The following is a 66678-nucleotide window of genomic DNA, read 5'->3' on the forward strand; positions in this document are numbered from 1 at the left end:
ATCTGAGTGCTAGTGCTGTTCCCTTGAGGATTCAATTTATTTTGATCGTACTCTGATTCTGCCGTCGGTTTTTTCCTCCTCTCGTTGTGCTACTTCTATCGATTCTTCATTGACACTTCGCTCCCTTTTTCTTCCTAGTATACTAAGGTCAGCGCGCCACCTTTTGTTCCCCGCCTTCTTCCGATCTTAAGGAGACTATCAGTGGAAAACTATTATTGGGTATGTGAGCTGTCTACAACCTTCGTCGGCTTTTTTTAAGCCGGAATTGGAACTAAAGTGAGCGTCCAGCTAGTCTTTGTGTGGTCTTAATTAGCAACAAAAAGGGGGCGACGCATCTTGAATTGGGGAGTCTATGCAGGCATGGTCGTATATATTTATGGAAATCGTTATATATATCATATATGTACTCTGAGGGCCCTAAAGTTAAACTACCAAATCATGTGCGCGGAAGTAAATAGTTCCGGTGTTCATCTCCTGCTAACCTTGTATACATTTTAGGGTGGTCAGCGTCCGCTTCAATTGATAATCTCAATTTAAAAATGTTATTTGATTTAAAACCAATAAAAAAAAAACGTTCGATCCTTCCGAGGTGTTTTGTGCAACACAATTGATCAACCTTCTTAGAGAATGAAGATTCAGCTTCGGCGCGGATTTCACTATCTGGTTACTTGTTCACAGGGAGAGGTACGCCTTTTGCTGGACGCCAAGTTCATTTGGGATATTGAGGGAATAACAGTGATTCTGACTTGTGCGCTTCGGTGGTTCAGTTGATTAAACACACCCTCTCATCGACGGTCATTGAGGTAGCAGTAGAATCAAGATGCGACAAATAGGTCATGAGCGGACCCACCTTATCTAAGAATTTCTTCTGAAAAATTTGGAAAGAAAAATAAACGTATTCGTTTTGATGATCGGTGCTTTTTCTCAAGTAGCGCAAAGTTGATTATCGAAAGGGTACGTTTATGGTAGGTATAACACGTATTATTTGTTGCTTCTACTGCTGCTGCTCTTTTCAGTACTCGTACATGAAAACATGAAATATTTATTGTTTTAAGTAGCCTACCCTTTTTAAGAAAAGAAGTACAAGTTTTTCTGTTTTCAGTGTATTAGTTAATTCATGCCCGTTTCATCTGGACATGGGTCTCCTTCAGTTACTTGCACAGGAACACTTTTACTGCTTAGGACCGTTTTTTGAGCCGTTCAGCAAAATACGACTAAACTCCATGTTTTGATATGTACTCGAATGGAAAACGCTGCGATTCAATTGTTATGTATTTTTTTAGACTCCATCTTATATATTTCGGGGGAGGAAGGTATAGGTTCGTGGGCACGACACAGTCGATTGGGCTTCTCTAGCGTGGAGTTTCCGCTCCGCGCTAATCTGCTACCTGAGCGGCTTGTCAGACGTCAAAATGGGCACACGTGTGCAGGATATATCTAACTGTACCAATACCAGCTGTCGATCTTCGATTCGTATGGTTTTTAGAATCTGAATTTCCAGGGAATACCAGACTCTTACGCGACCGCTGTAGCAAGTATGTTTCGATCTGTAACGTAGATAAATGACGCCCCTAAATTAGAGCGTGACCATTGCATTATATTGCAAAGTATTAATTATTGCATTATACGACTGTTTGAACGAGACTTTAAGAAGACGAAAAAATGAGACTGACTTATTCTATAGCACGATTGACAGCAAATTCACTTTGAACTCTATTTGTGTATTGGTAACGGGAACACCGTTTTCTGTTGCAAGCCTATCGTTTCCTAGTTGTCTAACACGTATTTTAATTAAAGTTAAAAAATTGACTTGTTTACATGACTCCGGATATCGCTATTGTCTTGCTCTATAGTTGACTTACACTGAAAAAAAAGGCCAATTCGTTGAAATCATGGGTTAATCACATTTGAATATTTAGAAACTCTGCAAGAGTATATAGCCAGTGTAGATTAATTTATTATTATAGCTATTATTATAGCTAGTACAAGGGAAATCCTATGTACGTGTACAGAGAGATCCGCGTGTGTGTTTACGTATGCGTCCATACAAAACTAGAATGTCACCTCCTTCGTCCACGCTGTTAAAAACTAAGTAACATATCATTTTCGATTCCCATCTAACGAGATCCTTTTTTGCGATCGATAGATGCGTCCGTTGTATTGAAAATCAAATTTTCAGCTGATGTTCATGTTCTGAGTCTCGCAGTTGGTGAAGGAGGTGTAACGCTACCGTATCTTTTCCGAAAAAGCAAAACTTTTAATAAACGAGTTGTTATGCGGCGGTCGATCGATTAAATAAGTAAAAACCTGAGCGTGAGCCCCCTAAACGGCCCAGATTTGAGTCCGGTCAATTACATGTATGGAGCATTACCTAGGAACAGTGTCGACATGATTACGACTTCTCATTCATCCACTCATTCAGGGTGTGTATACACATGTATAAACGCAGTATTGGTTTAGATGCGGTCGCAAATTTGTTTTTGCTGTACCCAAAAATTCCTGTTCGTTAAGATCTTTCAGCAAATCTTAGGTAGTAGACACAAAACAACAACATTAGACTTAAGAAGAAAGTTGCGGGTGGACGGCAGCTTTTGAGTAGGTTGAGCTATTAGACGCGGACAAAATTGTCTGAAAACCAAATATATACGAAACATCCTAACGTCAAATACGACAACGTATGTGGATGTGGACCATTGTAATCGAACACGATGCAATACGTCCTTTGTTTCCGCATTTGTTCTTAAATAGTTGAAATTTATCCACTGTGCATACATGTACGACGTTGACCGTTAGCTTATACCAGCTGAGTGTACTAGGTAGCCACCTTCGTCTAACTGGTTATCCTTATGCGAACGTACGATTCCCACTCATAAGGTAAGAGCTGTAATTAATAGAAGAAGATTGGATTAGGATGCTTTTAGATCTAGGTTTCCCTCTTTCGTCCGTCCGGTACATCATCGTTGTGTCTACTGGCCGCATTAACGTCTAGTGCACGCGACGTGTGTATGTAAAAACAGCAATGGACATTGTGGCATGTTACTGTTAATATACAGACTGAGTTATATAGATAAAACCTGCGCTTAATGGAAATTACATGATATGATGAAGGAAACACACAGCGACCTTCTCATTATCGTGATAGGTATAGAAAGAAGAAGGCATAGCAAAGAGAATTCTTAGACAGACGTCACCATCTCATTGGAAAGATAATGTCTGAAACAATATGTCCTTCATACCTACAACATTGATTCTATATTCTAGATTTGTGGAAAAATGAGCCAGTCTAATGTTACCTGTATCTGAAAATTAATTTAAATCACGGAATACTCTATATTAGATCATCTATTTAAAGTTAGCAGAACCATTTCTGTTGTAGCAGACGCAAACGGCATATCACTACGCGTCAATACTCTTTAGACACACACGTATATATATATATATACATAGAGAACGTTAGTAATGGTACATTTTAAATGGGTACTTGTTATTCGGTTCGTGTTCATGTTTTTGCTAAAAAATGTCCGTACCTAACGTTCTCTTCCATTTTATATTTAAAAGACATTACGTTAATGAAAAGCATTAAGTCTATCCGTTTATTGAATTAGATATTTATTTACATTGTGATTGGCGTAATAGGTTGAAGATCATGGATGACGAATGGACATCAAGCGGCTGTGAATTTAATGCGGTTCGATATAATAATTGGCCTGGCAACGTATAGTATAAAATATTCACGGCTCTCTCTGCCATTATAAAAGGTGTTCAATTATAGAGCAAGCTCATTGCTAGAGAAGTGCGACACAGGCTACTTGTTAGGCTCCTCATCTTTATTTTCTTGAGACGATGATCTACCTGCCCAGCTTTCTTGGTTTTCCGCGCGGAAATCCGAAGACATCCGACGGGTATACAGGTTGCCATCAACTTCCAAGGAGGGGTCGGGTGTTCTGCTATTTCGGTGGGCCAAAACAACTTTCCTGATCTGAAAATTCATTGATTTCACGTGTTATCCCTCCGTAATGGAGAATCTTTCAACTAATAGGGGTTTTTAACTACGCAGGAGGAACGTAACATATTTCATGCACTAAATATAATCTAACTGTAATGTCTAAGTTTTCACTGAATCTAAATAATAAAACTCGAGAGTATTTCCATTATAATGTAATTTCATGATAACAATGACGATAAAGGGCGTATCTATCATTTTATCTTCAAATGGAATGATCTGCTATGCCACGTACGATTGGGTACGGCACGGATCGTACTTTAAGACCAGTAAGCACAGCCCTCAATTAGTAACACGCTACCTTACTAAAATCGCTCGGAACTCTCACATAGAAGAACACTTCGTCATACTGATTTTACTTACCTCTGGATCGGTAACTTTATCGAAGTCGTAGTAGTCAAAATCCATCTCGGGGTCCGGACCTGTACTCGATTCCTTTCAACTTTAGTCAGCTAAGGGCTACCTCTGTCCTTGCTTTGAGCCTCAGTGCTCAAACCTATTCAACCGATATACTGTGTCCAAATGCTTCTATTGAGGGTCTTAAATACTGACGGAGAATCTAGATCGAGAATGCCGAATATGCGCTAAGCTTATGCGCGCCCTCTCCCATTACGCATGTTAGGTGCGACGCTCAACTGTTTGATGCGACCATAGCCTCGCACCGTATTTTCCTTCGGCAGAGTGAGTGACCTAGTGAGGCTAAATTCGGTTAACGGAAGCTATCGTGCTCCGCATATCTGTCTCTGTTCCTTATTCGCTACTTCCCAACAACTGAACCGGCTGACACTTTGTGTGTACGGAGAAACATGTGGACCTTAGTGGTGGCTACCTTTTCCTTCGGTGATCTCAGGCTATCGGCACAGTGCGATCACGATTAAAGGCATCGAAAGGCCACAGGTGGTCACCAGACCCACTATTGCTCACATGTATACAAAACAGCAATAAGACCCTCTGAGCACCAGTCGGCCGTCGTTGAGCAAAAAAGCGTTATGAGCACTGCCCAGTTGGCGCTTTGCACATACATATATATGCCGAGTGCAAAACAACGGGTACACATAAATTTGGTATCGGTATATAATTGCATATTTTTTAAATGCGTCCGTCTCTTATGCATATTTTACTGAAAAAGCTGGTGTGAAACAAAAAAAATCTTATACATCGCACATATATAAAACACAGAAAGTAGCCTGAAGCTGAGGCAGTTCTCAACACTTTGCTACCTGAACCGGTTTACAAGGATGATGATCTAAAACAATTAATTGTCAACGAAAGTACTTTTTGATGTCTCTGCTAGGCAAGACAAAGCTCGGGAATATATTATTAAAAGCGAACTCAATTTTTTAACCTGGGTTTTCTAGTTTATACCAGACATTGGGAGGAGAAACGGGAATGCAATTCTTTTTAGTTTTTTTTCTCTAAAATCCCCTCTTATGCACCTAGAACTGAGTCAACTGTAACTGGAAAATATACGCGTGTAGGTCGCTGCAAATGTCTTTTTGAATAGAATGAACCATTATCAAGATGGTATGTTTTGCGTATGGGTATTAAGGGAAGGGAAAATGTATTTATACATTTACAGCGAGTTTGGTCCTGCCGCAGTTGATGAATTGCACGCATCACGGACACAATTTGATGTTTCTCCTTCAATTGAAGTTATTCGATAATATAGGAGACCACTGCGAATCATTGTCGTTCAGTAACTGCTCTCGACGTTTTTCCTAACGAGTAAGCAATTAAAATAATACTAGCACCGTAAATCTTCTAATAAATGCAAACGCATCTGAAGTTTCATATTGCAGTTTAAGTTACAGTTACTTATAAGGGAATTATTAGAACACACTACAAAGTAATATCCAGATCATCCCGTGTGCCTACGTTACGCATAAAAATTTGTATGTGGTAAAACTAAGCGTCATAGATACAAGGTTTTGCTGATATGAGGGCTGTTTATAAACTCCCTTGAGGCAGACCTGTTGTATGATGTATCTACCCGTTCTTAATTATTACAGACAGACCACTTTAAATGACTATTAGGACGATAGTGCCTAAGGATTAAGTAGAGCCATCCATTTCTCCATCGATTTAGATATATATATATATATATATATATATATATGTATATTGACCTCCAAGGACAAAACAACGAAAGATTTTATAGTTAGGAATTATAGACATAGACTTAAAGTATCTTAGCCATAAGATGTATAATTACTTTTCAGTGGTAAAATGGTATCTTCTGGGGTTCTGCAACTACCACCAGAACGTTACAGTCAACTAAATGCACCATTTATAAATGAAATATTCGATAGTATTTCGGTCGAAGGACATCTGTGGTTTATTAAACAACAATTTATAAAACAACTTGATGTTAACTTCTCTACCAGGTATATTGTGCTCCCCCATTGTGTATGTGCAGAAGTAACCATACTTCTTTTTTCAAAAGTTCACTTATAAGCTGTATGTTGTGCGGGTCACTGCTGTGTGAACCTGCGTTACTCGGCGCCAATAAACCCAGTTTCCTCATCACCTGTTTCGCCCGGCTTAACTAGCCGCGCAAACGACAGGTACGTACGATTGCTACACAATCCTTAATCAATAGACTTTGCTTCAGCAGTGTTTGTATGAACAATAAAAGTTCACTGCGCTGCATTCGATATCTCATCATACCAGCAACCCCCTATGTGTAACTCAAACTATTTTAAGTTTGCTTCCCTGAATGTGTATTGTGTTTTGTTTGGCGAATACGAGCCGGTATCTTGTGATCATGAAGTTTAAAGAAACATATGTATAAAACCACTACGCGTACTGGCTAGACCCGGACAGTTTGAAAAAGGCCTTTCGACGGTATATGTTTGAGCAGCAGGAGATACGCGAGTTATTCAAGCGAAGAGCGTATTCAACGGTGTTAAAGATTCGTAAAAGGGGCACCTCAATGCCATTTCTAAGCGTATTATATAATGTTCTCACATAAGTCAATAAACCCATATGTATGAGCGAAGTAGTCGTTGTCGCAACTGTAACATATACCAACACTATGGTGTTAGTAGAGTTAGCATTAGGGTATGCGTTACAAATTTGTTGCCCTTTATTGAAATAATTTGCCTGCTTCCTACTGCATTAGAAAATGCCAAATAAAGAGTTTGATATATATACGATGCTAGCAGTAAGAGGTAGTTCTTCGATCTTGTGTCACATGAGCACGTAAGCGCAGTAGCTGTTTCTTAGGCTTCTTCGACGCAGGCAGGCAGGCAGGCAGGCAGGCCGGCAGGCCTGAAACGCGGTGCGCTTGCGTCGATGCAGCACGCATGTATACTCGTGTCAATGGCATAGGGTATCTTAGTGTGTGCGTATCTGTGAGTGAGCCGAGACGACAAAACGATTTCCCCTCGCTTGACTCTTCGCTTACCTATTCAATGCAGCTGCCAGCCTGCTATCGTAGAGTCTATGCGTCGGGGTCCATGTAACCGTCGACGCTCCAATCATCGTCAATCAGCATCATGACGGCGTTGTGATGAATAGGCGTTGCTTCCAGGTCGCGAGCTGCGTGCTATCGTCTTCAGACTCTCGTTTCTGAAATTGGTATGAAGCTGTTCGATGCCCATCAAGCAGAACGGTGAATGGTGCTACAAACCTGACCAGCATCTCTAAAGGGACCTGGTGACGGTGACTCAGTACTAATTGACGCTATGTTTATCGTTCCGTTGTGCGATGGAAGACTACTCAGAACGACAATAGCAATATGCTGCTTTCTACTTTTATTGGTAGATCTTGTATTGGTGCACCTATAGATGACAGTAGATATAGCAATGCACCTATGTCTCTGTACGCAAGAAAGCTACATAGTAAAGACAACACTGTGCTGCTTAAAAATCAGTCTATAACTAGAGTTTATGCTTAAAATTATTTGAGGTGTGCAAGCATTTATCGTATCACTAGGCAAATTATTGCATAACTACTTTTCCACAAAGAGCTACATTTTTAGGTTGTTTATACTACTGCAGCAGCTGATCAATTTTTCTTCTTGAACGTGATGTTTCTCTGAATATGTATGTATAACTAGCGTATGTAATATTTGAATATAGTTGTTTACAGACGCACAACGTTCGCGATAGATGTGTACATATATCCATATGTATGGAACATATGGATAAATTGTTCAGTGAAAATTTTACCTATTTACAAAGTAGCCTAGAGGTGTTTTATGAAAATGTTCGATTACAACATTGATAACGAGCAATGTTTTGAGCAAAAGAGGAGCGAAGTTAAAATCGAATCTCTTAGTGAAATTCTCGGTAAGCGAGTAACTTATTTTTAACACAAGGAGAATGGGAAGAAATCGAAAATTTACACGGAGGCAACACTTTCGTAAAATGATTTACGACAGAGCTTTGTCAACCATCTTTCTGTTCGACGATCTCAGGCTGTATCCACTACCACTTAGAGTTATGATTAAGGGCACGTCACTCTAGACGGCTGGCTCCTAATACGAAATAAGCTATCTCTAGAAGAGGATTCGAATTTAGCACCGCACAACGTTTCCCTGAGAAATAGCACGGTCCTCATTGCAGTATCACAGGCACGCACACTTCAGTCTAATCATTGGCTCGCGGCAACGATTCGTTTACACGTAGATACAAAATACGTACAAGATAATTCCCTTTTAAAGATGCCACATGCTGTCTGTTACTGTGTGGACATTTCTATAGCTCGAAACCCAACATTTTTACAATTTATTATGTATGAACATGTGTAGGAACGCACGCATATTGAAACACTTAGTATTTGATCAGCATTGAGTTTAACCATGTGGCCAATAAAAAAAGACATTAGGTATACTACAAGTGGTCGTAAACTGGAGTGATTAAGCTACCGCTTGTCAAGGAACGTCTAGTCTTCATATTAATATAATAGGGAATGCAAAAGTATATGCATAGGCGGCTGAGACCTAGTAGGTTGTGGGTTTCGTTTCGACGGGAGAATATCGATCTGAGACACAGCGTAAGACCCTTTTGGGGGGACGAATCAAACTGACACACATTCAAATCGGTTTTAGTGGCTAAAGTATAAGTATTTATATAAATAAACAAAGATTTAATAGTGCTTTAAAAAGCAAATATCAGAAGAATTTTGCGATATATAGAATTATATACCGACGAGAACCTCGAATAGTAAATGTGTCGATCTTATCGAGTTTTTCTGCACATGGGGAAGAGATGTATAATTTGTTCTACATAAGCTAGGGCGACGGTCAGCCTGAATTGGCACAAAATTTTTCAGCCTTTTTGAAACTTCTGTATAAATAGAGCAATATGGACTTAACCAGTTATCAGTAAAACTGGCGAGGTCAAAATTTTTATTTCAAACAGCTGTAGAGAAATAGTACAGTGAATCTACTCCTAGAAAATAATAACTAGTGGCTATAAAAAAAAAAAGAAATATCGTAGGTTACGAATGAATCCAATATGACATATTTTTATAGTTCACAGAAATGCAAAATGTTACAAGTTATATATCCGGAGATTCGGATCTTCAAGGAAAACTCTTCTTTGTAATTGAATATCCCTTCTAGAGTTTCAAGAGCATTGCTTCTAACAAAAAAAAAAGGCCCTGAAAACTGTCCATCCTAAAAATGCGGCCTCTTTTTATGTGAAGTGGTCTCCTTTAAATGCCAAAGTTAGTAAACGAAGTTCACATGTTTGCTAATCCCTGCACCATCGGGTCTTTTTTTGCGTTGAGATAATGTGGATTATTTTTGCGGAATTTTAGCGTACGCGCATAACCCTTTACGTGCGATCCTTGAAGTCAAATGAAGATAGCGTTTCTTTTTATGCTTGTTTTGAATATGGTAGTAATTCCACTGAATAAATATACTTCATACGTCCCACTTTGATCGAAAGATTATCAGAAGTTCAGATTTGTTGGGGAAGCTGTGCTTGTCTTACCTACTTGTCTCAAGATCTTTAGTTCTTTCATTTGCTATTTATTTGTGAAGTTTCTTGTAATACATCATATCAATGGCCAGTTTATTCGCTTGCAATGAGTCATGAACAATTTTCTTGGTAATATATCTTGACTGCATGAAGGACTATTCTGCAGATGCTTGAACTTATGCCTGTGATAGTCCATCTGCACTGTGTGACTACCAAGCAAAGACATTTAAATCTTGGATTTGAATCTACGACATGTTTGTTTTGTGTTGGAAGTAGGCCACTTAATGCAACACTAACGTGGTTCCGGGGGTAAAATACCATGCATCAGCTCCTCATGACAACGGCTGTTAGATACCATAGTAAGGCTGACTTTTCGGTCGATTACCTTTTCGGTTTAAGTTTTTTGTGTAATGTAAACACTTCGGTAGCCCTTATGGCAAAAGAAGAAAGTAAAATGAGTTTCGAAGCAGGTGTGCTAAATTTATTTTTATGGGCCTTCTATACCGAAGTGGTGCAATATATTATAGATTTCGCTAGATACCACATGGTAAATTACCAACTATTTAAGGGACCTTTTCACATTTTGTGTGTGGGGCATAAGCGATAGTGTGTTGAATGGTTTTGCTAATCAAGAGATAAAGTGAGTAAGAGCAATGAGATGCCATTATTAATGGGATCTTTAAATATTACGGTCTAAGCTTCTTCTTTTTTGTTGAAGAAGCACATGGTAGATCTTCCAGGATAGCGCTGAACGAGCCGACTGCTGACTTTATTGCCCTCAGACAGAAGCCTTTTTCCAAACACTTAGATTGGCATCCTATGTGTCCGTATCTAGCCGCTGTAACATTTATAGTTGTTTTAACAGTCGTTTCTTTAGACGGGCTAAATTTTTCCCGTAATGACGTGGAATGCCCAAGGGCACCTTTCACCTACGTTCGACGACTGCACTCCCACGGCCAAAATATATAAAGGCTCTATTTTGACTGAAATGAATGGCGTATTATGCCATCGGGGATGCTCATAGCCCGGCTCCGCTTTTTAATATAGCTGTCGAATGGCGGAAGAGCTGAAGAATGGTCGCAACCCAGCATTCTATTTAACAGCGGGCTTTAGCATTCTGACCGGTGTGCAGTGGCAATTTTCTTCAAGCGTGCCTTATTCGTTTCAGGTCTTTTCTTACTAAGGCCTTAACAACCGACCCTAGCGATTTCTATACTGTTTCAGCAGAACACAGAATTTTATTCAAACCACCGAAATTATTGACTCGGCTACTTAACGGCCAATTTACCTTTGAGAACGGCTGTCGTTCTTGTCTATCAACCGCGTACGGAACCTAAACTTAAACGAGCTTTAACGGGCTGTTTGTTTTAACGTAAATTCATCCGCTACACTTAATACCAGATGTATGTGCACAACAAACTCGTCATGGCGAACAATGATACGTCGTTTTCGGAATCTGAGCGAAGATCCGGACAACCCCCTTCCTTCCTAAATCACGAAGTTTTTTTAAAAGCCCAATCTACAATGTGCCATACCGCAAATGGGCATGCGGCTGCGGACGAAGCAGAAGCAGGTGGCAGCACTGCACAAAGGCAAAGAAAATAGTTGACAGATGCTGTTGTTTTGACCAGGGCGATGAAGACGATATTCGATATAAGCGAACGTACAACGTCACGGATTATTTACGGACACCTCAAAGACACGTCATCTGTTATAAAACTCAGATAGATGCTTTCTGAGGATAATAAAACAAGGAGATGTAAGCAGTTCTGTTTTCTATTCAGTTCTTTAAACAACTGAGCACTAAGTCATCCTCGATTTTTTTCGACAAGATTTTTCTAGTGCCCGATGCAGAAATCCGATGCAGCGGTCCCTGGCTCGCTCACAATACAGTCGATGTGTTTATTCTGAGTGGAAACGAGTTTTTGGCCAGCGTTTATAGTTTGGCTGTAGTATTCAGTGAAAGAGACGTCATATTACCATAGTTCCTGGAAAAAGGTGCACCCATCATCATTAAAAAAGCTCATCTGATATTCTACAAACTGCTGTGCAACTATAGATAGCTTATGTACCTGAAAAAGAACCACACGTCTTCCAATAATAATAGTGCGCCAGTTTATACCAAACAATTAGCGCAGGGTTGGATGCATGAGAATTCAAGCAATTTCTGGGTTGAACACATACGGCCGCCAATCAGCCTAGATTATGAACCCGTCGGATTACTATGTATGGAGCGCTATTGAGCAAGAGTTGAACAAGTTTAGATAGGGCAATATCGACTCGTTCACTGCTCGTGCTATCATGAAGGCGTTCGCAGAATTTCGAAGGGAGCATTTACATCGAGCCTATCAGCGATTCAGGACCTGATCTAAAGCTGTAATATTTAGTAAGGATGACACTTCTAACGCACGTGGAAAATTCCATTTCAATAGTTGTTTTTAAAAAGATACAGCCTTTGAAACATTGGATAGGTGCCGTATCCTGTAGTACTTCTGTTTAGCATATGGCTTACTAGCTTTATCAATGAACTGCTTGAGTGCTATATGGTAAATCAATATCATACTTCATTTGCATAACTAGCATAAATACACGAAATACATTGTCTGGAAGCTACTGTATATTTAACAAGAACCACTTTATTAGATGCTGGCCCAGTTCATTAACGAATAGGAGCACACAGTTGTCATGCAAGGCATTACGAAAGCTACCTATTGTATAAAAATGAACATTCTAAGGACAATTTTCCACGGAATCCTCAATAGAGACTGCGTACGATTTGCCATATCTATCAAGTATCTAATAGATCTATTTTCTATGTAAATTAATACTGTGAATATTTACTAAGCATGCCGGTATTTTCAAGAGACGATGTTCATTAATTAGCCTTAGGAGGACCGCACTGAAAAACAGCGTATAGCATCAAAACTATTGAACAAGCTTGTGAAAATTGTTCGATTTATCGTAAAGAGAAATTCTTCATAGAATCATTTTTATATGCCTGTATGTAAAGTAAATGAAGACGCTTGTACATAAAATGGTGGGCGCTTCAATAGGCTTAACAAATATGTAATAGCGCAGCCGCAGAAGGTACCACGCGGGTAGCAATTTTTTCGTCTAATAGAATTTCTTCCCTGAGCTTAAAAGTTTTTTAAAATGTACGTGCCTTTGGCCATGTATGTATTAAGGCTCCTCTTTGATTTTCTGATATATTATTGATACTTATTGCTAGTTATATGAACATGTTATTAAACGTGTACCATCAAAGGTGAATATACGTTATGCGTTGTAATGCAGTCAATGGTATCAGCAATGGCTGCTTAGCCTATGGTACCGAAATAACGTCTATAATGTCATTTGCGCTTGAGTTACCAGTGGAACGTCTGACTTGGAATTTTCTTCGTAATTTTCCAGTGTGACTAATTAAATCGTATTGGTAAATTTGCCGGGTGTATAAAAAGGTTCTTCTTATCGCTATTTTCTCCAGTTTAGAATAATAGAGAATAGTCTGGAGCATGATATTTGGAGGACTTTAGTACGCAAGAGATCTGCTTGTGAATTATTAAGGGACATGCTCTTGTGTTAAATCCAATTGAAGTTTATCTCGTGCACCCGGTTTTCTTATACGTCAATAAATACGAGCGCCAATTTACATTTGAAACCCGGTTTAAAACGTCATGCCGCTATTATCCGACCGAGAAACCCTCCACAAACGTCAATAGGTAATAGCGTACTTTGTTCGCAATCTGTGTTGATTTTACGTCTACGGGTCATAAATAATAATTATTTTATGTTGGGTTTAGGGGATCTTAACTTGAAGTTTGTCCGTTTATTCCATTTTGTTTTCTCTGAAAAACAAATCCGAGAGAGAGAGAATACGTAAAAGTACAAGAAATCTCTGGTTACGATTTCCCTAAATGTGCTCAATTGAGCCAAACTGTTAATAGCTCGATCAATCCCGACTGTATTCTTGCTTCGCGGGAAATTCGACTGAAGTTGGTTTTAATAAAGCTGCAGCCTTTAGGGTAATCTTTTTTTTGGGACTACGTTATGCGTGAGCTAAGACGACAGCAAGCTAAGTTCAAGTGTCCGAAAGGCTACAGTTGGGGAGGGTTTCGGTTCAAAATATTGTTCTTTGAATTCTGTTTCTTATCAACATCAAATCTATAAGATTTGAGCTCAGCTCGAGTCAGCGACCAGTGTTCCAGCGCTTTCGCATATTCCAGGCATTCCGATAATGAATTTCCATACATTTCAGTATGAAATTCCATCGGAACGAATCTTCCACTGTATGAAGCAGGATAAGGTAGTGAAACTCGAAGATTCTAAACTAAAAGTTTTCATCGTCGAGTCCAAAATATAAATATAAATAAATAAAAATAAAGTATAAACCTAATTTGATTAAATGTACGCCGCGTTAAATTCGCCAATTTTTTTACATACTCACCCTGTATACGACATGTGGTTTGAGAGACGAATCGAGCCGGACAAAAGAGGACACCTCTAGAAGTGTCTCCCTCCAAATAAGTGTATTCGCCTGTACTTAGTTTGACATAATTAGGCACACATCGGCCAGGTTATGTGAGGATTATGTACGGCGCTGCAATTCGCGCCTGCCTGAAGGTTGGCACTCACCGAGTCTCTTTTACTATACCGTACGCTGTTGAATATCACACACACACACACACACACACACAGAAAAAGAATAACTAGCCTCGTCGGTTTGCGTATGCTATAATCGTAATTTCATGCATTCGCCAACAAGCTGGCTAGATCAATTAATTTACATAGCCTAATCAGCTTCACCGCCCTTAAGATTGCTACAAAGCACGAACCCTATGAAGATACTATTGTACGTTATACTATGCCAGTAAATTCAATCTTCAATCATGCGATCAAACAACGGATAATTGCGAACCGTTATCAGTGAAAGTATGATAGCATGACAATCGAAGGGAAATGATTTAACGGTCAGAGATTCATGTAGATGTTCTGACGACGTCAATGGCGGACAGCGTACACTGTTTCTTCTTTTTCACAGAACGCAACGTTCATGCACGAAATGTCAGCTATGACGCGCGTTGTTCTTGACTGCTTATGTCGCCGCTGTGGTAGCAGCACAGGTCGACTGTATAGACGACCGCTAACAGCCGTCGTCCTAAGTAGGGGAGCACTTGTTAAAGGCATAAATTAAAATAGAATCAGACCTGGGGCGCTATGTCAGTATATGGTGGACGGCATAGAATAGTACGCACATATTTCGATGGGAGAAATCTGATAATAGCTCACTTACGCATGCGAAGCAAAAACAAAGCGACGCCTCACTCGTAGTATCAGCAAACGCTGCGACTGCATCGCTGCATTGCCTTCACTTAGTCCTTCCTTACTCGCTACTTTCTGTACGCCGCAGGAAACAGTCGCGAAATTTCGCCAATTGCGAGTCTATGCGCATTTGGTCACCGGTTCGTCTGTCGGAAAAGTGGCAAAGGGGCAAAATATTAGCCAGACGCATAGTGTCGAGGCCTCTTATAACTATGACACGCGTTCGTAGCACCCTAAAACGAGTTCGAGCTCAAAGGGCAGGCCATGATAAATAGCGTAAAAAAGGGGAGAAGCAACTGCGTGGGCAACCAGTATTGCATAGATAAACCTATAGACTGAGTGATGACCGCACGAACGGATGTGAATCGTTGTAGAAAAAGAGGAAGGAGGCCATTGGCGGATGCACTCGCTGTAACCCTATATAATCGCCCTTAGGGCAGCCAACTGGTAAATTACACAGTTGCAGAGCATAGTGTTCCAAAGGCTACGGCAGGTGAGCGCCAAGGAAAGGATACAATAATCGCGCTACACAATGGACTTTGACTATTGTGACTTCGACAAAGTCACCGATCCTGAGGTACGTGTGTAAAAAGACCTAGAAGAAAATACTCCATTATGAACCTAATAGTGGACTTTACGTTTATGCTACGAACTTGACTGACTAGTGTCCAAACATGGCGTCCTGCGAACGTCTCACAAATCAACATTATTATCAAGTGGATTAACACCCCTAAGAAATGCTTGCTTCTTACGTTTTCCATAAAGAACATTAGAATAAATCGCTCGATGTCCTATAAGAATCAATGCTTCTATTAGACAATTTAAGCTAATAGCACTACTGTTGCGGGAATAGCCCCACCTTCCAAACGCTATGAGGAGACTCGTGAAGTGAAACCCTATGAAAGTGCCTATGGGTTTAAGAGCACTACTGGTCGATACGAAAGGAAATTGACGATCAATGGTGCAATGGCTGCCTTTGATGTTTTAGAGATGAAGAGGCAACTACGATGGATAACAATTAGTAATAATAATAGTTAACAGTGATAACAAAATTTACTCGTATTGGAGGAAGAATGGATATATGGTACAGTTTAGGTATCGCTAATGCTTTAATCGGTGGAGGATTTTCTCTATAGTGCGGTGATTTGAAATAACAGTATACCTGTAATGGAAGTGTGTCCTGTGGAGAACCAATCCGTTATTAAGTATACGTATTGGAATATCATATAGAAATTTCAACGGACTAACAACAGTAACACTTGATCCATTTCCAATTGTGCCTGATGATTGCATTTTAGACCTCTTGTAATACAAGTCACTTTGTTTTCTTATTCACGTATGTTGTGTACCACATGTCAATCATGGGGCCTGAACCAGCAACTCCTAGCTTCTTCAGGCAAAAATTTTTGGCCACCCCTAAAGTAAGAATATGTCAATGCAAGCTATCTTTTGCACATCTGCCATTAGTGAAAAGCATCCATTCCGTGAATGTTGTAGCTAATGAACCGCATTAGTAGTTGCTGGACGATTATGGGACGCAAAGTACTAACTAATAAACGTTCCCGAAGTGACCCATGTACATGTTTCATTTGACAGATTCGAAAGGTTGTCCTAGCACACCGCAACAGTCGTTGTCCAGATCCTAGTCTTGCCGTAGACGGGAACCTATTTGCTCGAAGAATGTCTTCGGATTTTCGGGCGGAAGCCGCCCAAGGCTCTGAATGGATGGCCGCATCAGGGAAGGAAGAAGCGAAAAAAAATGACAAAGCGCAGGAAAAGAAATGAAGACATCCACAATAACAGCAAACCCTTCATTAATTAGGGAAATAGGAAAATTATGAGCAACCTTATTATATTTCACTATTCCATGTATAGTGGCCTTTTAGTAACTAATTGGTACGTAAAGCGGTCTCGGGATAGTGTGCCATATACGTATCTTATATCATGTAATGTTGGTTATGCGTATTACTGTCGTATTTCAAATGTATTCTATGTCAATAAATATTATTTACTTTAGAATCTCGTACTCTGTACGTCTAACAGTATGTTACAGATTCAGGGATTAGGGACGATGCCCTTAAAGCCAACCTAGCTTCCCCTATACAGTAAAGCATATGACCATATAGTCACACTTTTAGAGAACTAAATTAAGGACAGATTCATATAGTACACATTTTCAGGCTTTGATCGCATCATTTTTCGTTAAATTAAGAATCGAAGATATATAAAATGGAGGGCGGAGGAGCAGGCTATACGCTATCTAACGCGTGTTTGGTATTCGTGTTCGTACACACATATATGTATCCCAATTACGGATGAATAAAATAGGAACCGTTATTAGGTTTTCAAACAGCTCAACGCGGAATTCATTGTCGTTAATGATGGTAAGTTTTCACACAGTAGATACTATCTATCACCTCTACAGGCTATGGTACTGCTCACATATTATTACAATTACACTTGACCCCCATTCAGGCCGTCCGCAGGGTGGCACGTAAGAATAAACTCTAGACCTTGCCCAAACCAGATGCGCTTTACACAAGGCTATAACTCATTCCCTCGTAACATTCGTTTATAAAGTGCATGTTTCTTGCCAGGCCCGACGCGGGATTCGTTAGTTATGCATAGACTCCTCATATTAATCTGATAAGAGTCCCTTCACATGATTGCGTATGCAAACACGAATAAAAATGAGCAGACGAGTTTTCCGTTCTTCAAAGCATTTTCTTGCGGGGCTCCTAATTTTTCACCCCAGTAAGGTGGGTATATTATTTCGACGACACTGTGATAGAAAGCTAGCATTAGCAACGTTTTTGTGCGTGAATAAACTACGCAAACTTATAACTCCTATAAAAGTTATGAGTGGTGTGATGAGCTCCTGTAAGAGCGTTGACCGCATGTATAAATACATATGTAAGCGTATGATCGATCCTAGTTTGTTAACCGGATCAGAATGGTCATCGTATGTAGTGTACTTGAAAATTTTCTGTGTGCGAAAATTAAAAAAAGCTTCAACATGCTTCAGAAGATCTTAGTGGAAGGCCTTCACGGAGCGTCGATTGAATAAATGCATCATCATAGCGATCGACTGGCACTATGTTGATATCGGCCATCCTCTGTGAAATATACAGGTTCGCACACTGAGACATGGCGAGCGTTTCTGGTTGGGACGAATGGCAAAAATGAAGATAGTCGTTGTGTTTAAGGGAGAAATACTTGGCAACAGAGAACTGCCGCGAATAAAATCTCCCGCTAACTTTCAAATGTATACAATCGTGGCTATGTCCTTCTACGACAATGGTGGCCGCATAATGGTGGCCATTTACTAGAATGGTCAGGGGCCTACTCAATTTTAAGGTGGGTCAGGTAAAATTTATAAGTTTAACATCCGCTGTGTTGCGCTGCATATTAAGCTACTGGATATATAGTTGTTGTGAACTTTTCAACTTGTTTTGACTAGTGATGGTTATAGATTCAACTCGATTTTGGTATCGTTCTCCACGGAAGTAGTTGAACTTGTCTGAAATAATTTAATTGTTGGATATGCAAAATACAGAATCCAAAAATAGGTTGTTCCTCAATAAATATAAATGTACTTCTCTAACCAGGACGGTTTAGTAGTTTGATCGTAAAATTTGTCCTCGCACGGAGTGTGAATCAGTTGAAGGCATCCAAGCAGAAAAATTAGCTTTACCCAATCTTTAATCGAAATGAGAAAAATTAATTTAAAACAAAAACATTTATTTAAACAAAAGGTTACGTTACTTCACCAAAATTGGTCGCTGCAAAAAATTATTATAAGTGTTTGATCTAAACGTCTCAATGAAGATAGATAAGTCTATTGTCGATTTTCCTTATTATTGCAAAAAACTGAAAAAACATCCTCCTGTGTAGATTCTATTAATTGTTGGGACTTAGAAATTGCTGAAGCACACCCTTACCTATAAAAATGTTCATCTTTGTTAAGGAAATCAATGTATCAGGATAGTATAGAAATTTTATTTGCATTCTACAAAGCAAACGTTTACATCTTAGCAAAAGGTGTTAAAGAGACACGTTCAGACGTTGAGCAGGTAAGCTAAGAAAAGAAGAGGTTGAAAACTAGGATATATAGGTTATTTACACTATTTAGGTGTAATAAGAACCCATATGATAACGGGCCAGTTAGCTCACGCTAGTTTCCTTATCGATTAGTTTTAAGGGTTTCCTTATTGACTATTTCTACTAGGCGCCTTTTATAGCTGTATACTTTTTAAAACCAGAAGAAAAATTAAAAAATCGCGGTCCAAAAGCTGTATGTTTTCAAAACAAACTGAAAGCAAATTGCTTTTATCGAGGCTAATGCATCAAGTTAAATTGTGTACCTTGAATGCTATTATTTATTGATCTATTGCTAGTGGATGTTTTTCAGGTCGCAGTTTCATACTTTAAGGGTTGTAGTAAACAGTTTTATCATAAAGCGTAGAGGATAGCGTTACTGTCGAATCGACGGTTCCCTAACTGCTCGGGGCCTATAGACGCTATGGGTAACGGCAAATGTCCAAGGCTCGTTGTATGAGCGCCTACTCGAACTTGCCGATAGACTTCTTTAAGGCGCAACCCTACACTAGTTTGGATCCGCTGTAGATAATGCAGCCACGCGAAAGTTAAAGGCTAGAACTCGAGTTTGTTTGAACGGTTGCTGCGCGTTTCACCGCCTCACGCAGCAGAAATATATCATGCTCGAGCCCGAAGAAGTGATGAAGACCTTTACAGATTCACATTAAATAAGTTTCGTGCTAGAACGTGTCTCGTAACCCTTTAAGTTTAAGAAGTTCCTAGAATGAGTCAAAGAGTACTGCCATGTCAAGGCTTCGTAAACAATGTCACTGTAGCATGGCCGCATGACTGAAGCGGCCTCTTGAAGTTTGCATGCGACGATGGAAAGCATCCCTGTATCGTTCAATCCGAGTTCTTGGCGAAGTTAGCGACCAATGTGCGAAACATATTAAGTTTCTAAGTGCGCTATGGAATACGTCAACGCTAAAAGCATCTAGATTCGATGCGTTGGTATAGCACAAGACCATCTCGGATGCCAAGCTCTTGCTGATGCCCGCCATAGAAGCATGTACTTATAAACGGGCCATGAAAGGGAACGCAACGTTATTGCGGATTACGCAAGCCGCGATTACGTCTTACTACTCTGGGAAAACGTATGGACTTACAGGCGTCCAACAAATTGTACAGCACTTTCCTATCGGCTATAGCATATGTTCGCAGATTGGGGAAATAATGGCTCGGTTCAGTTCTCGAAGTCCAAAGCCTAAGGGAACGAACGCGTGGTTTCCGATGTTATTTTCATTCAAGAGAATGGAAGAAGGTTTAGCTAACGAGAGACCAAACGTACGCCGTACGAAAAACAAGCGGCCGTATATTTTATCGAGATCTAAACGGAGACAAGTGCGCCAACGCCGTCGGTGACGATGCACAGCCACAAAGAAGGCGGCCAGCCGCGACATCCTGTCGCAAGATCGCAATATTATTGGTACTCTCCGAAGGTCGTAGCCGCTTGGAAGATACTCGAATGGCTGCACCATGGCTAGCACCGACGCTGGCCATTACGATCAGAATGCAAACAATGGACAACTGCTTGCGTAAGTTAATGGTAAATAATCCAATGAATCACGCAGCGCTACTTGGCACCTACAAGGTTAGCGGATAGTAGACTCAACATGCTATTGGCTGACCCCGCTCGCGGTCGCTCGACACGCTAGCGGAGTCAGCCAAAAAAATCGATGAAATTATTGTAAAATTGAACAAGATCCGTATGTGTGGTAGACATGATATCGTTAATGAACAACCACTATTAGACAGCTTTCTCTCAATTTCAGGAAAACGTGCTGTAGAAAGAAAAGCTCGATGTCTGAGTACTACACGAATCGATGCAAAAGGATTTACTTTATCGTATCTCCGTCCGCGAAATTCTACAGAAACGTCACGGAATTAGGCCATTTCTACGGTAGCTATTCGTGGATGATCAAAAGGACAGTATATACAACAATATTGTGCAAATAAATGCTTCACAATTTGTAGCGAAGTTCAATAAAAGTGACCATATGTGTGATCTATGAAATGCCGCCGCCTGGTAAATCGACGACTAATTCAGACATCTACCGTCAACATATAGCAAGAATACAATCAGCCATTGAAAGAGTTGATCGGATGTAACAAGCGGACAAGGCGTCGTCTTCGTTTATGATAACGCCATACCACATATGTCTTTAGCCGCCCGGCGAGAATAAAAAGAAGTTGGGTGGTAAATTTCAACGCATCACCCATATGCCCTGCATCTTGCACCACAAAATTAGTGGTGTCCATTTCGGTTTCTACAGAACTCCCTTCATTGAGTTAATTAGGTCAAATGTAAGAATGTAAAAATTACTTGCCACGACTTTCTACCCAGAAACCACAGTGAATCCATGATAATGGGATTAAGCTGTTACTCGAAAAAAAATGGCAGAAGGTCACCAATCAAAATAATGCATACTTGGTTTAGTGATATTATTTTAAAATATAGCAAAATGTTTGTTTTATTTTAAATATAATTCAATCTATATATATATATATATATATATATATATAATCCAATAATCCGACATACATATATGTGTGTGAATTCGTGCATTATACATTGCTTAGAAAGCGTCGTGCGCCGAGTGAGTACTTCTCGGCGGAAGTTCCGATGGAATATATTAAAGAATGCCGAAAACACCTGACTAGAAGGCCTCTAGCAAAATTGTTTGTTACCAGTGCAATAGTTTAAAAACCACAAAGGTGATTACACCTCAAGGCTGCAAATAGAAAAACAATTTTACAGTGCTCATAGGAGCGTTTGAACAACGCGTTCATGATCGGCTTAGTATCGTATCATTCGAAGCGCGTGTTATTAAATCCTAAGAAAAACGCTGAAGACAAGGAATGAGCAACGGGTTTTTCAGAAACGCTAGAGGCGATCTGCCAAAAAAAACACTAGCCTGAGGCACATCGACGCAACAAATAAGATATGGATCTTCACCATAAAAGGATTGGGTAAGATCATGATAAGCTGATACTTGCCTATACTGGAATTCGATATTAGGGGCATTCTTTATTACGAGATAAAATTGCCCAAAAAAAATGGTCGATGTCACGAGAGATCTCGAATTCTTTACTTCAAACACCCAAGGACTGACAACGGTGCAGTGTGCTTGTTTGACTATGGTACACGATTTATCGCCGCGTTTTAATGACGGCTTAGATCGAGGAATGTAAGTCATACTGTATGTAGCCTAACGAATCTTGTTATCGATTCTCTCAGGAGAACTCCATCCATCATCACGATGCTGTATATATTAATGCGAATCAAGTATTTACACAGCACCTTCAAAAAGCCCCCGCACCGCTGGCTTCAGTATGCAAACGGTAAGCAAAAGTACATCTTACGTAGTGACACCAATCATAAATAGCTTTAAAGTTGTGAATTTGACCTCCAAGTAGCCCCAGATATATATGGTGTCCAGCAGTATTTCGTATATATACAAATATATATACATGGAAAAGCCCCGGAAAAGACATAGGGAAATTACGTAACTTCACCGTTCCCAATAACAACTCCCACCATTATATAAACTCTTAATTAATATGCACGTTTATTAAATTATGTGTGTATCTTTACATGAAGATAAACGTGCATATTACTTCACCTTACGAGGTTATATGGTAATAGAAATTGTTCCTATGATTACAGTAGGTATATTTTCCTTTACAGGTGGAGCCAAAATTCGAAATTGCTCCACCCTAAAAATATTTAAAGGCTTTTCAGGCAGTTAACTAACCCCCAATCTCTCGCAATCCTCACAAAGTGAACGTACGATAACTGTTAACCAGCTATTTTTGTTCTACGTTCTCAGTTTTATAGATGAACTAATTCGTTTATGAAATACAAGCTTTTTTCTTCCCTTTAAATTTTACTTGACGTAAAAGTATTTTGGCCCACAAATCAGTAAACGATATTTTCAGTGGTCTATTTTACTTCTGTTTTCGAGAGTTCGAGTACATTGCTACACAGGCGAGCGATGCCGTTCTTGAATTATGGAAGGGTTTCCACCAGCTTGATTCGGCTCGTCTTGTTTTAACAGGCACGGTCAACTGGTCGCAACGAATAATCACGAAGAAAATCGCCACATGCGTGGAAGCTCAGATGAACTCTGAAGACAGATCAACAGAAACTCCGCAACCTGGGGAAAAAAGCGAAACCCATCTTTTACTGACTGTAAACATACATTGATTTTCTTGGCAGGACACTAACCTAACCTGCATAGACATTGGTTTAACGTGCTCGGTCAATTGTGAATTTTTGCGGCTAAGCGCTCTCAGGAAAGAAAAATTGGACAAACGTATAACCCTTAAAAAAAATAATGATTTTATATTTCTGTGTAGCACTCATAGCGCTTTTGGTAGCGTAACCATAGCGTGAACACAAATACGGGTGCACCACTAGACGTATGCAGCGACTCAATATGGAGTTCTATCTCTCAAGTAGCTCTTGGAAGACGATGCTGACTATCACGAATGCTGTATTTCGAAATTGTTTTATGCTAACAAACTGTTTACACTGAATAGCCACTCCACTCCATCATTCTTTGATTACACAAGGGCAGAGCCATGTTATATAAGTTTTAGATTCCCTACAATACATCGAAACTCTAAGCGAACCGGCAAGATGCAAGTGTCTCTATTTTTACTCGCTGATCCACTAACACGGACACATCTAAAAGCGTACCGGTAGCCTTCGGAACCTCTGCAAAAAGGGCTCACTTTTTTCTTTTTTTTTCCCTGTCTTCAATAAACTCTGTTAATGCCTCTGGGATAATATGTTCACTTGATTCATCAAAGTCGTCCATATCCCTCTTGCGATTACTCTGCGCTGATTTAAGGTAAGCCGATTTAACAGTCTCTTCGAAATCACCCCATTTGCCAAGGCGAGTATCAATAGCCGAGTTCGTTTTACTTGAGTGTCTTGACGTTTTGTCCTTTTTCATGCTGGGGAGAACCTTCGTTGATCCGCCGCCTCCTTTCACTAAGTTATGCGTTTCTGGTATTGAACGCTCGTCTGCTGGTATCAAAGGCACTCCACTTTTTACCTTGAAAAACGCGCATAATGGGCATGTAATTGTACTGGCATGATGCGGCCTGGAATTGTTGGCCTGTTTTTTATATCTATCTAAGTGAGCAGACCCCCTTCCCTTCAACCAGGCGGCCACACGCCTGGTTGAACGCGTCATTGACGACCAATAGCTTATTTGCTTTGTGAGCTCAATATTTGCTAAAAGCTTCGAAACCAATCGTTATTCTCGAGTCATAGTTTACACTTACTCTCCAGTTCATCTTATATTGGTTACTTATACTAGTAGCCATTTACCTGTATATCATTTCCATACTTACAACTGTGGGGTTAAGTTATGATTATTTTTTCGCAGTTGCTCGATAACGAGAAATCATCAACACGCTTGAAAACATGCAAACGATACGGACAAAAGTTTCGGCGTATAGAAATATCAACATTGGCACATATCTATATATGATAGTCATAGGGAATATGTTCAGTCACATACAATTTGAAAAATCATAAACTAACTCATTCACAAATTACTAGAAGTTATACGTGGCTACATCGTAAGCCATATCATGTTTTACGTTCACTACTTAAGCACTACGTTAGCCATTACTTTACACGACTGGCTTTCAGCTCTGAAAGAACTATGTTTGTCCTTGGACTTGAACCTACAAGGCCACGTATCCCCACGTTTCGCGGGCAAGGACATCATCCACTACGCTATCAAAGAAATAGTTACACCGGAAGTGGCTGATTTATCCTATTTATTTTTCAACCAAACTAAATTTGTTTGCACCTTAAATGAACCAGGAGCTTAGGATCCTCTGAACTGCGGAATTTTATAAGTTGGAGTTTCTTAGATGGTCAAATTTATTCTGCTGTAATTATGCCTAGACATACGATATTAAATGCTTAACTAGCTAATAATTAAGCCAGCTGATAGCACATACTTGGATATTAAGTTGCCCACGTTTTTGCCCCAGTTGCTGGAATACATTGGATTTTGATCCTACAAGTCAGATCGGTCGTCTCAATTTAATAAAATCTTTTCTGAGACATCTTGGTCTACTTATTGATTAAATTATGGCAGACTTATATGATCTTTCGTCATGGCGGGACACGAAAATGATGTTAACTAAAATGCTTCTAAGCGTGGTGACTTGACAGAATAGGGAAAAACTATCGTGATTTTTTTGGGTTGTCTCAATGAAATATACCTAAGTAAACATTTGGAGGTCTTTCGGCCTTGTTTAGAAGACTATGAGTTCACTCAAAGTCCGAAATTGTTGATTTTTATTGAAAATAATTTCTAGCCGTTTCTCTGCAGTTACCCTGAATAAGGTGGGGTTATCGTTGAGCTTGTTTGAATTCAAGTTACGGTTGCGGAGTGGCGCTTCAACAAAGCTGGAAGACCACAACGAAGTTTCTAAACATGAAATGGTCTTTAATTTTTGGAACGAAAATAATCCGCGTAGATTACTGGTAAAATATAGCGCACATACGAGTTTGGAAGTTACCACATGTGCAATTTAGAATTTCCAAGTTTAACCACGCTCCGAGTTTAACCACGATGCAGACGACTCGTACAATTTTCCTGACATTCTTAACGGCGCTTGCGGGTGGCAAACTTCTTGCTAGAAGATGTTAGGAATAATTCCAGCGAGTTAGGGCAAAACGAGCCAGTTTATCTGCATGCTAAAAAATGCATCAAATTTCCTAAGTTTTGATGCCGCATGAATGTAACTATTATTCTGGGGCGGTGGCCTAGAGTTTTGTCTATTGCTAGGTAAAAATAGATTTCTTTGTAGCAGTAATACAAGGTGTATACCCTGAATGAGCGTAATTCAGAATGAAATCGCGCATTAAGAAAGGAATAACGGGAGTCACGCTTCGTCTATAAGAGTCTCTTCTAAATTTTGCTACCAGTAAGTCAGTACCAAAATGAAACCCTGTTAGACATCTTGACGTTGCGGTAACAGTGAAAATACGCTCTGGATGTCATATAGTTCGAGTTGTTCAAACACCCGCTGATCTATAATGAATCACATGGTTGCTTTATAGTAAATACGATGAAATTTGGCATCAACCTTCGAAGAAAGCCAGTCGTCTCAAAGGTTTTTACCGTCTTAGGTCGCTATAGCGACAACGAACAAGTTAAGCGATGTACTTCTTCGCGTGTCTAGTACGCTAAGTAGATAGTCATATTAAGGACAAGTGCATTTGTTTAGTATCATGATAAGTCGACGATAGCACTCTGAAAAATTACTGCAGTACAGACAATTCTCTGATTGATTTCTTGAACTCGAATAAAGATACATTGAAATTGCTATGAGAAGCATAGTTAAAAACGATAAGGCTTTTCAAGCAGAGCTGTACCTCATCATTCCGAAGGTCGGTAAAACGTATGTTCAACTTTGACGATATTCTTCTGTTCCGATCACCATATGATCCTAACGGTGCTCCGTCTAGCCTATCATCTGCCTTATTTTGTGCTGGGCATAATCTATAACGTCGCTATGTATTATAAAATTGTAGATATTCTATTATTATTATTATTATTTATATTCGAGAACATTCATACCGTCTTCTGGACAAACGGCCTTACAGACTCGTGAAAAAAACTAGAGAAAGGCGACCGAAAATAACTACTATACCATTCGATACGTGCTCCTGGCCACGAAAAATGGTACTTAGCTAAAGGTATATGGAAGGTTGGAACGAAAATCTCCGCGCTTTTGCTTAACAGAGAATATTATTTTTTTTTTCCTGTGACGATAAGTTATTATGTTTTGTATTTCCTGCCATTGTTCGCGACTTTTTCTTGTCCTTCGATCAAATGACGTCTGCCGTTTCGTCGAAAGGTAGCAAGTTTCGTCTCAAAGGGATTCTTCAGTCACATTTTGAGTCCTTGATCCATGTCGAAGGCAAGACCACGAAGGTGATTCCCTATTGAACAGGAAAAAATAAGGTGGATTTCCGTCGGCGTAAGATCCAAAGAATATGGCAGATATAACGAAACCTATCATTCGAAGTCCAAGAACGCAGCGATGTTTGCCGTGTACAGACCCGCGTACTTATGAATGTGGTTTTTTTCCACCTGGAAGATCCATATTTAAGGAGCTCTTTTAAGATTACATTCACAATACAACACAATAATATTAAAGCACGCTGAAAAGCAACAAGGATAACGGTATACCGAAGTAAACAGCAAGTGAAGGGAAGCGGAAAAACAAACATTTTTCTAAACGCCACAACTTTAGTTTCAACACAATTATAACATATTATATAGGATGTTTTAAAGGTTATCAGTAAAACGTTTCATTTCAATTAACTATACATTAAAAAAGATTACGTTCATCTTCCCTCATTCTGTTTAACAGGCTTCACAGAATACATGATCATAGTAGCGAGATTATTCTCTTACTTCGTTTCTCAGACAGCGTGTGCATTCTATGTTCCTGGAATCGTAACCTATTCTGGTGCACCATGCCAACTCCGTCAAGCCGAAAATGGCGAAGACGTCGGCGGCGATAGATCTACGACGAGGAGGTTTGAGACCAATTACGACAAACCGTCAAGTGTTCAGAGTAAATCGACCCGCAGAATAATAAGTGGTCAGGCTGTTTATCCAGCAGCAATAAGATATATGCCCCAACATCCAAAATACTCGCTGGTAATAACTAGTTAACAAACGACACATTTACGCTAAAGAGAACCGCTTTTTATATATAGCACCTAGATGGATGTACCCTAGTTGTGAGGCAATCCTCTGAGTCTCGATATTGCAGTCTTGAATGAAAAATGATCGTCCAATTAGTCTCAATACAGAGAAACCCTTGTGATTTTCTAAAGGTCAACCACGTTATGAGGTTCAATCCCTACAATCTCATCCCATTTGTGAGCTTTGACTTCGGATCTCCACAGTAAACCAATGTTTAAACGTTGAATTAAAATTAAAGTACTACTTTTGCTTGTGTGGGATGTTTCCTGTCTCTGCTTGTAGTTAGAAAGAAACATTTTATGTTTATTTAAAAGTTGCGTATGTGCGAACACCTGCGTTCATTACTGCACTAATACCTATTTTTTTACAGACTTCAGCTCCTAAATGGTCCCACCGCCCATGCTACCCAAACGGCTGGACGCACCGTAAATAGCCCAGTAAATTTTATAGCTAATCACATATACATAATATAACAATTTCGCTTCTACTGCTACGTTTCACTTTTGTTAAAACGTATATTGGTGTACACGTAAGGACTAGCCGAAAGCCTATTTGTCTGTTTTGAGGGACCCAAGCTTGCACCGCTTTAATACGCTCTACGGACGGTAGATAATCCTGTTTGGGCAATTTTACGCATTTTTGTGATCCTACCTGTTATCTTGCACGCAAACTAGACTAAGAAAGTGGGTGTACTTATTCAAATACGATAAGCTTTTATCTCATCAATCTCAATTAAATGGGCACTTTCAAAGCCTTGTGTGAAATTATCACCCATTGTCAATTGAACTAGAACAAAACATGTTTCGTAAAAAGTTGTCTCACATGTCGAACTAGTGAGTATAGGGTTAAACCATCTGCCAGGTTTCTATTAATTACCAATATTCCTTTTAATGTCATCAGGATAGCACCAAGGACCGATTAGCGGCATTTTTATTCATTATATGTTTAATAAGCTAATAACGTTTTTTTATAGCACATGAATCCTATAGCATCAATCAGCCGATCAGCCACAATTTCCTGGACCTTTAATTTGTAGTCGCCACTCGGATAGTTACCGGGAATGAGTTCACTGTGAAAATATAACAAACAGCAAAAAGTCATCTTTAGAATTAATACAAACATCCCTTTGCCTACTACAGGTTTAATGAAAAAAGAAAAAAAGCTTAGTAAGTTAGATACATTCGTAAATATAATAGTGTCATTAATCAGGAAATAGTTATCTGACGGGTTACAAGTTCTTATACTTTGTTTCTGTGCTTTTGAACAGCTCAGTACAGCAGATGCTTACAAGTGAGCACACGTTTCGGGGTCAAATGATTTTTTGCATTTATAGAACTTCATCCATACTTTCCATCTATTTCACTAGCCGGTTTTTGGTTTCCGCGACGCTCAACAATTGGTTTGTAACAACAGCCAACAGGGTTTGATTTCAAACAGAAAAAATAAATTCGGTGTTAATTACTATTTTTATTACTTATGTCATTATTATGAGATATGTTAGCGATAAACGGCGAAACCAACGATCTTTGCTAATAGGTGACGGGATCGTAACTTGGGTAACGTTTTCACCGATTATATTCACGGACTTGTCATGGTCTAGGTTCAAATTCGGTTGTATACATATTTTGTTTTTCCTGGGAGCGTGTAGAGTAGTAACTAATAACTTAAGTACCGAATGTAAAACGCGAAAAGCGTATAAGTTTATACAAATTCGTTTCGTATTTATCGAAAATATTACCTTTTCAAGGGCTCTTTCTAGTTTGGATAGCTGAAGTCCTTATCAGGCGACTTATTTCGTCTGATATGAACTGTTAGCGGTCAATTTACGCTAGAAAGCTTCCTCCTGCAAGTCTTTCTCCTGTCCTTTCTGGCATAAAAACCGTTCTGATCTCTATACATACCCCTTGCCAATTAGATGTCGTTGAACGGATTGTTAATGTTATATGCTGGTTGTTGAATCTGAAAACAAATAATAGGTATACAAAACTTAGTATTTGCTGATTACGTCTGTTACTTAAGGAAAGAACTAGGTAAGGGGGAACAAGGGGTTCAAAGCGTGTTATGGGTTGCTGGCTGTAGCTTTGAACCTCCAATAAACAAGTAGGTGCTTTTTTCGCTCATCAGTATCTAAGCTTTGGTTTATATCTCAGCAAACCGTTTGTAGGCAGGATACCCTAATCAGCAGTGAATTGTTCTTGATTTCAGAGGATCACTCTGCGCATGCTACCATATCCGACACATGTCAGAGATGAAAATTCGTAAGACCTACTATATAATACTATTTAACTGGAACATATATAATACTGAACTGATCTAATTTAACAAATCACTACCAATTTACAGATTTAACATAGTCGGCCTTAAGTAAAGGTCGAATTTGGATCATTTCAGTGAGATTGACAACTTCGAAGGCTGTGGTCGTAGGGCAAGAAATCTTTAGGCATGAAAACCGAATGTTCCTTGTGACCCATCTATCGCGCTATTTCTCAAGGACGAACCACATGGTTCTTATATCTAGCCTTCGTTGTATATTTCCACCAGTGTCTTAGTATCTACATAAGCGATTTGTAGCCAATATGAAAGAAACGAATGCCTTAATATTCCCAATTGTACGTCTATTACTCGTTAAGCACATCCCTTAATACGCAGAACGACTACTGCAAGCGGTACTTATATAAGTTAGCTTATTTGCCCAAGACAAGCCCTGAACTCCGGGGGTTTCTGTTCCAACTTGAAACATCGTATTTTGATTCGCTCATTTCAGCATGTCTTGACTCCGCGAATCGGAATATTGCTGATTGTTTGCCACTGACATTTGTACATTTAACCATCGTTTGCCATCAGCGAACTTCCTCAAGGGAACTCATTGTCGTTGACTTCGTTAAAAACGTTTAATTCAAGACTGGCGTGATGTTCTAGCATACGCTTTCAAATCTAGGATCCCTGCACGCCGTTCAGTTTTTATTGCACCTTTTTAAATAACAAGAAGATGTTAAATTATAGTAATAAATAGACCGTGCCATTGTTCCCAAGCTGTCGAAAGTTCCTAGTTAGAACTCAAGCTGCAAACTTAAGTGTCTGAGTTGACAGAAAATTTGATGTGAAAAACGGTAAATTGATTTTTATTCCTATTTCATAGCTGGACAATACAGCCAAGATGATTCCCAAATGCGATAGATAGATAGATAGATAAATTTTATTGAGTTAGCTAGGAAAAAAAATAACATAGACATTCTACCAGATGGTTGAGCGGCTCCTGAAATTTAGGTAAAACCTTTTATATGAGCGCTTTCTTCTCTACGGAAACGGGAAGATTGATTATAAAGCTTCGAAATATCACATTATCATTAACACGATATTCTTTATTAATAACAAGCCAACAGTATCAACGCGATACGTTATTATTATTATTATACGCTGTATTAATGACTCCCGAAGCAAATATAAAAATGTATTTTCAGCGCGAGCGATACCTTTTTTTAGCTATTAAGTATATATTTCTTAGATCAATTCTTTCGATATTAACCAATTAGGAGTTTAGCAACAAATGGTATTGACGTTGATCCAGGGATGGAACGAAGGGTCGAATAGTGGCGTCTCAACTAAGAGAAAATATCCAACTTTAGACTGAATATTTTCAATGACGTCAACGCATTTTTTTAGCTATGGCTTTCATCCGGGCGAGCAATCATCGGTTCCTTCCTTTAGATCCGTAATAAAATAGCTCTACAAAGTGGGACGTACGAATCTGGGAAAACTTTTGTAGACTGCTGGTCAATACAGACATGCGCTCACTGGCTATTCCATCTGTCAGAGCAAATCTAATTATTCCTGGAACAGAGCAGGAAGCCGACTAGCGGAAAACAGTATGTTATTTTCGAATCTTAAGCTAGGATCAGCTTTTATCTAATGCATTTTTTTTATGCCCGAAATCGGCAATGTGCGCTAGTGAAAGAAAGATTTCCAAGATGCAAAATTTGTGGACTCTCCATAAAGAAAATAGCAGCTCTAGCAACAAATGGCTACTTCTGATACCTCTAGATCATGCAGAAGTTAACGATCGTTTTGAAGAGTAGAACCTGTAGTGGATAAGCTTAGTAGTAATGTAGTAGAAAGTAGATAAGCTTAAGGTTAATCTTGTTAAAACTCTCTGTGTGTTTTTGCATCTTTTATATTTTTGCTAGTCGTCTCGAGCTGCTTAATTCCTCAAACCTTTGGCCCAAAGTTTGTTTCGACGGGAACTTTTCGTACGTACCGTATTCGAGTGACACGTCAGCTAATTCCTACCAACCAACCAGTATCGCTTGAGGTACAGCCGCTCATAAACAATTCTTTGTCAGCAAGGGAATAAATATTCTGAAATTAGCTAATGAGTGATCTGAATTTTGAAATCACAGAACCGGCAAGCAAATCTCAGAAATGAAGAGAATTTTTTATCGCAAAGGTATCGCCCTTAGCCAGCGCTTCGGTTTTTCGGGCCACGATCTATCAATCTAGTAACAAAAAAAAAACTGTCAACAAAATTAGTATTTATTGTCATTTTACTCTAATGCACTACGTATCTATAAAAGTGAAAATTAGCCTTTTGGGTAATATCCATTCAATTTTTTATACTATTCTTTTAAATTCGACACGTTTGAGAGAAGACAGTCGGTAAATGTTTCATGAATTAGGTGGGAATATCAACACATGGCTATTAACAAGCATCCTGAGGTCAGTAAGATCTACTTGAAAAGTAAGGGTTTGGGTACACATGTACGGAGTGAACATCACAAATAAACACGGCGTCTCATTGTTTTGCAGCACAGGACAATACGCAGTTAAACAATGACAAATCTCCTCACGAAGCTAATATCAGTGACGACGAACTGTGTGTCCACATCGGTGTAAAGCACAAAATTGGAAAAAGCAGCTCCGATATTCATCTTAAAAAGATGACCATTTGCGTTTGGTAGGACTAGAAGGGTCCTATACACTGGCGAATCCTATAGCAGAAGAAAATCATCAGTCGGGATCTGTATATAGCCCAACCGCATACAGCCTGAAGGCTATTCAACCGAAAGAAAAAAAAACCTCACAGACGACGTAAAGTTATCCTTCTGCACGACCATTATAGACTGCGTATGGGAAAGAAACGCCGTGTAAAAGTTCGACCGATAATTTTTTCACACGCATCATGCACTATAAGTCGTGCTTTGACCTTTTCCAATCACTGGCAAATAAAATTAATGACCGTCATCAATCAGTGAACAAGGCGACTGATGGAAACCCAGCTGGAGAGATACTTCAAAATCACCTGAAAATTTTCTGCCATAGAATAGGTAATAATGGAAAATGGTTATGGAGAGTAATAGCAAATATATAATAAATTAATTTGTTGCTCGAATTCTAGAGAAACGTTGAGCCTTTGGGTAGCTGAAGAACGGCCCTTACTTGGGTCACAATCTAATATAGACACTGTACGCCTTGATGGAAGTTGCCCAACACAGAATAGAGTAAGGAGTTTTAGCTTTAGCGGTAGCAAAGTGAAAAAGTGAATTGAGAAAATGGAAGGTATGGTAGCTTTAGGAAATGCTTAGGGGCCAAGCAGTACACAGCGTCAGCTCTACCGCAAGAATGTAGGGACCGAGACGTGTCGGGGATTCGAAGACAAGCTCGCGTACTTTTTTTTCGGAGGAAGAGCTCAAGTCTCCCAGACAAGGGTTCTTAATTTTTATTAAGACCCGAAGGGAAACGTTCGAGAACTTTGTTAGGCAAGTTAACGTTGCCTGAGAATGAAAAAAAAAAATTCAAAACTTGACGTTAAGATGCCGAACTCACAACGGACGTTAAAGTCCGTCGCTTTTGCTAATTCTATCATCGCATCACTGGTAAATTCATGTGCGGGCTCAATTTCTATATTCTGATAATACTGTATTATCGTGTATTACTGTACACGATATTCTATGTAAGTCATTAAAATCATTTGAATGACTATAGTATTTGTTATTGTAAACATTGACATAACCTACCAAATGTTATACAAATATAGAAACGGTATTAGGGTGTACCTATCACAAATGTGCTGCATAGTGAGATACGCCTTTTATCCCAATAGCTTGCGTGTCTTTGGTATTTGAACAACTGGAAAATGAAGAAGACGCTTCTGTTATCAAAAGATTTTTTCAAACCTTTTCTCAGACAGATACTCTATGTATATATATATATATATATATATATGTACGGTAGGTTTCTAACTTCTCGGGCGATATCGATATGGTGCGGAAGCGTTTCGAAGCCTCTTTAGGAAAAACTGTAGATGGCAATTTAATGGGTATTCTCCTCTGAAAATCAACAGATGTAGGAGCGAGTCCTTTATTTTTTGACCCTATTGTATGGGAACTATATGGGGATATAGTTCCTTGTACCCCAATCAACGCGTAAATGTATTTGCTCACGTTTCAAACGGAAGGTCCTTGGGTGGTGCGACCTCTCGATCCACGCCTGGGAACTCATCTACGAGTTTGATGGCCTATCTTGACCAGCGAAACCCTTGACGACACCCGTCTCTTAGATAGATATCTATTCTTTAGAACTGACGAGCCAGGAGCATTTATTTGGAAGAAGGGCATTGGATAATTCGCAGCGACCAAACGCGTTCTACGCATAGTACCCTCACATAAATTTACTGGATTCGTTTGATACCTTATTAGATTCGTTTTCAAATATAAGACCAACTTTATCTACCAGAAGGTTAACTACAACACCATATCAGTTCCCTTCAAATCAGTTATACACATTTCTACCTAAAGACCCGCTCTAGAAGAAAGCTCCTATTTGGGCTCATAGTTCCCACTGTATGGCTACTATCCTTTTGAAATCACAATAGCAAAGAGCCATATTTCTACTAAATATAGGGTAACATCTCGAAGCGATAACTCTAAACAGGAGGTCAATTAGGTTTTGTTTCCTTGAGCTTGTTGCTTACGATATGCCATGATAGTAGGTTTTCTGACCTATTAATAAATCTCAAGATCTTCATAAGACTATCTATACTCTAATGTATTACTTGATCAACAAAATTCATCAAATCCGCCAACATTTACGTATTCGACCATTGTTTGCGATCCGCAGACTTCCGTCTAGTTAAGTCGCTGTCGTTGACCTCCTAGGAAAGGTCTAGTAGTTCACGCCAACTGTGACTCCCAAAACTCCGCGCTCGAGAGTTAGCTTGTGAACATACTATTATCTCGATGTTCCACTCTGCGCGTACCTTGTTAAATAAAAAAAGTAAACATGTTTAACTATGTCGGTGAAGTTAATCAAGAAAGACGGGAGTGAGATGCGCTGTATACGCAGTCCCCAACTCACAACCAAATCTAGTATAGGTCATCGTACCTAAAATACCTGGGCAAATTATATCAACAAACCGTTATAAAGCGCCGTATGTGCCTAATAAAGATACTGAAGAATTAAGACAATGATTAGTTGAGTGCTTATGAAGCAATACTTCACTAGGCGACAACTCTTCTTCTCTAAGTTCATCGTATATCGCCGATTCTATTTCTAACAATCGCCGTTTGAATCTTCTACTCCATAAATCGGCTGATTATTGCGTTCCTTTCCCATGCCGTTTTGTTCCCTAAAGCTAGCAAGCGTAGTCTTCGGTTTAGCAAGAACAACAATAATACATTCTGGTTAGAGCCTTTAGTACGTAGATATTAAAACTTTGCAATGTATCATGTAAAAACGACATGATACAAAGCTATACTTAAAGCATAGTAGCAATTTGATTCATCTCACTATGTCGGCCAAATAAGTCGTCCTCTGATCTCTGACCTTTACCTGAAATATGGGTATTGTTGACGATGACTCTGGTTTACATAATAACTGAGTATTTTATAAAGGCTACGGGAACGAGTACAAATCTGTCGCCCATCTTACTGTTAGCGCCGTCAAGCCATGCTTTGAAAGCCAATAGACAAATGCTTTATTCATTGCTCGCGTGGTTCTATTCATAATAATGAAGCTAGTTTGGGGTAGTAAAGGGGGCAAACTAAGAAAATGGGCACAAGAAAGTAAACAACTGATTAATATACAACAAGCAGTTCGGTTCGAATCGTATTGCTTTGGCTCTGTAGTGAGCACTCCATATTTTACCTGCATGCCAGTTATTGTTTTCGAAAGTTTCAAATTGTCGAGACCTGCCATACTCAACTTCGCTCAGCATGTTAGTACTTCTCGATTATCTTAAAAACGAGAGTGTGTGTGTTCATTTTAGGGCTCGGCAATTGTTTGCATGAATATATATATGTAAATTTTTTTTTTTTAAAAAGATATTATTTTAAAAATAATATACATTTTTTAGTAGTAGTTTTTCATAGTTTGCAGGGGCTTAAGATTTATTAAGTACGGTATTATCGTGCTCTGGTTAGCTAATTTGATTATTAAGTATACCATTTGTGCATACTATAAAATATTTTCATTTTTATGTCATAATTTTTGGAATCATTTCAAATTCCGGACTAAAAGTTTGGAGTAAAAGTCCTATTATTATTGTAGAAAGGGTATCATTTAAAAATAGGACACGTATTGATACTTAAATCAATTCTTTACTGCGAAGCGATCTAAACGTGCTGAAATTACGACTAGAAGTTGACTTTCCAGTTGTTAGTAAAAGTAACAATTTGAGACCTTAGATAAAGCTTTTTTTCGTAGAACGGATGTAGCCTGATTCGACTGCCGAATTCAATTATACTAAACGATGTACGAAGATCTGATTCGTGAGGTGCTTTCGGTAAAAAGTTGCTGGACATCAGAGTATGAGCGTTTTGGGAAATCACTCGACGCACATAACGACACGGCTTGAAGGACAGCATCCAGTTGGCCTACATACAGGCCATGCAATAATAATCTATGTAACGCTTTTGTAGCCTGTAAATATGTTTACAAAAACAAGCTCATGAATATGAAGTGCCAGATTCATTCAATGCATCACTATCGCAATTTTCAAATTTCGATTCAAATCGTTCAAAAACATTTTCCAATTTGGTGGAAACAGAAGTAGGGTGTTAGGGATAAACGGTCTTTGACACGTTTTTTTTTTTTTTTTTTTTTTTATAGACTACGAGGTTTTAACGTCATTTAAATATAATTTGACGTATTTTTAGCTCAACTGTGGTAGTGTATATTGCAAAATCATATGCCATGAATTATATTTGCAAAAACTTTATCGAGGAAATTGACGCGCTAGATCGCCTGAGCATTTCATGAGGCCTCGCAAGAAAAGAGTATTTCGAAAAGTGGCGCAGAAGACAAAATTACCTTTTTCTCCGGCTATTGAGCTGCCCGGAATTAAACAAAGAAAGAAACAATAGCTTTTGTTAGTGTAAGTAAATATAAGTTGAAATTTATAAGTACTTTGCTTCCTCATTGATCGAACCTTTTCGTTAACTGAATTGCATTTTCCGTAATTAATGCCACTGTTCCAAGGCATGCCTTAGCTTAGTCCGTACCTCAAATTTCGAGAGCTTTTTCATGTGACGCGTTCCTAGAATGCTCTTCGATGAACAGCCTACAAGCACTATAAACGCTAGCACGCAGCTACGCATCAGAAACGAGTTACTCACATTGTCAGCTAGGTGTCGTCTCATGGTAGCCGTACTCATAGTTGCTTTAAAGTGGCCAGTATATATATATATATATATAAAGATTCTTCAGCTTGGCCTTCAAACCTAAGTGGGATGGCAAGTCGTCAAAAATAGCACGTAGGTACGTTCGGTGCCGATTGTTTTCTCAAGCTTGTTGACGATCGGCTAATTACGTATTTAAGAAACATGCCACTCCCTCAGACTATAGCCTCGTTCTTTCCGTACGTCCCGTACTAAAGATCACGTGGTTCCGTCATGCGGCTTTAGCTGTTTGTATCTTGTTGGCATCATTTCCCTCAACAGATTCCGGATATGAGATTCAGGTGGACACGGGAGAGGAGTACAGTCGCTTAGGTATAAATAGCCCGGCAAGAATTCGCAATAGACACAAAAGCGGTCACTTGACATAGACGAGGAGCTCAAACAGCGGCCGACAGAAAGTAAGATAACCATGTGTGATGATTATGAGACCCACGCCGACAAGCCTCTCGACCCCGAGGTGAGTGCATGACGACAAGCTTTCTCCAAACGAAAAATAACAAGCCCTGATTTTGCTTCAGTCACAGTACACCAGGCAGATAGCTGGCGTACTTCAAACGTATATTTTGGTAGGGACGTAGGTTATGCGAACTCCCAAAGATTTTAAACGAGGGTAACTAGTCTATATGGAACTGTATATCCGACAAAACGAGCTTTAGTTTGGCTACAATTTTTCAAATGGGCAGACTATTCTCAAGCGGAGTGCATAACACTAGGATAATGTCAGAAATCAACCAGCTTACGTTTGCTATTCTATCTCGAAACTTAGCATTTACTTGAAGGAATATCATTTAAGTTTCGATGTCGCGAAGAGTTAGTTACCGTGTAACACTTATCGTTGTTCTATTTTCGTGTAGAAATGTGCCCTTAACTCAAGCAACGATTTTTTTATTTATTTATTTACATTTTTAGATTCGTAAACTGATTCTGGAGCGGCGCGCCAGCCGTGAGGCAGATCTTCCTGAGGAGATCGATGGGAACAGGTTTACAAGGAGGAAATCTGTTGATTACAGAGAATGGTCGAATGCGCAAACGCTAGCCGACCTGCAGGACCTAACTAGTCAAGCTATTCAGGAGAATAAAAATGAAGGATAAATGTCTTATATACAAATAACAAGTGATGTGTATGAATAAACAGTCACATAATAGCAACGGGTTATTTCTTATGCAAAATGCTCAGAGCGAGATAACTATCTAATATTTCTGAGGATATTCTCGCAAGCTATATAACTGTAGAAATCTGATAAACAAACGATTGAGATTTCGTCGTTCCTAAAGATTAAGCACAACTAAACTGATGTAACAAATATTGGGGGGGCAGGGTATTAAAGTTAAGTAGCTTCAAGATAACTCGAGGAATAATACTAGAAGTGATGCAGTTTGAAGAGGGGTTGTCTGAGAGTTTGGGAACTGTCTCCTGAAAGTTCCTTGGCAAACAGTGGCAGAGTTTTCAGCGCACGTCGATTAAAGCAACAGTAGATTTCCAGACTAGTGCAATAAAATCAAATTTAACTTGTATGGTGGAGCATACGTTCAATATCTTCGTATTCCTATAATATAAGTTTCAGCATATGAAAAATGCAATAGTTATTATCTGGCTTTTTTTTTGTCGTCCAATTTTGTTCGATTATCCGGCTCCCTTCTTTCTTGGTCAAAAGCGTATTGAAATAGTCGGTGTACAAAAGTTGTAGTAAGGAGCAATAGTAACACAGTAAGAAATATCTAACCTTGTACCAGGTACGGTGAGCCACTACTGACCTGTGCAACGTTAGACGAGACTGTAAGTGATTGCCTTTAGCGAGGAATTAGAATTATTATTAATTACGAGAATTAGCGAAGTACTATCCTCCGCCGCAATTTGTACTCTTTGTTATCCCGTATTTCATTCTTTGCTAGGAGACTTCTCGCCTAGACGCCTATAATCCAACGGGAATATATGGACGTCAAGTGACGATGTTAACGTGACTTGTTACAAATGAGCTGTGCAGTTAGATCCGTTCTTCAGTGCTTCCTCCTACTTTAACAAACATGAGATGAAGATATTCTCATTGCCAATAAACGTTGGTACCTTCAAATTACCGAAACACTTTTTTAATTGTATACAGACCTTTGTCTTACACTTTATAATATAGCAGCACTTCAAGGCCACTTAAAATCGCTGTGTCCGTAAGTAGTAAACATATTGCTCGTAGTATATTTACCCCTTAATTTATGATTTGTGCTGTTTAGCAGAACGGCTAACCTAAACTTTTCAGATTACTCTTATCGTTTATACTGCTCGGTGTTTTACATTGTTTTGAATAAAATAAAAATTTTCAGGATAATTCAATTCGACATTTGGCTTTTGGTTTACAGGTAGACAGGCAGGTAAAACCTTGGGTTTCGTAAGTAAATTCCAAGAAAAAGTGAAACTTTCTGTATAGCGATGCCACTTTTTTTTTTTTTTTTTTTTTGTAAAACTCGTCTACTAGTTTTCAATACCGTCAAAATGCCATTTTTTTCGACAGCTTTCATGGCTAGGACCGTTTTATTCATAAAATATCGTTTATCCAAATATCTGCTGAAAAATTATGGCATTATCTAGAACCACAGTGTAGACGTAAACAAATCTCTAACAGATTATTATATTTGGGCAACTAGAAAATAAGAAGGCAGCATTGCACACTCTTTTGGAAACTTCATATATTACAAATTCCACCTGTCGAAAAGCTGTTTCAATAGCTACTGAATATCTGTACCGGAATAGGTCAGTGTCTGTAGGCAGTGGCACAGAAATGCGTTATTTGAATGGTAGTTATAACAGGAATTGTGATAAGTCTTTTTTACACAACAAAACAGTTTATTCTGGGCGCGTTATGAGCACACTCGACCCAGTGTATAGGCTTTTATATGAGCAATTCTAGGACTACCTTTGTTTCGGTCCTATTATGATGAAACTCGTCACGACCTTCACTTCCGGGATTTCTCTACTGCGATCGACGAATCTGTTTGTTTACCTTTTTCCTTCAATTTGTCCCGGAACAATGTGTATGTATACATTGTTTAATTCAAGAGGTCTTCAAGCTACAAGCTTCGAAGAGCATTATTTTTGTTTTGCTTTCTTCCCTGCTAAATGTTATTCGCAGTGGACATTAGTGCACAAAAACCGCGTTAGTTTTGATTACATTATACTACTGATATCCCGTGGGATAGCATTGTATCTTTGAAACAGATAACTTTTAGTAGGATAAGAGTGGTCTTCCCCTGAATAGGTCAAAGCATAATTCACGCGCAAACGATCGACATAACATTAGCGGTCCTTTAATAAGTGTTCCATTAAAATACAATTACGGTCTTTAGAGTTAACTTCATAGTCGAAAGAGCTAGAATCGTCCTTGGGGTGTGCTACATTTCTCAATTACGTTAACATACCACCGCCATACTATTAAGGCTATGCACAAGTGAGTAAATTTTAACGTGCACAAAAGTAAATATTGTCGCCGATATTTGCGTTTATAGAATTAACGAAAGCAAGGGAAACACTAACCGTGTTTCTAAAGCTGAACTAATAATGCCTACTATTCGTTCACACAAATTTCTATTGCATAGAATACTTTCCCAAGATTACAGACTGCAACGACGGACAACACTTGACGATATTAATTTAAATTTGGTGCCGTCCCACATGAGCGTCTATGCTTGCCCAGCAACCTTCACCGGGCATCATAAGAACAATAATATTATTTGTTTATTATCATGACAAGCGGCATAACTAAGAATTTTGTGCTGGCATGCGTGGTGTCCTCTGTTCAACGATGTGTTGTATTAGACAGGGCTGATGGTCCGTCCGGAAAGGGTTTTCAATCATTTCCGAAAGACATCGTATAGATAAACCAACGAATACATCTAACTGGCCCGTTTTCAAGTGGCGTGACTGAGCTTAGTCTTTCGTACGAACGATACAGAACGCAAATAGCACATATCTGTCAGTAAGCCTATTTTTAGGCTTTGTCTTGTTTGTGCTATTACCACTTCTCTGGCACTGGATATACACCGCTACGTTAGGATCTCTTTCCTTTGCGATAGTGAAGCTCACCGCGGTGGGACATAATGCGCTTAACAGAGCAATTTTGAGAAATGTTACATTTGAAGCGTCTCGAACCAAGCAAGATGACAACTAATGACTACTAAATAAAGTTTGTTGTCTGACGGGAAGCTGACGGGTTTGTTAGCTGTCCTGGCTTCTTTTGCGTATGTATGACGAACCGGCTGGTCAAATACAGCGATACAAATGTTCAAGCGGGAGCTAAACCAGCAATAATTTCCAAACAGGAGCGTTGAGCTAGTATCAGCTCATTGAACTCTAAACAGCTAGCTTTAAAATAAGTATGCTATCAATAGTTATAAAACAGCAGAGTTTCTTTGTATTACAAATTCTATAAAAATAGTTAAATCTGCTTGATGTTTCCACTAACTCCAGAGCGCCGAGTTAGCCGCAAGGCGGGTTTTTTTGAGGAAGCCGATGGCAACCGATTTACGAGGAACAGGTCGGCTGACTATAACGAGTGATCTGATGCGCGAACATTAGCAGACATACAACACGTTGCTAGTCAGGCCGAAGCAGATTGAGCAAATAAATAATAAGCGAACATAAATATGCAGATGGTGTCGTAAGTGTATTTCGCTTTAATTAAGTCCAGAAACTTAATGCTACCTTCGTCTTGATTTACCCCCTATGACGTAAACCTTAGACCTTCAGACCCATTGCCTATTTACAAAGCCAGCAGTAATGTACAGGGTAAATACTTACATCAGACGTCTTATAAGCAACTGCTAGATACATTTGTTAGTATCAAATTGAATAGGAGACATGGGATCGTACACACCACAATGCGAGCGTTCGTTGATGTTTTCCAATTAGTTTCAGATGGGAAAGTCGTGGGGATTGAATCTATCCACAAAGAACATCTATTGGCTTTGATTTGATTTTCTCTAAGCAGCATATTTTACATCATTATTTTTGTTTATATACAGCGAAATTCTAAGTAAAGATAAGCCTGTGAAATTTCAGTGCTATATCCCTTTGCCCCATTTTTCCCCGAGTTCGCTAGTGTATTTTTTTTTTTGCTTTTATTGGCCATTTTTCGACTGGACGGCCTAGCTCAGGCTATCGCTCCATTTGATGACTGAAGCAATAGCTTTGTGATAATAGTTGACGATAGCTTGGCAAGCGTTTACATAAAAAGCAATACATATTAAGACGCCTTATTCAATTGTACTGTTTCAGTCATTTGATTAAATTACAACAGCACTTTTTTCGCATAGGTTTTTAATAAACAAATAAAAACATCGAACATTGCCAAAATAATCGATTGTAGCACGCTCAATGTATTCAATGCTTTTTGCAAATATTAAAGGGATGTCATTGAATTTATCGCAATACTAACCCACCTAATGACGGCTCAAACAACTACTGTTTTTATGTGTATTGCTGATGCTCTTCCGGTCAATGATAGGAATAGCTGTACAGTGCCGCCGCGATAGACGTCTCGCGTTGAATACGCTTCTGGGTAATACTAGTCATTAATTTTCGATTAAGCATATAGGTCTTCTGTGGATGCGTCGGTACTCGATATACCACGTGAAAAATCGATTCCGTAACCCACGTGTACACTGCACCGCAAATATGCACACATAGTCGAATCGAACTCAATTGTGGAAAAAAGCTGCGAAATACAACAAGCACATCTAAAAAAGATCATCAAGCTAAAAGCTGCTTGGCAAACGTATTTTTATTAAATTATGGCATACCTTTTTGTAGACTAAGTCTGCCTAGTCTCTTTTCTATCTGTATTCCCATATGACATGAGCATTAGTCCAAATATCTAATACTTCTGCATATGTAAAAACACATCACCCTGTAATCTATGAGTCCTACTTGTAGCTTGAATGTTACAATTAACAGAGTAAATGGTCATTATCATTTAACTAGAACATGGGTGTATTTAGTTTGACCGTAACTATTATCGATACATAGTTCACTACAATGTAATCCGGCCTCATGTCTGACGCTTCCAATAAATATATGAACTATTTTAACAGAATTTGGCATATCCGGACATCGAACATGCGTACAAGATAAGCAGTGAGTACGACGACCAGATACTTAGTTCTCGATTGTCCGCTGCGCAATAATCGCACATTTTAATATACAGATATAATCAAAATTTCGCGAGTATCTGTAATGAAGTGTTGGCCATGGGATAAACAAGCTCTTATTTAATCTTTAAGATTGCAGATCCCACCGCGGCCCCAGAATTAGAGTTAACTCTTATATTTATATGCTATCTAAATGACGACAATGCTTTAAAATTGAAAAAAAAAACCAAAATGCCTGCTATCTATAGTTTAGGTCGTTGAAATCTTCCCCTGAAGTACTATACTTCAAGCTCGATCGCTAAGCAACTCAGTAACGATTACGTCAGTACGCACTGGCTTAATATAATAATAACGTTGTCAACCATGTATCCAATTTACCCTAGCAAGGCTTGAAAGTATGAGGCAGTGGGTCCGAGGACCCAGTCGATAAGGGAACCCTTTAATCTAATCTGATGCGATATAACGCGCAGACGAAAGCACAAGGTGGCAGCTAGCCTATATTTTAATCGGAAGACGCTGATATATGGTGGATGAGTTTAATATCCGGTGCTGGGAGATCTCCCTTATTAACACCACTAGCAACAGCGTATCGTCACACTAGAAACAGAAGAAGGACCCACTACAAATAAAGGTAGAACCCTGAAGTTGCCAAACTTTGCTTCTATTATGATGTCTTGACACCGTCACCTGCCAAAAAGAGCCGATCAGCCTTCGCGGATAGCAAAGCTAAGCTGACGCTGGAGCAATGTAAGCCCGAAGGGCAATCTGATATCCACTACGGCGAAGATCTTAGATAAGTGCCATTAAGTGATCTAAAATAACACTTAAGCCTGAACGGCAGCCGTAGTGTATAAAACACGAGTGGAAAGTACGCTTACCCGTCACATCTCGGATCACTGTCTGTATATACGTATGAGTGCGTGATATTAATTAGGCGCCTTCTTAACAAACGGCTTAGGTAGGTAGGTAGGTAAAATTGCTTCTATATATCAATACATGCCGTATAGGAATATACCCGTATATTTAAACTCTTAATATATTAAACACTCCCTCTCCCTCTCTCTCTCTCTCTCTCTCTCTCTCTATATATATATATATATATATATATATATATATGTTGCGGAGGAAGCATCTATATCATGCAACTTCCCTTAAATACTTCGCTATAATTTTTTCACATATTTCTTTTGTACATCGTGGTATAGTTTTTCTCGTTGATTGGTCCTGACGATCATGTCTTATCGGCTTCTGTGTATTATATATAAATAAATATATATAAAAATACAAAAACATCTTGTAGATGTATATCGTATCGTATTAGAAGAGAATTTTGATTTGAAAAACAGATTCAATAAGGTAGAGCTATTAACTAGGAGCAGTCTGTCGAGGCTAACGCATACATTGCAAATTTCGTGAGAGAAAACAAAGCTATGGGATCCTATCTTCCTAGAGGTTATCCTAGCAAAAGCAAAAGCTGCCAGCCGTTCCATGTAACGTAAACATCCCTAGCCACTATCGAAAGCCACTAATTTCAATCGGTTTCGTAAGTATCCTCTGTAATCAGACTTACAGAGTAATGCCTCTTATGCTTTGCCGAAGCCTCGGCCACTACAGCTGTACTTTCTATATAATATATGTATAATTACTGATAAATTCATTGAAAGATTTGAGCTCTCTATTTACATGTCTCATTGAACAGCCGCAAACTACAATAAATGAAAATAGCCTAAATTCTGATCTATATATAAGTATGATTTTAAATAGAAATTAAGTACTATTTAAGCGAAAAGTTGCCTATGGTCGATTCGGTTGCAGGGTACAGAAGGGTGAAATCTCTCTCTCTCTCTCTCTCTCTCTCTCTCTCTCTGTGTATCTACATAACTAGGAAAATTTAGGCATTTGTGTGGTTACTGGTTCGATAATACTATGTAAGAATCAGGAAGGCATAGTATCATGTCGCGTGACCTGTTGTCATGCAAATGATTTCAGAGGACATTGGGTTCATCCATCCATTTCTTGAAGTTTTGCTGTTTACGTCAGTTTTCGTTAATACGTATTGGCCGAGCTTCATTACTTGAGTAGATAGTCTAGCAGTTAAAACTTATACACACACACACACACACACATCAAGTTTGTCTGCCCTCTGTTGATTTGCCCATTTCTAGTTTGAATTTCCAACTAAATGAATGATTCTGCTTGAAACGAGTTCTTCTAATACGACCGCGAATCATTGGAACTTTTTTGTACGGCTTAGTTATGCAAGATCTATTTTTATTTTAGCACGTTATCCAATGCCTGTGCAGCATAATTGATAATTCTGCTATGAATGATGATGTTTTTAAATAAATAATAATGTAAATATTCTACAACATTGCCAGCTTCTAGCTCAGCTTTGTAAATTTGTTATTAGCAAATTGGTAATATGAATGATAGGTATATAATAGACGGTAGTGCGCATGATTTTTAGGAGCTCCTCATATTCTAGCATGGCTACAGTACCAAAAGGTACCATAACAGCCTGTCGCCTAATAGAATTAGGAAGTGTTCATGGAATCAATAATTCGTTCTCGCGGTAGAAAGCCCGTTTATAGCGTATGCTTATTACAAAGCATATGTGACAAAAGTGGTCAATTGCAGTGCGAGTCTGCGAATATGCCCGTGCTCTGTGGCAGAATTTGTTCTGTTAGGACTTCTGAAACTTCTCTATTTCGAGGTTTGAGGAGGGTCGATAGGCTTGTCGAGGGCTGAAGGCAATCAGAGGAGACATGTTAGAGTTATGGCGATTTAGGGCACCGTTCGTTCCGACCGACGCTTATCGATCAGCGTTCGCCTCTTGTTCTAAGCTCTTCCGTCAGCGAGGACTCGTATGGGCCATTCCGCAAGACGATTCGAAGGTGTCCGAAGTGCTTTTCCGGCCCTTATCATTTGTCCCCTTTTTTTGCGATTTTCCGCTTTTGACGACTACCGTCCCTTCTTAAGGATCAAGTTAGTGACTCGAAGGCGGGTCACGTACTCCGCGAAGCCGCTACGCGACTCAACCCCCAAAAACCCCGAAAAATGCAGCGTTTTTTTTTCTCACAGAGACTTTGCCGGCCAGATGCGACATCTGCGACGCCCTCTGTCGCCTCTCTATATCAGCGAGTGAACTGAACTTCCGCTTCGAACCAGTCACGTTTAGGATTTCGGTTATCACATGAACGGAAAGACAAACAATCAACAGAAAAAATAACGGAAACGATCCTTCGCTGTGAAATGTGTGATTTAAAAAAAGAAAAAGATATACTAGGCCACAAATGCGGCCTAGCCCTTTACCGAAACTTCGATTGATTCGCGAATGGTCAAAAACAGTTATATCATGCATAGCAGAATTAGCATTGATAGTGGTTTTTGCAACGTAACAAAATATAGATAATGAAAACATATTTTCATTGATTTACATATCTGTTTTTTTTTTTTTGTAGCACAGAAAGCTCGTTCCCTTATCTGCTACCAAGGTAGCAGCTCGGATTTATAAAGTTTTTTCCCGTCTTTTCTAACCGTATATATGAATATTGTATTAAAGTCACATTTATTTGTGTTTATGACTTATGGCAAAATGTCTGCATGTGAAAAAGAATTTTGGCTCACGACCTCCAACCATCGACACACTATTACATAAGGATCTGCTTCGCTCTCGCCCGTCGACGCTAAGGCGGCCACAGCAGGCGTTACTAATTCCAGTAACTCCACGTACGCGTCTGTACGTTGCCATAACATAAATATAATGATTATACGTAGGTATAACGTATCGCAGTTCGGACCCCATATATCAAAGATAATTGAATCAGCCTTGAATATTTTCATTCGTAACCCATTTCATGCTGTTTTAGCCGTAGCCGCTGTGCAATGACAGACGGCGCTTGAATTTGTGCCAGGCCGGCACTTCGGATCGCTGAATTCGGCGAGGAATATTGAAGCGATATTGACGTAGCACCGGCACCTGTCGTTAATAGTTGGCGGTCGCCGGAGGTCCGTTCGGAGAAGCAAATCAGTGAACGTAACGTGGTCAATCGTTTAGTGGGTGCTTAATTAAACACGTATTTGTGCGCGGCCGCTCTGGATACGATATATGATGGTATGAATGTGTAATTAGTTATGAGTGGAAAGGTACCAACTGTAGTATGTTAGAATATTTGAGATGTCTGCTCATTCGGCCCAAGTTGGCAGTCAGCGTTAGAGATTTTAGGGGAAAGCGAAACCACTCGAGAATCAGGGAATGGTCATTAGTCAGATTGGTATTGAGTTGATGGATCCCTTTTTCGTGCCGGACGTTGCTAACGCCTATCCAATTTGCAATGGAAGAAAGTCATAGTGAAAACCGCTTAGCAACGCCCTCATACGTGTGAAACAAATATTTATGCCTAGTACAAATGGACCGTTTGAGGTAACACGCCTCGCGTGAACAAATACGTGAAAACCTCCCGCTTGCTGAGGCAACTACAGCAGAGCTAACATACGCTGAATGTTCTAGCAACATTTGCCCGTCCAAAAAAGATAGCAGACGAAGCCGTTTCGCGCGGCTAAAGAACCGTTGTTCCAAAAGCATCGGAACAGCGGATCAATCTAGCGGCGTTTCAAAGTCAAGAACTTAACACTAGAGCGGTTCTAATGTGGAAAATGTTTTGTCAAAGTTAAGTTAATATTGCTATACGTTTCATTGTATAACAAGGTCTACCATACGATAGCGCTGATTTGATAACTTAAATTTAATTTTCGTTGCCTTTAAAATACTAGCTTTCCTGGCTTGTTTTTTTTTGTTAGACAAGCGTCTTAAATAGAGATTATTCTATACTAGAAATGGTTGCATGTTGCTGGCATTATCGCAGCATATAAGCCGACGTTGAGTTTTGTTTTTGTTTTTCCATCCGAATCTATGATTCGAAGAGACACGCACACTAAGCCACTTCGCAATATTTATGGTGTATTTCTACTATACGTAAACGTTTACGTCAAACAAAAGGAACCATTAGGAGATATGAAAAAATTCGTTGCCATCCGAGGGTTCCGTTTGAGGGAAAGTCATTTGAGTAGTTACATAGTCGACTAGAGGCTGGTGGCATACAGTAACAAAGCAAGAAACGCCGATAGCGATCCGTACGTTTCATTACGTAGCATTGTTCATTTACGTAGTTGAGCTACAGTCACGTGGACGCCGTACGCATACTAAAAGTGACCTCGCATCGGGACCGTCACTGAATGCAAACTATTCACTATCTGCCAGCGTAAGTGTAGCATTCTCTTGTAAACACAACACAATAGTAACGGCGTGTTATTTTCCTCGATACAACCGTCCGCTACTTTACAGTGCAGCTAAATATACTCTTTCGTCTATTTAGTAACACTGGCAGTAAGGTGATGTTCGTTCCTATTTCGAATTTGTCAGCAGTTTTTTTTTTGTTTATAGTTCAACCTCTCACGTAGTAACACAACGACCCGATAGACTGTTAACTCTCGTCCTGGGCTAAACACTACAAGGCAGTATCGAACGAATCGACCACAACACACGGGCAAGCTAATGAATTAGATCAGTAAATGACATTACGAATATGATAGGCTCGCCCTAATGACTGTCTCCAAAGTCATGCCATTGCTATGGAGCAATTAATGACGTCAGCAATACCGGACCGAAAGGGCTGTCCTAGCAAAGCAAAAGGATTTTCACCGAACAGCGACTGCGGGAGAAATTATTTGATAAACCGCATATAATCTTAACAACGGATGTATTTCGAAGCGCTAGTTACCTCCATCAAAGATCAATCTAATAGCTTACCTATTTTTGATAGACTCAATGCGAACAAACATCTAATACTAAAGAGATAATGACGAAGAAACGTAAATACGCCTCGATGATTTTTCCGCCGAGGTTTTCTGACAAATACAGCGATATGCTCTGCATTCATTTGATTTAAGTTTATTCCTCTGATTTGGCGCCTAGAAGCAGACGCTGCAGGCCTGAAGAATTCCTCTGGGATAGTGCAGGAGGATACTCTGAGCTACTTCAATTATCTCGTCCCCTGCATTGAGACTGACACCGGCAGCAGTGGCTATTGATATTTAGCTCACCGATGTTATGCCCGAAAGTCCCTTTTGCCCCATTCTAGATTTGCGCCACCTTGTTGGCCCGTCGCGCCTGTACCACATCAGTAGCGTGGAGTTGACGAAACAAATATCGTCAAATATTTTTCCTACGCTAGGACATTGCCACCCGTTTAATTAGCCAGTGAAACATTTACGTTCGTATGGGATTTCCACCATATGACACCATTTTATCAGCCGCTTAATTACCTTACAGCTTATCACAATTGGATAAACACAACAAAAAAGAGCCTAAACTAGTAAAGCCTTTAGTTCGTGTATGGCGTAACCGACTTTACTGTCACAGTAATCTAGACAGCGACGCAGATATACCTAAATAAAACACATACAATTACTAGGATCAGATAATTACTGAAAATATATTTAGTCATTATAGACATACAGCGTACTGACATCCAGGTATCTTTGTGACGCTTGTTCTTTACTCGTGATAGGTATAGGCTTGTGGTTTCGTAACAGTTTTCTCAAATCGCTCCTGCAGATCAGCCAGAGTCTGTGCATTAGAAAACTCCTTGTAATCAGTCGACTTCTTTCGGGAAAATCGGTTGCCATCAATCTCTTCAGGAAGATCCGCCTCACGGCTGGCTCGACGCTGCAAAATCAGACGACGCACCTGGAACATACCGCAAATACGTACGCTAAATAATAACATTAGGTGAACAACGTTGTCAAGAATGAGCCGCCTTTTATACTGTTTGAAGACACAAAAATGTTTATTTACGATCAGTGGATAAACGTACGCTTTGTACCAAAGGCGTCCTGCTTACCTAAGTCTTGCTGTCGCACTTGTCTATCAGATAATCACATCTTGGAATATAAATACACCGTAACAATATTATCTTTATAACAACAGGGCAAGAATTGGACGGGTAATCATACGATGGTTGGTAATTCTAGTTATATCTCTAGCTAATCTCACATATTCCAGTATCATGAATCACTCTAAGATCTCGCCTTATAGTAATAAAAAAATAATATCCAAACTGTCTGGGTATCGGGTTTTAAGTTGAAGTTTTTTTTTAATCATGAAAATTTCAACACTATGAGATAGAAAGCATTGCTATAAGGAAGAAGTACTGCTGTTCAGGGAATCATCAAAAGACATCTTATTCACTTATTTAAAGGAAACATTTAACGCAAGATTTAGTTTAGCTGTTAGACAACTTTCGATCACCCACCTCGGGGTCCAATGGACGATCGACGTGTGTTTCATAGTCGTCGCACATTTTCTGCTCTGCTGCAATCTTTTCCTTACCCTGTAAGTATTATAGGTAAGTATTTAAGCGGACTAGGTTAGTATTCGTTTGCGAGAAATAAACTGGACGAGGCAGCTTATATAAGCACGAAAATGCTGTACTCTATGGGTTCAGCCATAATTGGAAACGGTCATCGTCGGGATAGGACACGGCATAGGTGAAGGGCCGCTGCGGCTGCCTAAACTGGGCGCTACCAGCCCTACTACTCCGTGCCACCGCGGTGCACCCACTCCCGTGGGACACCGGTGTTTTCGAATATCGCATGTAAGCTCACATTTCCTATTTTGAGACCGCATTGAAACTGGTGGCGTCGAGTTGTCGTTGCATAGAACTCATTCAATGGTTTCTTCGATGCCATTGGCCAGCTAACCGATCGGTTCGAGACTCTGCGGTCCACATCCCCACCTGACGCTCTGCCTATTGTGGGCACTCTCCCACCCTATCTGAGTCAGGTGGTGTCTTCCTGCGGGACGTCTTTGATGATTATGTTGAGACAGTTCATTCATCCTGCTACGTAACCGTTTGCAACGAAGCTATGTACTGGCCGGTAAAAAAAATATTGTGAGTTGACGGTGTACTATCTATAGCTAGCTGCGATCTCATTATGGTGCGCACGACGCATTGAGACACCGTTCTCATAGAACACTTAGATTCGACTTGCGAGTCAAAGATATCTAAAATTATAATATAATATCCGTTACAAATGGGTCATTCTGTAGCGAAGCGTTGGCTCGGGATTATATCAGAGCTTATTCATAATTATCTTGAATGCGGAGTAAAGCTTTTAGATGAACGCGTTTGACGCAATCAAGCGCGCATACGAAATGCTATCGAACAGTCCTAAATCAGTTTAATGTTAAAAGCGATATCAGCTCTCAGACTACTTAAGCAGTTGCCCGACTGATCCGCTGAGTTCGTTCACGATCGAACGTTTGCCCTGACAAACAAAGATCGCGTTTGGTGACCTAGTTATGTCAGTGGGAGAGGTCCTATAAGATCAAAAGCGGCCTATTCATACGCCGTAACGAATGGGAAGATTTGCTTTGTAACAACGTTAGGCTAGCGAAGCTGAAGGCTCAGACGTGATAAAGCGATAACACAAATTGCTATAAATACAAGAAACACGATATATATAAGGACCTGCCGTATAACGTCTTGCTGTACAGTATAACTACTTTGAACAAACCTATATATACATTTATATTTTTCGTAATTTTGGAATCTATATATATATATATATAGTTTAATGTTATAGGGCATTTTTATTTAGCATAGTTTGACTTTATCATTCAAAAATAAAAGCATTGCGTTTTGGTTTAGGATTCGTTGCTCTAAAACTGGCTTTAGGTCGTGCGAAAAAATCTCTATCGCTCATTTATTCGAAGAATCAAGGTACAATTATTAATCAATGCAGGCTATGAACGTATCCGTAGATAATTAACAAATGGCTACGTATTTTACATATGAGATAAATACTATAAGTTTTTAAACCTGTCAGTTACTATGAGGTCGTGGCGAATTGCTTTATTTGGATCCAATACCTTCTATCGTATAAATATGCTTTTAATTTTTACGTGCATATTCTAAGCTTATGTAAGCGGCCTAAGCCAAGAAGCGGTAATAAGTAGAAATTGAAACAGACAAAGTAAGCTGACATCGTTCCGTGAGTGAAAGTAAGTGACCTATCGTAACATGAGCATTATTATATATTTATGTAAGTAGTAATGAATTTTATTGAAATCCTCTCAGCTTTCTCTGAGTCGCCCCTTTCAGATCCTTACACTGGGTGCAGTAATCACGTTAACGTAGCGAAATAAGAAGGCCTCACCTAAGGTCCGCGAAAGGCGCGACCCGAAATACGATGTTGTTAATTAAGATTAGTTTAACCGATAGTTGCACCGTTTCCGTTCGAATGCCACCCTCGGAAGGTGCATGCAACGTAAGCGTCCAGAGCAGAAATTCTGTCATTTAAGTATACTGCTTGGTGGACTGAAAGTGCTGGGCTTTATCGTACGGCAATACAGTCGCTCGAACTCGGCCGACGGGCAAGCTAGCCCCTCGATAGACGGTCAGGCGCAATTACTGCCAAAACTCTTAGTGCTTTTCAAATAAAAAAAAGTGAGCATACTGTATAGAGTCGAGAGTGACACCATGATAAGTGAACACAATGTCTCTAGGTTTAAGCAATACAGACCGCGCTCGTATAATACCATTACAATATCATGCTCTGTAAAAATTTGATATTTTCATTGTCGTAGTAGGGCTGTATACAAGATACCATAGGTTTAAAGTTTTTCGATAAAAACGGAACGCAATTTTTAGATCGAAGCGATCCTTAAAATAATTCGCACGATAAACACCAACTATAAACCCGATAAAAACCCTAATTCACTAAGGACAAGAATAAATTACTATTAGTAAATGAAAATATTAGGATCGAGCAGTAAAAGGACGGACTTAGGAGATGCAAAATAAAGCACTGCTTCCGAGACGATTATATTAAGAAATTCAGTAGAGTATAGTCGACTCTGTCAAAGACAGTTGAGTGGAGCACCTATCGTACGACCGAATGAGTTGTCACTTACAATCTCCTGTTCAGAGGTAGAAAGCCGCCACTGGATAATTAGGAACAAATATGCCGCATAAAAACGTATAACATGCGTTTAGTTTAAGACGCGAAAACGATCTCCTCCTATTTAACGAGAGTAACTATATAGTTTAATAATGATGAATACATTTTACCATTTTAATGAATTTGGGAGACATCTAATATATGATAATAATGTCCGTCCAACGATACTTTGAGTGGATTTGACTGTGCACACTATGAATAAGCATAAACTTCAGATGGTCCACGTGACCCGTATCTTATTAGCAGAACGAAGCCTCTATTTTTAGTACGGAACATCTACCGCAACATCTAACATACGACTAAAGCAGCTCATTACGACGAAGTTTATTCCCAATTCCAAACCTATGAGTTTCGAATTGGTAGCAAGATTATAGAGTAGCGTTGCTTAAACACAAAAATCACGACGGCATGTACCTGACTATGCAGGTCCTTGCTAGACTAATGAGAATACAAATCCAACCGCTACTGACAAAGCTCTCCTAAAGTACGTTCATGTGTGGTGATATATTATACTATAAATGCCCATTTCATTGGACAGATAAAAGCGATGTTTAAGGAACGTCCTTCGTCATAGGTTTAATAGGGATGCTTGTGCTTTTGTTATATATACTTACGGAATTGAACGCGGTGAGGCACTTATTTTGTTACGGACCTGCTACCTGCTAAGCCTTAGTATCCCAATTTGAAAGTAAAAGGCTATCTGACCTTCGGGAATGTTTACGGAAAGGACATTAGCATTGCTTCCCCTATATTAGAGGACCCTCCCGTTGGTCGTTCTTGTTGACTTTGGACTCCTGCCCAGGCATTAACCTATATAGCCACCAGGTGAACACTATTGCCTAATCTTCTTTTCTATTCCTCTATTCTTTTTCCTCAGCTATTTTCCTACATCAGACGCATAATTCCTTCTAGATATTCCTGTCTGCGCTCTTACATCGCGTCGGAGATGGGTACCTTTAGGACAACGTTTCTTATTGTATGCTGGTGAATGTAGGCATATGCTAATTTTTGTATGCTCCTCGCTGTGCGTCGCATTCCGTAACCAAATATTCTACATCGTTTCTTTTACCCGGCGTTCACAATACGCATGTATTCATGCCTGTTTCGTTAATCCGAAGCATAGCTGTTCGAAGCGGTCCGTTTCCTGCGCGAACCTGTGTGTCTGATAGTACGGCACTTCACCATCCGAACCTTCGTACTATAGATCGAGAACGAGTATCACCCTTCTCGTCCACTTTTACTTGATCCTTTCCGTGTGGTCCGATGTACGATATTTTCAGCCTTCTTTCCGTTTCTCTAGTGCGGATCTCTTCACAACTGTAAAATCGGGTGTCTCGCCCAGCGCTCTTTTGAGGACCTGCCTTGTCAGAAGGCCCCACGGGAGCATTCTGGTACGTACCATTACCATTTCCAACGGCACCGTCCTATTTGCTCCAACAACCTGAAGCGTGACAGCTCTTTGTGTCGACAACAATTTCTCCCTGTTGCTTTTGGAGCTCAGGGCCTTGTTGCCTCAGACTGAATAGGCGTACAACGCTGTTGAATCCGCTATCGGGGCCAGAAGATGTCATTCAGCTTCTCTCGCCCCTTTTACTTCTAGGAGAGTACACTGCTAGATGTAGCCCCACTCTAAAAGCTTTTTTAGCCACGTACTCCGTGTGTCCAGCACCTATTAGTTTTATATCTAAGGTGGCACCTTGGTACCTGAAAGTTGTCCTGAGCCTCAGATTTTGATGCTTGTTTCTCTGAACTTCCTCTTAGTAAGAATAATGGCTTTGTATTTATGAGGTCTCACCTGCAGGTATAATTCATTTTCCAGTTCATTCGGTCTTCGACCCGAGCGAGTGCAGCATTGGCAATTGTCTTAAGGAATAACAATGCTACGTCGTCGGCGTACGTAATCGGCTCTATCTTCTCCGATAGAGAAGTGGGGTGTTTCGAACGCTTTGTCGTAGCCACTGTTCTTCAGAGTTAGTTAGGCCAAGAATTGATCCCTGCGGGACGTCTGCCATAACGGGAAAGCAAGATCCCTGATAGTGATAACGTGGTCTATTGATAAAAACATTACTTTTATATTAGGTCTGCTCATAGAGATAACCAAAATATGTTTTTGTTTGGATATATTGTTATACATAGGCTGATTTACCTATCAATGTTCGACCAAATTTATTCACTTATATGGTATCCTTATTTCGAGTATGCTATGAATATTTTTTGTCCCAAATTTTTTGTTTCAAATACTGAAAATTATAAGCACTTTGTCCTTAAAGGACCGGCGACATAAAGAACAGATATGAGAGCGGTCGAAAAAGGAACAACGTAGGACACAACATACCGTTGCGAAGGAAAGATAGACCATTCTGATCACTCACCTTTCACTCATCTTTTCATATTTTGTATAAGTAGACCACGACAAAATGCAGTTGACACAGATACGGAGATTTCTACTTGAATACAACTTTTAAAGCGCTTGTCTCGGATCGCTCGTTGTACTTCCATAGGATCTAGATTTTTTTAATACGGTGCGTTAGTTTTGAATTATTTAGCCATGTCTCTAATTACTTCTTAGCCCAAAACTTCTTTTGTTATTGAGTCAAATTCCCGTTTTTAGTGTAAACATAACTGGGCCATCAACGCATGAATGCCTTCGTCAAGTCGGCCCTATTTTCACCCAGTCCCTCATCACAACAGCTATTAGCATTTTCAGTCGGCTGCAATTTATGCAGGGACTCCTCATGCTTTTTCAATGCTACCACTCCGGCTATTATGCGCAAATTGATTAGCTTTCAGTTTTGGCCGCTGTTTCCTTTTAGTTTCACTCCTCACCTCCTGGGGATTTTCTCCCTTGCCCCCCATTTTCTTACATTCTCGTCCGTCTGTGATCTCGCTATTGGGATCTCTCGTCTTTTCTTTGCTCCTCAAGACAGTGCGGCGGCAGCAGCAGCAGCAGTAGCAGCATGGTTCCTGTCAGGCCGCTCCGTCGATCACCCCGCAGGTGAGTTTACCCTCCGAGCTAGCTGTAACTCTCAATCAAGCCTTTCTCCAATCTCTTCTCATTTCTCTCTTGAATTTGCGCACAGTCTGCTGTTAGCGGTGGCAAAGCCCCCCGAGCTTCGGAACGGGCCATGGCTGTAGAACAAGATCGAACGCAGCAAGAGAAGAGGGAGCAGCCAGCTCTTTCTGACAGGCAGTTTTGCTTGCCTTTCTCAACAGCTGCTGTTATCCCATTTCTACCATGCTTTTTCATTCGATTGAAATGCTCGACAAGCAAATTCCTCGAATGTTTGCCTCGTCCGCGCAAAAAATGCTACCGCGTCGAGGGGTTCCATTCACACGAGGATGGAGACTCTACTATGGAACGAAGACGGAGAGGACCGCTGTCGTACAGCCGAAGCTGGGTAGCAGCGTAAGTTAGCTGCCGGACCACGCTTCTGACGTTTGGACTAGATGTGCCACATCGATAGGGAGTAAACGAGACGATGTTTTGAATCTATCAGTGTAGAAGCCTGATGTAAGGACAATATATAATGTGCAATGCGTAAGAATGGAATCGTTGGCTTATACCTTTACCATTCGTTAATGCTATTCTATTATATACCGATGCATGACCTACGCAGTATCTTCTTTACTGCACCAAGCCGCAATGTTCACTTTATAGGTATCAAAACGATTCCATTTAAGAAACCATATTTTTAAAAAATAACCTGCAGCATCGTTTTATGTATAAAATGCCTAAAAAGCTATATACCCTCTGACTAAGTTCAATGAAAGTGATTTCCTTTAATCAAAAATAAGGTACAAAATTTACGATGTTTTCTATGCTAGAAATAACGCTCTTGGCTGAGTATATCAACTCTCAGCGTTATTTATGTCTTTACAAACGAAATCGCCCTATTAGAAGTTAACTTTTTGTTACGATCATTTTTAAATCTAAAAAACGGACCAGCTGCTCTGGTAAAAAAGCCAGAAAGTAGCAAAAAATACTCCCTTCTTGATCTGCTTGTCGTATGAATAAACCGGTATCAGCATGTACCTTATCTCATTTGCCGGATCGTATTTTGTGCCATTTACAGGAAGGTGCTGCAAAAAAATTACCAGCAGATAGGAGAGGCCTAGAAAAGCACTGTACAACAGTAATGAACAGACGTAGAGTAATATGCTTTCGAATAAATTACTTATTACTAAGTCGATTTGTAGGCGCGTATCACCATTACTACCCATAATGTCAGTCCTTACAAGGAGCATCGATGCAGTGCCAAACGGTTACCTCGCCTTAAACGTCTAAATAAATTATAGCGTCATTAGGGCTTGACACAAATTTCAAACGGGATTTACTCGTTGGCGATCTCCCAACTTTGTTGTCGCATTCAGTTAGCGCCAGTATAACAGGTAGAAGCATAACATGCCTCTGACGTCCAAGCTACCTTCAGGCTGCTTAGATGGTCATCACCGTTCGTAGCTCACACGGTCCTGCTAGCTGCTCCCCGACGCCTTCACACTCATCGTGGATTTATCTATTATGCAGGTTCAGATGCTGGGAGTTGCTGCTATACGTTACAGTTTCCTCCAGCAGGGCAACACTTTTTTACTTGATACATCGCCTAGCATAGCGGCTACAGCAATGATTTCATCGAACATAGTTTCACGGCCGTCTGATGAGATGATATATGTTGCTGCAGAAGAACTTCCCCCATATAGCGAAACTTTAAAATGTTCAACTAATCAGCTGCTCGTTCCAGACACTTTGTCGTCCCTGTATTATTGGAAAAGGAATTTATAGGCAATCACCCTATAGCATTGCTCCGTGCCATAAAAGCAACATCGATATTTATAATACTACTTTTTTTTGCGATATATCTTGTCCCCTCCGCGGTGTGCGTAGTGTGTTTTTCTAATAAAATTTGAAACACGTGGCGGTCTAGCTTCGGATCTCGACATGGATCACACACTTCATTTCGTGGTGGGGGCCATGCGTCCAAAGCACTATCAAACGATTTTGACGCTGGACGAAAAACACGAAAACGTTTCGCACTGTGCTTTTAAACTGATGAGTAAGTTGATTCCGCAGAAGGGGCAAGGCATACCGTTTTCTATTGTTGCGACATAGTTCACGCACGCAGTAGATGATAGGCTAAAGACATACTTTACTGAATCAGAAGATTCGTTAAGTGCTGATTATTACTTAGTGGGTAACGTATATACCTGATTTTTTTAGGGACGCGTTGTGATCTAGGTTCGAGCCCGCAGTTCGACACACTTTGTTTCGTGATGGAATGATTCTGACGGAATGATTAATGGAGGTAACGGGCGTACAACTGAACGTACGGAAACTTTATTGTCGTGCAATGATTTTTTTTAGCACCAAACATTAAAGTTATATTATTTTTTTTGTCAGGTTTTTTCGACATCTTTTGATATGATTTCTCGTATAAAAGATAGAATGAAAAATAACACTTATATAACTATCTTGCCTTTTTGATACTACGGTGTAAGTGTTGAAATCGACCCCTATCCAAAATAAACCACAGACAAGAGAGAGGCCAAATTGTCGGCGATACATTTGCTACCCAATTAAGAGATCTCCTCATTCCACTCTTCGTTCTTCCATTTTACGTTAGCTAGGGACTACAGAGATCTTATCAGCTACTAGACGTAAATATTGCCATCGCCTACGTCATTTCCACCCTGCTGTTTCGTCCACTTCTGTCTGTCTCTCTCTCTCTCTCTCTCTCTCTCTCTCTCTCTGGCGGGGACCTCCTTCGCCTGCTCTGACTTTTCCTCCCTGTAGCAATAGTGATGGCGGTACAAAAGAAAGTCTTCGACTACTAAGAGTCCTTAGGTTGACTCATTTTCTTCCCTGCTAAATGTGCCCTTTGTTGACTATAATAATAATAAGAAATTTGATTGTAGGTTTGTACGGCCAACCCGATCGACCAGTAGCATTGTGAGCCGCCGCGGCTGTGGCCACGATTGCGACGTTGGCAGCGGCGACGGCCTTAATAGCTGAACCCTCGCCAAACTCCACCGTACGTGTGCGGGTTGAATAGGCTAGACAATTGTAATATTTCCGCCCAAAAAGAAGGCAGTTTGACTTCCCCATTTCAGCATTCGTGGAACGCTGTAGTGACAGCTACATCTGGACTATTCGGACAGTCAGTCTGAAGTCGATTGTCTGCGAGCGGGGCGCACAAGTATCAAGCTTGTAGGGCATTGAGATAGTGTAGCAGCGACTTATGCAAATATAAGAGTGGACAAGAGATAACGGCGAACAGTGGGAGACAGCGAGATCGTAACGGGTCTACGCAGGAATCGAAGGGCGGAGAACAAATTTGGAACCAAAGTAAACGGCCTCTGGGGGCTTCAGCAGCCTGAGGGCAGATGGCAACGGCGATAACAACGTCGACAACCTCATTGTCAACAACAAAGGACAGCGACAAGAACCCGAACGGCAGTTAATCAATGGGCTTTTTCGGGGCTGTATAGATAGAACCTGACACTTGCGTCTTTCTTCCAGTTGCAACAGAAGAAATCATATCATTTTCGAAATAGATGCGCTTGGATTGAAGAACTCATATCAATTTTAGCGTTTTATGTTCCTTGCTGCCCGAGTAGTACGTAACAAAAATACGCAGTGCTATAAATTGCTTATTTTGTAAATACAAACTTGGCTAGTGAAATTAATTTTGGATAGAATATAAAAGATGAACAGCAAATAGTCGAGGCTCCAGACTAACAATCAACGAAACCCCGTAACAGCTGAGCGAAGAAGGAAATGTAATGTTGAAAACAAAGTATATAAACAAGGGTGACAAACAATGCAAAGCTCGAAAGATAGATAGATGCTCCCAGTGAAAGAACGGTACGCGCACGACACCTACTTTACTTTGCCTTTTGCCGAAATCAAAAAGCTACTGAAACAAACCGTTTATGTTGTGTACGAAGGGGTTTCTGTATTTGAAAGAGCTTGCTTGCGAGTGGTTTGCCAAATTGTAAAACGACATTTTACCTCAGGGTCCACCTCAGTATGGTTAGGCTAAGTAATAATTAAATCATCCTCAACCCAAAAAAAAAACGATGCTTTGTGCTTAATGGGACCGAAAACGTCCTAAGCACTAGGAAATGTTTAAGGAATCAAGACGGTTCACAGGGGTTTGTAAGTGGCCCAGTCGCATCGATAAACAAGACTACGCAATAGAAAAACGTGAAAAAGGCACAATAATCAGTCTTCTTATATATAATGTGGGGCCACACAAGGCAAAGATTGTTAAACCCACCGTGCTTCACTGGAATGGTTCTTCCTGTTGTCCTATTCTCCGGACTGCTTGCCGACAGATTATCACCTACTGACGGCTACTGCTAAATAAAGTTCGCAAAACTATATCTAAAAATGAAGAGGGTCCCAGAAGCTAGTAGGATGAGTTCTTCAATACTGAATGTGAAAATTTCCCAGCAGGACGAAAAAGAAAAAATTGTAAATCATGACGATAATATTCGCTGCTAGAATTCGAGGAAAAACAGCATTCATCATCAACAGTGTGTGCCATTAGTCAGTGTCATCATGAATCTTTGATTAGCTTGATGTTTAGTGCATGCAGGACATATCGAGCTATATTTTTGGAGGTGGGCTGTTTCTAGCAGCAAACGTACGAGCCGTTACAGCTAATGTCTGATATCTTTACGCTGGTCAACCCCCGCAAGAAACTAAGTCCTTTTGTTCGTCCCAAATCGTCGTTCAATGTCGTTATCGGCTTCCGTGCGGCGATCGAAGAATGCATAGAAGACTTGAAACAAGCGAACCGAAAGATTCACAACAGGGATCAATAAAAAAAAAAGGCCTCGAGAATTTATCAGCAAAGCGCGAAAGTCGTTTCTGATAACTACTTCCTATTGCCGGAAGGTAAGTATCTATCACTGATTGGGTCATTCAGATAAGCTTCAACTATTAGTAAGTTGGCACCCTTTCCGCTCTTTGAATCAGTAGCCCTGTTTAGATGCTGTATTTCTGAGACTGTCAGGCTAGGAAAAATTTCGTTCTCCAGATTGTTTTGTCTGTGTCGTCTTTGAGCGACACCTCAACGAGCCTAGGCATACTTAGCGGGTTTATTTACGATTGTTACTACTCGTAAATTTTTTTATTTACAATCTTGAAGCCTAATTAATAAGCCTAATAATGGAATTGTTTCTGCTGGAACACGCAGTAACGTTCGTCCAGATATAGGTTCACTTGTACCTTAAGAGGGAGCAACGGCAGATGCGTCCAAGCTTATCCTGAGCAACCGGTATTTGCTAATCATTTTTGCTTTATATACAGCATTAAAAGTATATGTCATTTAAAAGCGTATTTCGGTCCACTGAAAAACTGATCTGAGAAACTGAATCGGTATTTAAAGTGACAATTTTATAAAGTCGCAAGTTATACAGATATCACCATGGAAATGTCCCTTGACTCGTTTGAGATAATGAAGGCAGATACAGCATTAGTATTGAAGGGAGAGCACAGCTGATGTGTGCCTGATCGATATTTCGCTCAATCGAATCAAAAACCTAGGCGCGCGCCACCCAGTGTTAGCATGCTTCTCTAAGACTAGCCTAATCAGACCGTCATCCTATTTGCTACGTAACAGACTTTCAATGACAACTGAAATATTACTGTTGCATTCATATGAATTGCTAGTGCATCGTCCAAATCACAAATATAGGTCGAACCATCGAACGGCAACTGAACTTGATAATGTTTTAAATGCCTTAGGCGGTGTAATTAATGCCGTGGACGCAGATAGCTCGTCCCGTCCGTTCACAGGCCTTCTTCGTCAAAACGGTTTGAAGTAAGATAACTTCCGATGCGTCTTTTCTTCTCTTACACTATTGTTCTTGTTGGGTAAAGGAAACAGGCGTAGAAGAGAGCACTCCTCTTCATAGGCAACCGCTCCAATGGATGATAGGCGTGCCTATATAGTGGTGCCTGAAATAGAAGCCAATCAATTTAGGGAGGTCGCACAAACTAGACACGTTGCCACGAACGGCGATGCATTTGTTCGACACTGCGTGCATTTCGACACGCTCTGCTGGAATCGGAAATCACTCATCGGGTGCTAACGTGAAGTAGGGCTAGGTGCGATAACGAAGACACGGTGGACGAAACTAGCTCGTTTCTTCAAGACAACGATGTGTTGTGGGGGGGGAAACAGGCACGTGGCGTCGAATCAACACGTTGTATACTCAACTGTGGCACTAACCCTCACCTCTGCGATAGAATAATGCTATGTAGAAGAGCAACTTTACAGACGAAGAAGCAGTGTATAAATGAAGTTACTTTAAGCGCTATGGCCACGATTCAAACCGATGGTGAATGGTAAAATGTTCTCCATGCAACAACGAACCCGTGTATCGATACAATGTGAAACACGTTCCGACCGAGAGCTCTAGGAGAGATCATTAATGATCAGAGTGGCCCGGTCGCGACGTTCGGTGGCGGAGGTTGTGGACCCAGCTGTGACTAGCGGTTACTGAGTAGGAGAAGTGCAATTAAAGGATAGGAGAAGCCGAACATACTCAAAACGTCGTAAAGTGGCAAGCAAGTAATAATGCTATTCAGAAGATGGCTAGCTATGGCCTTGGGTGTCATCTGGCTGACCCTATGGACACATTTACTGGGCGTAGAGGCCAGCAAAAAAGGAAGCAGCCACCACTATACGCCCGATTATTTTGATGAATCGTCTGAGTGGGATCGGAAGGTTTGCATTGTTTGAACATACACACGTATCCTGGTCCCAAACACACCTGACCCAAGAGATACCATGTCTAGAATCATTGTACTACTGGTTTTCAAGATCATAGGATTAGTTAAGTACATCTTTTTGAGGAGGTCTGTTCATTTCTTCCTCTGGCATACTATGAATTTATAAAGACATCAAAGGATCTGCCTCTATTTCATCTTCGAATCGCAAAGAAACACAATTAGTGAAGTTAATAAATTATTTTTGACGATGATATTTAGACACATTTGCTTCGTTCTGACGTGCAGTCTAGACTTCATAACAAAAATCCAAGAGGACCCAAACTTGAAAATCGACCTTCAAAGTTTTATTTAGATTTCCAATTTTATACCATTGTTTAAATCCAGTGGCAACTGGTACTTGCCTCAGTCTCGTGCCTAATAAATGACTTCAGCGATTTTGTAGTTAATAATCTGCGAGACTTGGCTCGTAGAAGTGGACTTCAAGGTCCTAAAATTAAAATTCTAACATAAAATGGCGGACGTCGCTATCGAAAACGGATTTACCACCTCGATTATTTATCAACAGATTGGTTTCGATGACCAGTACGGTCTATTGCTGTTGGCGGATAACACACTGTCTTAGTAAAGAGGCGTTAATTGACATCATAACGCAAGATAAAAAGCAAATGACGATCACATTTTTTGCTACCGTACGAAAATTAACAGTTTTTACTATTACGTCAGTCTGCATTTGGACACGGTGAGATAGGGTCAAATTAGCTTAATAAGTAGGAGAAGATCATTTGGAGCGTAAGAACCAGTCGTAAAACTTAAATTGTGAATTATTTATCGACGCGGCCCGTTCCGAGTCGTTTATAAGTTATGTTATGTTACTGTTAATAATCTTGTTCTTATCTATGTTAAGTTACAACAGTTCAAGTATCTCGTAGACAAGAGCGGCCATAGGCAAACCTGTGGATTGGATGCGGCCCTCATAGCGATTCTACTGTTTCTGCCGTTGATCGGTTTCCTTGGACTTGTCGCGCCGCTTATGCTATCTGTGTTCCCTCTACTCCTTGGTGAGACCTCCTTAAACTTAATTCCTTCTTATTTCTTAGATTCCAAAAGCTGACCTTAGCTATAAAGTCAGCTTTTGGAATAAAGTTTTACTATAATCTTTTACGAACTATGCAAAGGAAATTTTTGAGGGGAATAAATCATATGCTTTATATACAAAGATATTTACTTATATATGATTAACTGAACAAATCACCAAATATAATATCACCGTTGGATGTAAGCAAGCGGAGAGATGGTCAAGAGACAAATCCTGATCGCTGAACTAGTAACAACTAACATTCAAAATTGTCACTTGTTACGATGTTGAATTGCTAGCTTAGATAGAGTTCTCCAGGTCTAACATCAAATCATGTGAGAAAAGCACAGGTACGCTCGTAGAGTACCGCTGTTGGCCGTAGATGTGCTTAGCCAAAATGGGGCATATTTGTACCTGGATAAAACAACGCATAACCATCATAAGGCAAAATTAAAATGATACCGTCAAGATCTGGTGACGATTCACATATGGCTCATTAATCTTTTACTGAGAACAGTTTGTAAGGGAGGAAAGAAAAGAGCGGTTTGGAATAATTCACGTGCTTGGCGGAACACAGGAGCAGACAGAGTGGCAATTGAACGTGTAGCCGGTGAGTGTCGAGGACGCAATGAAGACTTCACTTGACAACACGCAACTCAGCGTTCCGGGCATGCAGGATGGACCCAAATGTGTGAATACTGGCTGACAGGCGACCCAGCCAGTGCGCTTGCATCATAGATTCATGAGGTGTTTGTCATGAGCTGCTGTTCCTTATATTACGTAGTACTTTATGGCGCTGTACTTCTAGTCAACCTTCTACCCTGCCACTTCTAGGGGTAGGCAAATTCGTTTTTGTTTGTACCCGATTTCTGATTATGTTTTTTTGCCTTCCAGGTATGCCAACGCTAGCTGGCTCTGGCTCAAATGCCGGGGTGACTATTGCAGGATACCAACAACGTTCAATAGATGATGTTAGGCAACGTGTACTAAATGCAATAAACAGAATAACCAGCTAGTAGCAGCTGGTTATCCGTACGCGTCCCTCATTTCGAACTCGTCTATTTAGCCAAAACCAGTCAGCTTAAATCGCCTACCTTACGTGTTGCGTTTTTTCAATCTTGCTCAACATGACAGCCTTTCAACTTAACATGTGCACTGAGTTATTCTAAAACTACAGCACGTACATATTCGGACAGGGAAGCTCAGGGAAATACCAAATTTGACGTAGTTAAATTTGTACAAGATGAACAATCGGCGCATGAATTGCACCTATCGTTTCGCAACGAAAAATTTGCAAAACCGTACGAAAAATACAAAAAAAAAAAAAAAAAAAAAAGATCGCTATTATTATAATCGAAGGTGAAAAGATGGGAGAAATTTGACTTCCTTCATTGTAGAAGAGATTGCCACTGTGTTTTTTTCTATATATATATATATATATAGCGAATACCCTATTCGCTACGTATAGAAAGCGGTTAAATAGTGATTTCGGTGTATGCGAGTCTATGTGTAATTTGTAGTGCTAAAAGAATTAGGAAACTCAGTCGAGAAATGTATCAGTTAGAAATAAAATCGAGTCCTAAATCTTTCCTTCCTCTCTGTCATTCCAATCTAGATTATTATTGTTACTATTATTATTACGTATATGGGTCATACGTATACGTAATTGTTTTCTACGATCATTTCTTGGGCACAACTCAACTACGCTAACGATTCTCGTTCGAAGCACTTTATCGCCATACGTTTGATTAAGCAGTCTATGATCTAAATTTTATTATTATATATATATTAATATTTCAGATTCTAATAATAATGTGTTCGATCGTTGCTCTGTTGGGTCGCTTATGAGCCCAATCAGAATATAGCATTGCCAATACGAAACATAATTAACGTTTATGCTTTCCTCATTAAATCATATCGGCCATGCAG

The 66678-nt window shown here is 39.8% G+C and overlaps 8 long non-coding RNA genes across 12 annotated transcripts; 3 read left to right on the top strand and 5 right to left on the bottom strand.

Moving 5' to 3' along the window:
- Positions 1-3566: 3566 nt before the first annotated feature.
- On the bottom strand, positions 3567-4539 carry LOC147752485 (uncharacterized). Its single transcript, XR_015313948.1, has 2 exons — positions 4367-4539; positions 3567-3979 (listed from the first exon to the last, which is right to left on the bottom strand). It is a non-coding gene; the product is annotated as an uncharacterized LOC147752485 (long non-coding RNA).
- A 1688-nt stretch (positions 4540-6227) lies between these two features.
- LOC111267794 (uncharacterized) lies at positions 6228-15533 on the bottom strand. Its single transcript, XR_002684825.2, has 3 exons — positions 15224-15533; positions 14378-14590; positions 6228-7573 (listed from the first exon to the last, which is right to left on the bottom strand). It is a non-coding gene; the product is annotated as an uncharacterized LOC111267794 (long non-coding RNA).
- A 135-nt stretch (positions 15534-15668) lies between these two features.
- Positions 15669-17271, top strand: LOC147752486 (uncharacterized). The gene is made up of 2 exons (XR_015313947.1): positions 15669-15829; positions 16849-17271. It is a non-coding gene; the product is annotated as an uncharacterized LOC147752486 (long non-coding RNA).
- A 3094-nt stretch (positions 17272-20365) lies between these two features.
- Positions 20366-21364, top strand: LOC111267795 (uncharacterized). The gene is made up of 2 exons (XR_002684828.2): positions 20366-20896; positions 21123-21364. It is a non-coding gene; the product is annotated as an uncharacterized LOC111267795 (long non-coding RNA).
- Positions 21365-23217: 1853 nt separating this feature from the next.
- Positions 23218-25485, bottom strand: LOC147752487 (uncharacterized). The gene is made up of 2 exons (XR_015313946.1): positions 24088-25485; positions 23218-23507 (listed from the first exon to the last, which is right to left on the bottom strand). It is a non-coding gene; the product is annotated as an uncharacterized LOC147752487 (long non-coding RNA).
- Positions 25486-28902: 3417 nt separating this feature from the next.
- LOC111267796 (uncharacterized) lies at positions 28903-37841 on the bottom strand. 4 transcript variants are annotated; one of them, XR_002684829.2, is made up of 5 exons: positions 37601-37841; positions 35192-35358; positions 34157-34229; positions 30008-30065; positions 28903-29175 (listed from the first exon to the last, which is right to left on the bottom strand). It is a non-coding gene; the product is annotated as an uncharacterized LOC111267796 (long non-coding RNA). The 4 variants fall into 4 exon arrangements; XR_002684830.2 differs by having other exon boundaries at positions 28908-29175; positions 37715-37826; XR_015313952.1 differs by lacking the exon at positions 34157-34229 and having other exon boundaries at positions 28913-29175; positions 37715-37822.
- A 238-nt stretch (positions 37842-38079) lies between these two features.
- On the top strand, positions 38080-38922 carry LOC147752488 (uncharacterized). Its single transcript, XR_015313951.1, has 2 exons — positions 38080-38234; positions 38687-38922. It is a non-coding gene; the product is annotated as an uncharacterized LOC147752488 (long non-coding RNA).
- An 11456-nt stretch (positions 38923-50378) lies between these two features.
- Positions 50379-51381, bottom strand: LOC147752489 (uncharacterized). 2 transcript variants are annotated; one of them, XR_015313950.1, is made up of 2 exons: positions 51226-51381; positions 50379-50660 (listed from the first exon to the last, which is right to left on the bottom strand). It is a non-coding gene; the product is annotated as an uncharacterized LOC147752489 (long non-coding RNA). The 2 variants fall into 2 exon arrangements; XR_015313949.1 differs by having other exon boundaries at positions 50379-50685; positions 51226-51373.
- Between the last annotated feature and the right edge of the window lie 15297 nt (positions 51382-66678).

The sequence above is a fragment of the Varroa jacobsoni genome, unplaced genomic scaffold (assembly GCF_002532875.2).
Source record: "Varroa jacobsoni isolate VJ856 unplaced genomic scaffold, vjacob_1.0 scaffold_1222, whole genome shotgun sequence".
Classification (NCBI taxonomy): Eukaryota; Metazoa; Arthropoda; class Arachnida; order Mesostigmata; family Varroidae; genus Varroa; species Varroa jacobsoni.